A 72,089-nucleotide genomic window follows, 5' to 3' on the forward strand; every position below is an offset into this window, starting at 1 on the left:
TCTCCGCCTCCGCCGTATCTGCTCCCAGGAGGACCAGTTCAACAATAGAACACACCAGATGGCCTCCTTCTTTAGAGACCGCAATTTCCCTTCCCACGTGGTTAAAGATGCCCTCCAACGCACTCTTGTCCACATCCCGCACCTTTGCCCTCAAACCCCACCCCTCCAACCGTAACAAGGACAGAACGCCCCTGGTGCTCACCTTCCACCCTACAAACCTCCGCATCAACCAAATCATCCACCGACATTTCCGCCACCTCCAAAAAGACCCCACCACCAGGGATATATTTCCCTCCCCACCCCTTTCCGCCTTCCGCAAAGACCGTTCCCTCCGCGACTACCTGGTCAGGTCCACACCCCCCTACGACCCACCCTTCCATTCTGGCACTTTCCTCTGCCACCGCAGGAACTGTAAAACCTGTGCCCACACCTCCTCCCTCACCTCTATCCAAGGACCTAAAGGAGCCTTCCACATCCATCAAAGTTTCACCTGCACATCCACTAATATCATTTATTGTATCCGTTGCTCCCGATGTAGTCTCCTCTACATTGGGGAGACTGGGCGCCTTCTAGCAGAGCGCTTTAGGGAACATCTCCGAGACACCCGTACCAATCAACTAAACCGCCCCGTGGCCCAACATTTCAACTCCCCCTCCCACTCTGCCGAGGACATGGAGGTCCTGGGCCTCCTTCACCGCCTCTCCCTCACCACCAGACGCCTGGAGGAAGAATGCCTCATCTTCCACCTCGGAACACTTCAACCCCAGGGCATCAATGTGGACTTCAACAGCTTCCTCATTTCCCCTTCCCCCACCTCATCCTAGTTTCAAACTTCCAGCTCAGTTACTGTCTCCTTGACTTGTCCGACCTGCCTATCTTCTTTTCCACCTATCCACTCCACCCTCTCCTCCTTGACCTATCACCTTCATCTCCTCCCCGACTCACCCATTGCACTCTATGCTACTCTCTCCCCAGCCCCACCCTCCTCTAGCTTAACTCTCCACGCTTCAGGCTCACTGCCTTTATTCCTGATGAAGGGCTTTTGCCCGAAACGTTGATTTCGCTGCTCATTGGATGCTGCCTGAACTGCTGTGCTCTTCCAGCACCACTAATCCAGTATTTGATTTTCAGCATCTGCAGTCATTGTTTTTACCTCAGAGGAGGTTTACCAGGATGCTGCCTGGAATCGAGGGTTTATCTTATGAAGAGAAGTTGACTGAGCTCGGACTTTTTTCATTGGAGAAAAGGAAGAGAAGAGGTGACCTAATTGAGGTATACAAGATAACGAGAGGCATAGTTAGAGTCGATAGCCAGAGACTATTTCCCAGGGCAGAAATGACTAAAACGAGGGGTCATAGTTTTAAGCTGGTTGGAGGAAAGTATAGAGGGGATGTCAGAGGCGGGTTCTTTACACAGAGAGTTGTGAGAGCATGGAATGCGTTGCCAGCAGCAGTTGTGGAGGCAGGGTCATTGGGGATATTTAAGAGACGACTGGACATGCATATGGTCACAGAAATTTGAGGGTGCATACATGAGGATCAGTGGTCGGCACAACATCGTGGGCTGAAGAGCCTGTTCTGTGCTGTACTGTTCTATGTTCTATCTCATACACACGCTGCCTCACAATGTTTCACTCACTCATCTCATACATACTCCATCTCGCAAGGTTTCACTCACTCATCTCAGACACACTCTGTCTCTCAATGTTTCACTCACTCATCTCAGACACACTCTGTCTCTCAATGTTTCACTCACTCATCTCAGACACACTCCATCTCGCAAGGTTTCACTCACTCATCTCATACACACACTGTCTCGCAATGTTTCACTCACTCATCTCATACACACACTGACTCACAATGTTTCACTCACTCATCACATACACACACTGACTCGCAATGTTTCACTCACTCATCTCATACACACACTGACTCGCAATGTTTCACTCACTCATCTCATACACACACTGTCTCACAATGTTTCACTCACTCATCTCATACACACACTGTCTCACAATGTTTCACTCACTCATCTCAGACACACTCTGTCTCTCAATGTTTCACTCACTCATCTCATACACACACTGTCTCGCAATGTTTCACTCACTCATCTCATACACACTCTGTCTCACAATGTTTCACTCACTCATCTCAGACACACTCTGTCTCGCAATGTTTCACTCACTCATCTCAGACACACTCTGTCTCTCAATGTTTCACTCACTCATCTCATACACACACTGTCTCGCAATGTTTCACTCACTCATCTCATACACACACTGTCTCACAAGGTTTCACTCACTCATCTCATACACACACTGTCTCGCAATGTTTCACTCACTCATCTCATACACACACTGTCTCGCAATGTTTCACTCACTCATCTCATACACACACTGTCTCGCAATGTTTCACTCACTCATCTCATACACACACTGACTCGCAATGTTTCACTCACTCATTTCATACACACACTGACTCGCAATGTTTCACTCACTCATCTCATACACACACTGACTCGCAATGTTTCACTCACTCATCTCATACACACACTGACTCGCAATGTTTCACTCACTCATCTCATACACACACTGACTCACAATGTTTCACTCACTCATCTCATACACACACTGTCTCGCAATGTTTCACTCACTCATCTCATACACACACTGTCTCGCAATGTTTCACTCACTCATCTCAGACACACTCTGTCTCTCAATGTTTCACTCACTCATCTCATACACACACTGTCTCGCAATGTTTCACTCACTCATCTCAGACACACACTGTCTCACAAGGTTTCACTCACTCATCTCATACACACACTGTCTCGCAATGTTTCACTCACTCATCTCATACACACACTGACTCACAATGTTTCACTCACTCATCTCATACACACTCTGTCTCGCAATGTTTCACTCACTCATCTCAGACACACTCTGTCTCTCAATGTTTCACTCACTCATCTCAGACACACTCTGTCTCTCAATGTTTCACTCATTTGACTTCAGCAAGGCATTTGATATGGTTCCCCATGGTAGGCTCATTCAGAAGGTCAGGAGGAATGGGATTCAGGGGAACATAGTTGTCCGGATACAGAATTGGCTGGCCAACAGAAGACAGCGAGTGGTAGTAGAAGGAAAATATTCTGCCTGGAAGTCAGTGGTGAGTGGTGTTCCACAGGGCCCTGTCCTTGGGCCTCTACTGTTTGTAATTTTTACTAATGACTTGGATCAGCGGATTGAAGGATGGGTCAGCAAGTTTGCAGATGACACAAAGGTTGGAAGTGTCGTTGACAGTATAGAGGGTTGTTGGAGGCTGCAGCGGGACATTGACAGGATGCAGAGATGGGCTGAGAGGTGGCAGATGGAGTTCAACCTGGATAAATGTGAGGTGATGCATTTTGGAAGATCGAATTTGAAAGCTGAGTACACGATTAAGGATAGGATTCTTGGCAGTGTGGAGGAACAGAGGGATCTTGGGGCACAGGTACATAGATCCCTTCATGTGCCCACCCAAGTGGAAAGGGTTGTTAAGAAAGCATATGGTGTTTTGGTTTTCATTAACAGGGGGATTGAATTTAAGAGTCGTGAGATCTTGTTGCAGCTCTATAAAACTTTGGTTAGACCGCACTTGGAATACTGCGTCCAGTTCTGTTCGCCCTATTATAGGAAAGATGTGGATGCTTTGGAGAGGGTTCAGAGGAGGTTTACCAGGATGCTGCCTGGACTGGAGGGCTTATCTTATGAAGAGAGGTTGACTGAGCTTGGACTTTTTTCATTGGAGAAAAGGAGGAGAAGAGGGGACCTAATTGAGGTATACAAGGTAATGAGAGGCATAGATAGAGTCGATAGCCAGAGACTATTTCCCAGGGCAGAAATGACTAAAACGAGGGGTCATAGTTTTAAGCTGGTTGGAGGAAAGTATAGAGGGGATGTCAGAGGTGAGTTCTTTACACAGAGAGTTGTGAGAGCATGGAATGCGTTGCCAGCAGCAGTTGTGGAGGCAGGGTCATTGGGGACATTTAAGAGACTCCTGGACATGCATATGGTCACAGAAATTTGAGGGTGCATACATGAGGATCAGTGATCGGCACAACATCGTGGGCTGAAGGGCCTGTTCTGTGCTGTACTGTTCTATGTTCTATCTCATACACACGCTGCCTCACAATGTTTCACTCACTCATCTCATACATACTCCATCTCGCAAGGTTTCACTCACTCATCTCATACACACTCTGTCTCGTAATGTTTCACTCACTCATCTCAGACACACGCTGCCTCGCAATGTTGCACTCACTCATCTAATACATACTCTGGATTAGTGGTGCTGGAAGAGCACAGCAGTTCAGGCAGCATCCAAGGGGCTTCGAAATCGAGGTTTCGGGAAAAAGCCCTTCATCAGGAATTCCTGATTCCAGATGAAGGGCTTTTGCCCGAAACGTCGATTTCGAAGCTGCTTGGATACTGCCTGAACTGCTGTGCTTTTCTAGCACCACTAATCCAGAATCTGGTTTCCAGCATCTGCAGTCATTGCTTTTACCTCCTAATACACACTCTGTCTCATAATGTTTCACTCACTCATCTCATACACACTCTGTCTCACAATGTTTCACTCACTCATCTCATACACACTCTGTCTCACAATATTTCACTCACTCATCTCATACACACTCTGTCTCACAATATTTCACTCACTCAACTCAAACACACTCTGTCTCGCAATGTTTCACTCACTCATCTCATACACACACTGCCTCACAATGTTTCACTCACTCATGTCATACACACACTGTCTCGCAATATTTCACTCACTCATCTCATACACACATGGCCTCACAATGTTTCACTCACTCATCTCATACATACTCCATCTCGCAATGTTTCACTCACTCATCACATACACACACTGTCTCGCAATATTTCACTCACTCATCTCATACACACATGGCCTCACAATGTTTCACTCACTCATCTCATACATACTCCATCTCGCAATGTTTCACTCACTCATCTCATACACACTCTGTCTCACAATGTTTCACTCACTCATCTCATACACACACAGCCTCACAGTGTTTCACTCACTCATCACATACACACTCTGTTTCGCAATGTTTCACTCACTCATCTCATACACATGCGGCCTCACAAATGAAGATTTCTAGGAGACTATTTCTCACTTGGGATAAGTCAGACTGTTCTCCTCGTCCAATGGTTCTCTTCATTGAATGGATCTCTCACTTGCAAGCTATTGTTGTTAATTGTATTGACTGCTGGATGTTCTGCTACTGATCTGATGGTTTTGCTGGAAAATTGCAAACAGCTTTGGCTGATTTTCAAAACAGACCCACAATACAGTTATTCCAGCATGTAGTCCTTTGACAACGTCAAGGTTCTTTTCCAGATAAGATGAGTGGGTAGTTGATTACAAATCTTATGCTTTGAACTTAACACCTTGAGAGTTTGAGACAGACAGAGATTTTGTCTTTGAATGCTGCATTCAATTTGATATATCGTTTTGAATTCACGTAAGTGTGGAATATTCTTTTTACTCCCTCTTGAGGCAGGAAAGTGGTTTCAATCTACAAAAGAAGTCAAGTGTCCCTTAGGACTCACTCTACAGCCTTTGTGCCAAGTCTCTTTAAATGATAAAGGTTAGTTTGAAGTTCAGACTTTACTGGCTGATAGCAGTACTCAGATAATAATCTCTATTAAAACATATTGAGATATGAATTATAATAAGAGTAAGGCAATGAATAAATAATGCAATTAAAAATATGTTTAAAAGTACAGTGATTTACAGAGAAAGGATTTAGCTGAGAGAAGGCTAGTATAAAGATAAAAGGGCATAAAATAAACTGTCTGAGATTCCAAATAGTAACATATAATTTTGTGATCAGCCTCAGTCCAAAGTAAAAGGTAAAAACAAGGTAAAAACAATGACTGCAGATGCTGAAAACCAAATACTGGATTAGTGGTGCTGGAAGAGCACAGCAGTTCAGGCAGCATCCAACGAACAGCGAAATCGACGTTTCGGGCAAAAGCCCCTCATCAGGAACAAAGGCAGTGAGCCTGAAGCATGGAGAGATAAGCTAGAGGAGGGTGGGGGTGGGGAGAGAGTAGCATAAGAGCTTCAGAGCAGAGGAAATGACCTGGGAGTTGCAGTGGGAGAGGGACTCCCTGAGATTCTTGTAGAGAGAGGAGAAAAACTTCTTCAAGGCAGGCATCCTTGCAAGAGGATTCACAGTAGGGTTAAAATCAACAAGGTAAAAACAATGACTGCAGATGCTGAAAATCAAATACTGGATTAGTGGTGCTGGAAGAGCACAGCAGTTTAGGCAGCAAGTGCCTACCGTGCCTTGGTCTCCTTCAAATGACACTATTTTCAAAACTGCAAGAACTGCGGGTGCTGGAAATCAGAAACTGAAACAGAAATTGCTGGAAATGAATTGAGTTCTGAGGAAGGGTCACTGGACCCGAGATATTAACTCTGATTTCTCTCCACAGATGCTGCCAGACCTGCTGAGTTTTTCCAGCAATTTCTGTTTTTGTTTGTGAACACAAATTTAAAGTTTGATCCTATTTTTCACAATTTTACTTGAAGGAACATTTAAAATTGTTGCCAAGCTTATGAGGTGTGCGTTGGGTTAGTTTAAAGTTCAGAATATACTGGCTGATAGCAGTACTCAGATAATAATCACTTTGCTCTGCCGAAGTTGATGGGCAGACATCTGGCTAATAGGCTTTTCTAATTTGGCTCCACCTCCAAAAAGACCCCACCATCAGGGATATATTTCCCTCCCCACCCCTTTCCGCCTTCCGCAAAGACCGTTCCCTCTGTGACTACCTGTTCAGGTCCACACCCCCCTACAACCCACCCTTCCATCCTGGCACTTTCCCCTGCCACCGCAGGAACTGTAAAACCTGCGCCCACACCTCCTCCCTCACCTCTATCCAAGGCCCTAAAGGAGCCTTCCACACCCATCAAAGTTTTACCTGCACATCCACTAATATCATTTATTGTATCCGTTGCTCCCGATGTGGTCTCCTCTACATTGGGGAGACTGGGCGCCTTCTAGCAGAGCGCTTTAGGGAACATCTCCGAGACACCCGCACCAATCAACCAAACCGCCCCGTGGCCCAAAATTTCAACTCCCCCTCCCACTCTGCCGAGGACATGGAGGTCCTGGGCCTCCTTCACCGCCACTCCCTCACCACCAGACGCCTGGAGGAAGAACGCCTCATCTTCCGCCTCGGAACACTTCAACCCCAGGGCATCAATGTGGACTTCAACAGTTTCCTCATTTCCCCTTCCCCCACCTCATCCTAGTTTCAAACTTCCAGCTCAGCACTGTCTCTGTGACTTGTCTGGACTTGTCCTACTTGTGGGCGGCACGGTGGCACAGTGGTTAGCACTGCTGCCTCACAGCGCCAGTGATCTGGGTTCAATTCCCGCCTCAGGCGACTAACTGTGTGGAGTTTGCACGTTCTCCCCGTGTCTGCGTGGGTTTCCTCCGGGTGCTCCGGTTTCCTCCCACAGTCCAAAGATGTGCAGGTCAGGTGAATTGGCCATACTAATTGCCCATAGTCGGGGTATGGGTGGGTTGCGCTTCGGCAGGGCGGTGTGGACTTGTTGGGCCGAAGGGCCTGTTTCCACACTGTAAGTAATCTAATCTTATCTCCCATCCACTGCACCCTCCCCTCCCTGACCTATCACCTTAATCTCCCTCCCCCACTCACCCATTGTACTCTATGTTACTTTCTCCCCACCCTCCTCTAGCTTATCTCTCCACGCTTCAGGCTCTCTGCCTTTATTCCTGATGAAGGGCTTTTGCCCGAAACGTCGATTTCGAAGCTCCTCGGATCCTGCCTGAACTGCTGTGCTCTTCCAGCCCCACCTATCCTGAATCTGGTTTCCAGCATCTGCAGTCATTGTTTTTACCTCTTTTCTAATTTGGCACTGACCCACTCTATATTTTTACTTTGCTCCTTTGATTTGCCTTTTTGAGAAAATAACTAGTTTACCCAGGTATCCTTCCACGGAACCTTTACTTAAGATGTACTGAGTAGACTGATACGCAGCTACTGATTACCATGGTACACAGAGGCACTCGAGAAGGTTTGTCAGTCTAATCGTAGGATCAGGCCACAATATAATGATCAGAAATGATGGTGCACTGTGCAATCTTTCCTCTGAACATAAGAAATCTGAGGAGTGACTGAAATCAAAAGTTTTTAAATTTGAGAACGGGTTTAACCAGTTAAACATGATCAAGAATGCCTTCACCAAGATGGTGATTCGAATCTTGAGAAACTTGAAAGGTTCCAAAAAGATTTACAAGGATGTTGACAGGGTTGGAGGATTTGAGCTATAGGAAAAGGCTGAACAGGCTGGGGCTGTTTTCCCTGGAGCGTCGGAGGCTGAGGGGTGATCTGATAGAGGTTTATGAAGTCATGAGGGGCATGGCTAGAGTGAACAGTCAAAGTTATTCCCCCAGGACACAGGAGTCCAGAACTAGAGGGCATAGGTTTAAGGTGAGAGGGGAAAGATTTAAAAGGGACCTCAGGGGCAACTTTTTCACGCAAAGGGTGCTGCATTAATGGAATGAGCTGCCAGAGGATGTGATGGCGGCTGGTACAATACAACATTTAAAAGGCATCTGGATGGGTATATGAGTAGGAAGGGTTTAGAGGGATATGGGCCAAAAGCTGGTAAATGGGATTAGATTAATTTAGGATATCTGGTCAGCATAGACGAGATGGACCGAAGAGTCTGTCTCCCATGACTTACATCTCTGTGACTCTTTATGAAACTTACTACAGATGCTTTTAGATGGAATACTTACAGGAGTCAGGAATAGAAGGACATACAGGGTTTGATGAGGACGAGTGGGAAATAGCTCTCATTAGATACAAACTTAGATCAAACAGCTTAATTTCCTGCTGAACGTTGAATATACTTTAATATCAATACTAATCCTTCTTGCTGATGTACACAGAAATGCAATCAAATACATTATCCTTGTCTCTGAAGGAACAGGACAAAAACTGATCCCGGAAATGGTAGGGCTGATGTGTGAAGAGAGATTGGATTGGTTTATTCACTGGAGTTTTGCAAAATGAGGAACGATTTGAGAGAAACCAAGAAAATTTGAAGAGGATTGGAGAGGCTAAACACAGGGAGGATATTTCCAATGAGGAGGAAGCCCAGAAATAAGAGACATATCTGAAGGATATGGGGTAGGCCATTTAGGACTGACATGAAGAGAAATGTCTTCACCCAGAGATTGGTGAGCCTGTGGAATCCTCTGCCACAAAAAGTGGCTGAAGCCAAATGACTGAATGTTTTCCAGAGAACTAAGAGACAGTGCTTAGAGCTAAAGAGATCAAAGGCTATGGGGAGAAAGCAGGAATTTAATCAGATGATGATGCATGAGTGTATCAAACAGTGGCAGGCTGAATGGTCTATTCCCGCTCTTATACTTGTGTTTCTATGTGAGATCATGGCAGTCAATTTGTGCACAGCAATGTCTGCCAGATGCCCAGGCATTCAGTTTGTGGTGATGCTTCTTGAGGGATCAATAATGGTTCCTATGCTCAATGTTGCTGCTTCTGATGAAGTTGCAACTGTACACAGTCAGATCAAGGTTATCAAAACAAAGAGTTTCTACCATCCGAATAGAGGCACATCCCAGCATCTGCATAAGACAATTGTTGTTGACTAGTAGAGCCTATATCCTCTTAATCTGGCACTGGAGTTAATGAAGGACTTCATTACTTCCGGAACAGTAAAGTCACTGTCAATTAATGGGAAATGAAGGTCTGTTCAAGAGTCAGATTGAATTCATTGTTGCTCAGGAAAACAAAATTATATGCAAAAGAAAGAGCTGAGTTCAAATTGTTGAATTAAGAAGTATAAACAGATCATTCTTTTTTGTCGGATTTTAGAAAGTTCAGAGCACACATGAAAAGCTTTGAAACATTTCTAAGGGCTGGTATTTCTAAAGCCATAAAGCAGTAGGACGGAAAGCAGGAAGTTGAAAAAGATTAATTGTTCACACTGACAACAATAAGCCTGTACAATGTGTTCCATTGCTATATCGCAGCGAACAACTCTGACAGAATAGGAAAGTACCCAAACTTTTAATGGTAGATGTGAACATAGAATCCATCAGTGTGGAAACAGGCCATTCAGCCCAACAGGCCCACACCACTCCTCCGAAGAGCATCCCACCCAGACTCATCCCAGTACCCTCTCCCTGCATTTCCTATGGCTAATCCACCTCGTTGACACACCCCTGGACATCATGGACAATTTAGCAAAGGCAATATATCTAACGTGCACATTTTGGACTGTGGGAGGAAATTGGAGCACCCAGAGGAAACCCACACAGACTGTCCCCGAGTGTGGAATTGAACTCAGATTCCTGCCACTGGCAATTAACGTAGTCCCTTTTGTCAGCACTTGGCCCATATCCCTCTAATCCCTTCCTTTTCATATGCCTATCCAGATGCCTTTTTAAATGTTGTAATTGTACCAGACTCCACTACTTCCTCTAGAGACAAAAGAAAGTTGCAGATGCTGAAATCCAAGCTAGGCAAGCGGGAGGCTGGCAGATCACAGCAAGCCCAGCAGATCAGGAGGTGGACAAGTTGACATTTTGGGTGCAACCCTTCTTCAGGACTGGGGGTGGGTTACCCCCAAAACGCAACTTCTTCACCTCCTGATCCTGCCTGACTTGCTGTGTTCTTCCAGGCTCCTGCATGTCTACCACTTCCTCTGGCAGCTCATTCCGTACACGCACTACCCTCTGTGTGAAAAAGTTGCCCCTTAGGTCCCTTTTAAATCTTTCCCCTCCCTCACCCTAAACCTATGCCCTCTAGTTTTGGACTCTCCTACCTTGGGGAAAGACCTTGACTGTTCACCTTATCCATGCCCATTGTGATTTTATAAACTTCCATAAGGTCACCCTTCATCCTCTGACACTCCAGTGAAAATAGCCTCAGTATATTCAGCCTCTCATTGTAGCAATATCCTGCGTTTGTTCCTTGATGGTATTCTTGTGAAACACCTTGGAATAGTTTCCTGCAGTAACGATGCTGCAGCATTGCATGTTGCTGTTGTTGTACATTTGGGTTTATCTCCTGTCTGGACAATATTGAAAGCACATATTTGGGCGGCCCGGTGGCACAGTGGTTAGCACTGCTGCCTCACAGTGCCAGAGACCTGGGTTCAGTTCCCACCTCAGGCAACTGACTGTGTGGAGTTTGCACGTTCTCCCTGTGTCTGCGTGGGGTGCTCCGGTTTCCTCCCACAGTCCAAAGATGTGCAGGTCAGGTGAATTGGCCGTGCTAAATTGCCCATAGTGTTAGATAAGGGGTAAATGTAGGGGTATGGGTGGGTTGTGGGTCGGTGTGGACTTGTTGGGCCGAAGGGCCTGTTTCCACACTGTAAGTAATCTAATCACATTGTGAGTAGATGAAATTTTTGTTTAGTTTCAAAGATAATTCCAGCTTGCTTTCAGATATGGTGAATACATTTCAGCTAAATTTCTGCCAATTTAGCTTACTTAGTTTATTTTATCAACCAAAGTAATTTAGTTACTCACTACCTATCCTTGTGTTATGACAAATGATCACAACAAGGAATTGGAACTGAAGAATCTAAATTGCCTATTATGTCCCTGTTACATTACTTCAAAGAATCTTTTGAATATTTTTGCCCATTTGCACAACTTTAGATTCTTGGTTGAGAACTAAAGCAGCAGCTAGATAATTAACACAGATCTGATCAAACTCATCCTTCACATGCAACTACTTCACCAAGCTCCATGTCATCCAGAACTGTTATAATCTAAGTCCCTAACGCACTCAGCATTCAGAAAGACAGCGCTCTGAAAGTTTGTGATTTCAAATAAACCTGTTGAACTATAACCTATGACTTTTGACCTTGTCCAATCCAGTCCAACATTGGCACCTCCAAACCATGATATTGTAACACACCCTCAGATAACAAACCAGGAAGTGAAATGGAATTATTATATTTAATTAAACTTTACAGATAACAGATTAACATTTAAGACAAGCATGTGGGATTAAGGTACAAACTGAAGATGATAAGCACACTTATTTTAATTTAAAAATGTAAAACCAGATTGAAAACCTATCGTAATGGGGAAAATGATATTCTACAATAATTTTATAACCATTAAGACTTTCAGCAATTATGTTGAACTTAGTATTCTGTTAACTCTCAATTATGTAAAAATGCAACATTTTAAAGGGATTTTACAGTGAGATTAATTGCATTAAATTGCAAGTTCTCGTCAGTTCAGTGATTTCTAAATGATCGCACTCTGTGGAGACTTCACCAGTGCTACCAACAGATGCATGTGGACACACACACAGTAATAGCTGGATCTCCAGGTTTAACCATACCCATGCAAACTCCAGAAGCTGCTGCCAGGTTCAAAGGAGCAAAGATGGTGAAAGCTGATAATGTCAGTCACTGCCACCACAAGCCTCAGGTGAAGATTTTGTGGGTGGCACGGTAGCACAGTGATTAGCACTGCTGCCTCACAGCACCAGGGACCTGGGTTCAATTCCTGCCTCAAGCAACTGTTTGTATGGAGTTTGCACATTCTCCCTGTATCTGCGTGAGTTTCCTCTGGGTGCTCCAGTTTCCTCCTGCAGTCCAAAGATGTGCAGGTTAGGTGAATTGGCCATGCTGAATTGCCCCTAGTGTTAGGTGCATTAGTCAGGGGTAAATGTAGGGGAATGGGTATGGGTAGGTTGCTCTTCGGAGGTCGGTGTGGACTTGTTGGGCTGAAGGGCCTGTTTCTACAGTGTAGGGAATCTAATCTATTCATTTCCCTTTGCATCATTAATATAAATGTATCACTGGTTTTCAATTTCAGTTTAACACTGCCTGCTAACCGAACTGTTGTGATGGCCTATTCTCATTTTAATTTAGGGCTGCATACTCACTAAAAAGAGAAATAGATAAAACCGTTAGACTGAATCTGAATCTATCGCAAACATGCAAGATCACAGTCTCTGCTAACCTACTTCCTAATTCACTGATGTTTATGTGATTCTACAACACAGTGCATAAAATAATGACAATGATGCTCAAGGATGAGATCGAAGAGTTTTAACTAGCAATGGATTGAATGGTAATGGGAACGGGCAACCAAGTGGAATTGAAGCCGAGATAAAATGAGTCATGATCTTATTAAATGGAACAGGCTCGAGGGGCTGAATGGCCACCTCCTGCTCCTAGCTCTTATGTTCCAAAGAAGTCAATCTATGGTGACAGGTTGCAAAAATTAGACCTGTGCTCCCTAGAGAAGTTGAGACTGTTCTTCTTTGAGAAGAGAAGGCCAATGAGATATTTGACCGAGGAGTTCATCGTCATGAGGGTCCCAGACAGAAGAGATCGAGAGTAACTGTTCCCATTGGATGTTAGGAGAGGGAATGAAAGGCACTGAGTTTAGGCAAATTGGAAAGAGCCAATGACATCCTGAGGAGAAACCACTTTATGTAGTGAGTGATTAGGACCTGAATGGCCTGGGGGTGGGAGTGTAGGCTGGTCCTATCATAGCTTTCACCAGGGAATTGTATAAGCTAAAAATGAACAAGCAGAGCTCAGGGGGGCAGAGTGGGTGAGTGGGACTAACTGCCGAAGGTTAATGCCCCAAGCTCCATATGAATATTTTTCAGAAGGTTGTAAGGACTGGGAGCAATAATCCAGAATTAATATCATAAGACCATAAAGGAAAAAAAGAGCAGACCCATTAGAAGCAGGAATTGGCCATTCAGTCCCTCAAAACTGTTCCGCTATTCAGTCTGATCATGTTTGATCTGTCTGTCGCAGATCACCACCAACACCAGGCCATTTATTCTAGATCCTAATCATTTGCTGTGTAAAATGGTTTCTCCTCAATATGCTATTGGTTCTTTGCAATTCACATCATATTGGTGCCCTTTCATTCCATCTCCTACCACTAGTGTGAACAGTTACTTTCAATATTTTCTGTGTGGGATGGTAATGATTATGAATTTCCTCAATCAAATACCTCCTCGGTCTTCCCTTAGCGAACAGAAACTGTTGCAGCTTGTCCAAATTTTTTTAATGCAATTGAACTTCCTCACCTTCAGGTACATCCCAGAGCAAAACCTTTCCACACCATTACCAAAACCTTCTCATCCTTTCTGAAATGTGCAGTTGTAAGCAACATCAATGTTTTATAAATGTTCATCAGAACCTCCTTGCTGTTGCACATTATGCTTTACTTTTAAGGAATGTTTCGGTTTTTAAGTTGTGTTTATTCTTTTGATTCATGAGCTGGTTAGAGTGACTTTCTATTTGCACTTCCCAACCCAGTCACCCTAACGCAGCCTAGATTGTACAGCATTGCAGGTCTGCGAGGACTGGGGAAAAAATAAGAAATGTTGGAGATCACAGCAGGTCAGGCAACATCAATGGAGAGAGAGCAAGCGAACATTTTGAGTCTTGACGACTCTTCATCAGAGCGCTGGGCTTGCTTTCTGTCCACTGATGCTTCCTGACCCATTGTGATTTCCAGCATTTTTTTAGTTTCAGTACAGATTCCAGTATCTGCAGTAATTTGCTCCTGCTCTGCCTGGGCACCTACTGCCCACTTGCACTACCATTTTCTTCACTAGTGAAGAAAGAAATTGACTTATTGGTCTATCTACTTATTCTAATGATTCAGCACCAGCTCACCAGGTTCAGAGATTACCAAAGAAAAGGCACTTGGCAAGCAAAATCATTGTGACATTATTGTTTGAGCTCAGAAAATAATTCAGCACTCAAATGAAAGACCGAAACCTTCCAGTGTGACATTTTCAGTGCTATTAGAATCTGTGTTGATTGTTAATTAAGCATCCAAAAGAGGTGCCACAGGACCACTACAACATGGATTAGGATGGAGCTTTTCTAAAAAGGATTAAGCTCGTCATTAATGAGATCAAATTGTTTAATTAAGCACTGGCCATCTGTTGTTGAGGGCTGGCTTTGCAAGGCAATGCTTTCCCAGGAGGATTGTTTTGTCAAGAATCAATATCAGTGTTGCCAGTTAAAAAGGAAGCAAATAATGTAAGCCACACTGTGCATGTATGTCATTGTGCTTGAGTTACTAGTGTGCTGGTGTGCCCTGGCACAGGAGCAATGTGATGTTTGCTTGCAGCTGACTGCTTTTGTATTTATTTGGCTGTGTATGTAACCAGGTGTATTGGCATTCTTGTTAGGCCAAGGAGGTGACAGCACCAAGTAATTAATTGTTTCTTCCACTTTTATCCAGCAGCCTTGTCAGACACCAGATAAAACACTCCTAACATACAATAGGGAGGTCCTCCTTGACAGCCCAATGAGAAGAATTTTCCACAACACTTTTTTTCCCCAGCATATCCCCTTGGCCTCTTGGCAATATCCTGGTGTCTTGTTTTCAATGTCCCATTTTCTTTTACTGCAAGCTAAAGCTAATGCAATATCCCATTGCCGCTTTTGTAACATCCCATTGTCCTTTTAGTAATATCCCATTGCTTTCTTAGTAACACCATGGTGTCTTACCCAGAACTATCCCTTTGTCTTGCTCTGCAATGCTGTACCAGTAAGATGTCTATGGTAGTGCCAGGTTTTACTGAGAAGGAACCAGCACTAGTGAGACCACTTCTTTAATTCCTCTTCATTGATGACAGGCAGATATGAAAGTAAGATACTTCTAATGGTAAGGTATGTTTTTCCCTGACAATCAATATTTCTACATTGCAAGCACCACTAGAAACCATAGCTAACCTCTTATACAGTCTTCATTCTTATTCCAACCATGGAGAACACAACAAAATGACTTAATATTAGGCATGTTTGGTTTGCTGATTGAATTCTATGCAACTCAATAATTGCCATCTCTGACTGAGATGTCACACTAAAGTACTGTGGTATGAATACATGATAAGAACTCTCTCTTAGTTTCATTCTAATTGAGAAATCAATTTGAAGATAATTATATTACAGACTTCATCTTCAGGCTATCAAATTGTTGAAAGCCCTCACTCTTGCCTCCCTTTCTAATCTTTCCAATTTCCTAAGGTACTTTTGGCTTCGTCTAACACCAACGTTAATGATTCCATCTTCTTGCAACTTAATGAACTTAACAAAAGCTTGCATAATGGGCCATAACTAGTTATGTGTGACCGTGTTTGTGTGAAGCACCTTGGAATGTTTTTTCTACATAAAATGCTGTATAAAGGCAAGTAGATGTTGTTTCTGTTGTTCCTCCTCAGTTGCAGAATTAAGTAGAGAGGAATTGGACATTAGAGTATCACTTTTCAAGGAAAGACTGAAGAAACAAGATGACAGGGGTATTTCTCCAGCTCAGTAAGAGGTACAGATAGTCACCCCATTCATTGTGTGAAGCTGTTTGAAGCCAGGTTAGATTAGATTAGATTCCCTACAGTGTGGAAATAAGTCCAACAAGTCCACACCAACCCTCCGATGAGTAACCCACCCAGACCCAGCGTTTGGAAGATTATTCAAAAGGCTGCATGATGGGACTTTTGATAGTTAACACAATGAAAAAAATATAGTGACCATATTAATTGAGATTGGGGTTGCAGGTTCCTTGGTTGCAATGCTGCGATATTCTATTTAGATAGGCAGGAGGCTAGCAGAACACAACAAGCCAGGCAGCACCAGGAGGTGGAGAAGTCAATGTCGTCTCTAGGATATTTTATTTAGCAGTTGTTATGGAGAATGTTCCTTCTATTGCAGAGAAAGAAAAGTCAAAATGTTTGCATTTATGTCAGATAAGATCCTTGAGGGGCTTGACAAGGTAAATACTGAGAGGATGTTTCCCTCATGGGAGAGTCTTGAACCAGAGGGAGTAATCTCAAAATAAATGGGCACCAATTTAAGACTGAGATGTGGAAGAATTTCTTCTCATAGATTGTTGTGAGTCTTCAGAACTTCTCGCCACAGAGAGCTGTGGGGACAGAGTCATTGTGTATATTTAAAGCAGAGATAGATTCTTAATCTGTCAGGGATTCAAGGCTATGGGGAAAGGGTAGGAAAGTGAGGCATGTCTATTGAATCACAAAGCAACCTTGAAAGTGAAGAAATGTTTCCTCATTACATCCCGAGATTAGATTCTCTACAGTGTGGAAACAGCCCCTATGGCCCAACAAGTCCACACCGCCCCTCCGAAGAATAACCCACCCAAACCCATTCCCCTACCCAATATTTACCCCTGACTAACACACCTAACACTGTAGTCGATTTAGCTTGGACAATTTACCTGACCTGCGCATCTTTGGATTGTGGGAGGAAATCCTCGCAGAGACAGGGAGAATGTACAAATTCTACACAGACAGGTGGGAATCGAACCCAGGACCCTGGTGCTGTGAGGCAGCAGTGCTAACCACTGAGCCACTGTGCCACCCATGATGGCCCCTTGTTTTGGACACTCCAGCCATTCCAACATCCAGCCTATCCATCCCTGTCAGATTTCAATCAGATTCCCTCTTTAAACCCATGTAGATTCTCCAGTGAATACAGACTCAATTGACCCAAGCAGTCCTCATATGAGAAATCCCAAGAATCAGTCCGGTAAACCTTTTCTGCATTCTCTTTAGAGCAAGTATATCCTTAGTTGGCTAAGGAGAACAAGCTGCACACAATACTCCAGGTGTGGCCTCACCAAGGCCCTGTACATCTATATAAGGAATCCTTGTTCCTGTACTTGAATCCTTTTGCAATGAAGACCAACACACCATTTTCCCTTCTAACTGCCTGCTATATCTGTATACTTATTTTCATGTATAAGGAAATCCAGGTCCCTTTGTAAATTGACATTTCACTACCTACTCTGCCATTCTTTTTTTTTTCTATTGAAGTGTTCACATTTATCGACCCTATAATGCATCTGCTTTGAATTTCAACTCACAAAGCTCATCTGAATAATCTTGAATCATCTTCACTCCCTTCTCAGCACTCACATTTTTGATGTTTTGTATCATTAGGAAATTTGGAAGTACCCAAATGAATTTCCCTATCTAAATCATTCAAAGACTAGCCCTTCTGGTATAACATTTATCACCGCTTTCCACACTGTAAAAATGCCTATTCATTTCAAAAATGGGTTTCCTGTTTGCTAAATAATTTGAAATTCATGCCAATAAGTTACCTTCTTGTGCTTAAATATTACGCATTAATTTCTCAGGTGTGTCTTTGTTAAAAGTTTTCTGAAAATCTAATTTCACACATCTACTAGATGTCCCTTGTCTGTTCTAGAACTCCATTGATTTGGCAAACATTATTTCCTTTTCAGTGTCCAATTTTCTAACTGTCCTGTTATCACATTATTTAGAATAGACCTTACTATTACACTTAATACTGAAGTTAGGCTAACCAGTCTAGATTTCACTGTCATCTCCCTTCCTCCTTTTTTGAAATGTGGAGTTGTATTTACTTCCCTCTACATCGATCAGTACTTTTCCAAAATTGTTAAAGTTTTGCAAGATGGCAACTAATACATCCACAATTTTCATGGCCAATTCCTTCATAGTACTCTTGAAATGTAATGATGTGGAGATGCCGGTGTTGGACTGGGGTGGACAAAGTTTAAAATCCCACAACACCAGGTTATAGTCCAACAGGTTTATTTGGAAATACTACCTTTTGGAGTGCTGCTCCTTCATCTGGTAGTGTCCTGCAACTGTTATGATATATTGAATATATATCGTTCAATATATCGTATCAGTTACATGACGCTATGATCTTTTGCTATAAATTCTGTGTCTTATGATCCTGCCCCACTGATTAGCTCTGAAAGCTAGTACTTCCAAATAATCCTGAGATGTAGGTGATGAGGCTTGGGGGATTTATCAGCTTTCATGCCAATTATTTTTCCAGCACTAAAATTTTACTGACACTAACTTCCTTTCACAAAAAGCTTACTGAAACCAAAACTAAAACAGGTCTTTAATTGCTCTGGTACTTCCTCATTCTCTGTTAATAATTCCCAGTTTCAGACTTATATTTGTCCTAACTAATCTCTCACATTTCATGCACATATGTTACATTTCCCCCATTTAATCAATCTCTTTGACCTCCTTTTTTAAAAATTCGCTCATGGGACGTGGCTGTTTCTGGCTTCCCCAGCATTTATAGCTTCTTAGTAGTTGTCCGTTGAAAAGATGAGGGTGAGCTGCCCTTCTTGAACCACTGCAGTTTACCCACAATGCCCTGAGTGAGGGAAGTCCAGGATTTTGACCCAGTGGCACTGAAAGAATGGTGATATATTTCCAAGTCAGGATGGAGAGTGGCTTGGAGCGGAATTTTCAGGGGCCAGTGTTGCCTGCTGCCCTTGTCTTTCGATATGAAAGTAGTTGTGGGTGCGGACAGTGCTGCCTGAGGATCTTTGGTCAATTTCTGCAGTGCATCTTGTAGATAGTATACACTGCTGCTACTGAGCCTCGTTGGTGGAGGGAGTAGATGCTTGTGAATGCAATGTTAATCAAGCAGGTTGCTTTCTCCTGGATGATATCGAGCTTCTTGAGTGTTGGTTGGGACTGCACCCATCCAAGCAAGTAGGAGTTATTCCATTGCAATCCTGACTTGTGTCTTGTAGATGGTGGAAATGTTTTATGGAGGTGCGCTACTCACTGCTGTATTCCTAGCCTCTAACCTGTTCTTGTAGCCACTGTGTGTATACAGTGAGTCCAGCTGAGTTTCTGGTCAATGGTAATGTTCAAAATATTGATTGTCAGGGTTTCAGTGATTGTATTTTTTTTTTAAAAAACTCAGGATAAAATGCATCTCTTGAAGCCATAGTATTGTCACATTGGCATTTGTGTCGCACAAATATTACTTTCCACTTCTCAGCTCAAGTCAAGGTATTGTCCAGATCTTTTTGCATTTGAACCTGGACTGCTTCAGTACCTGAGGAGTCACAAATGGTGCTGAACATTGTACAATCATCAGCCAGCATCCACACTTCTGACTTTTTGATGGAGGGAAGGTCATTGATGAAGCAGCTGAAGATGGTTGGGCCTAGGACACTACCCTGAGAAACTCCCGTAGAAATGTCCTGGAGCTGAGATGATTGACCTCCAACAATCCCAAGCATCTTCCTTTGTATCAGGTATGACTCTGAACACTGGAGAACTGGTCCACGAATTCATTTGATTCCAGTTTTGCTGGGATTCCTTCTTACCATACTGTGTTGAATATAGTCTAGTTGTCAAGGGCTGTCACTCCCTCCTCCCCTCTGGAATTCAGCTCTTTTGTTAATGTTTGAACCAAGGCTGGAATGAGGTCAGGATCTGAGTGACCCTGGCAGAACCTAAACCGGGTGTCACTGAGCAGGTTACTGCTGAGGGGGTGCTGCTTGATAATAACGTTGATGACCTCTTCCATCAGGTAAAAACAATGACTGCAGATGCTGGAAACCAGATTCTGGATTAGTGGTGCTGGAAGAGCACAGCAGTTCAGGCAGCATCCGAGGAGCAGGAAAATCAACGTTTCGGGCAAAAGCCTGATGAAGGGATTTTGCCCGAAACGTTGATTTTCCTGCTCCTCGGATGCTGCCTGAACTGCTGTGCTCTTCCAGCACCACTAATCCAGGACCTCTTCCATCACTTTACTGATGATTGAGAGTAGACAACTGCTGTGGTAATTTGCTGGGTTCGATTTGTCCTGCTTTTTGTGTACAGGAGACACCTAGACAAATCAGGTGAGGTGATGGTCTCATGGACTGTTAATCCAGAGACCCAGGTAATATTCTGGGGACCTGGGTTTGAATCCTGCCACAGCAAATTGTGGAATGTGACTTCAGTGAAAATCTAGAATTAAGAGTCTAATGATGACTATGAATGCATTGTCGATAGAAAAAAACCCATCTGGTTCAATTATGTCCTTTAGGGAAGGAAACTGCCATCCTTACTTGATCTGGCCTACAGGTGACTTCAGACCCACAGCAATGTGTATGATTCTTAATTGCCCTCTGGGTAATTAGGGATGGGCAATAAATGGCCCCGCTCTCTACACCCTCATTCTGTGAATGAATAAAATAAAGTTCCATGTTGTTGGGTAGATGCCAATGTTGGAACTGTACTGGAAGAGTTTGGTTAAGGAAGCAGCAAGTTCTGGAGCACAATTCTTCGGTGCTATTGCTAGAGTGTTATCAGGGCCGATAGCCTTTGCAGTATCCAGTGCCTATAATCACTTCATGATATCATATTCAGTGAATTGAATTGTCTGAAGATTGGTATTTTTGATGCTGGGACCACTGGAGGAGCCCAAGATGAATCATTTAATCGACACTTCTGGCTGAAGATTGCTGTGAAAGCTTCAGCATTATCTTTTTCATTGATCTGTTGGGCTCTTCATTCATTGAGGATAAGGTTATTTGTGGCGGGACTTGTTCACCACCACTCACAACAGGATGTGGCGGGACTGCAGAGCTTAGATCGGATCTGTTGTTTGTGGGGCTATTTAGCTCTGTCTATCACTTACTGCTTATGCTGTTTGGGTACAAGTAATCCAGGCTGACACCTCACCTTCAGCTGTGCCTGGTGCTGCTCCTGGTGTGCTGTCCTGCACTCTCCATTGAACTCGGGTTGATCCCCTGGCTTCATGGTAATGGGTGAGTGGGGGATATGCTGGGCCATGAGGTTACAGATTGTGCTGGAGTACAATTCTGCTCCTGTTGATGGCCCACAGTGCCTCATGGAGGCCCAGTCTTAAGTTGCTAGATCAGTTCAAAGTCTGTCCCATTTAGCATGGTGTTAGTGCCAGACAACATGATGCAGGGTATACTTAGTGTGAAGGTGGGACTTCATCTCCACATGGACTGTACAGTAGTCACTCTTACCGATGCTGTCATGGACAGATGCTTCTGCAGCTGGCAGATTGGTGAGGATGAGGTCAGGTATGTTTTTCCCTGTTGTTGGTTCCCTCACCACCTGCCACACACCCAGTCTAGCAGCTATGTCCTTTAAGACCCGACCATCTCTGTCAGTAGTACTGCTGCCGAACTACTCTTGGTGATGGACATTAAAATCCTCCAACCAGAGTGCATTTTGTACCCTTACCATCTTCAATGCTTCCTCTAAGTGTTGTTCAACATGGAACAGCACAGATTCATCAGCCGAGGGAGAATGGTACATAGTAATCAGCAGGAAGTTTCATTGTCTCATGTTTAACCTGAAGCTATGAGACTTCATGGGATCTGGAATCAATGTTAAGGACTCCCAGGGCAACTCCCTCCTGAACATATACCATAGTACCTCTGCTGTGTCTGTCCTGCCGGTGGGACAAGCTATATCCAGGGATAGTGATGGTGGTTTCTGGGACATTGTCTGTAAGGTATGATTGCGTGAGGATGACTATATCAAGTTGTTGCTTGACCAGTCCACGAGACAGAGAGAAAGTGAGGACTGCAGATGCTGGACAGTCTGTGTTGAAAAGTGTGGTGCTGGAAAAGTACAGCAGGTCAGGCAGCATCCGAGGAGCAGGAGAATTGATGTTTCAGGCATGAGCCCTTCATCAGGAATGTGAGAAAGCTCTTCTAGTTTTGGCACAAGCTCCTAGATGTTAGTGAGGAGGACCCTTGCAAGGTTGACAGGGCTGCGTTTTGCCATTGTGTTTTTCAGGGTGTCCCATCTCCATGCTTTTGAATTGATAAATTTGAAACATTTCTAAGAGAATATGATGCTTTGCACTTCTTTCAGACCAGTGGAAATTGTCAGAGAAAAGCAACTGAGCACAGGGAGTACTGTTAGCCAAAGTAAGATCACCTCACACTGTAAGTGAAAAACAGAGACCTCTTTCATATGTTTCTACCTTGCCAACAATATATTTTCCCTAAGCGTGTCTGTGTGTGTACGTCTGTGTGTCTGTGTGTGTCTGTATGTGTGTGTGTGTCTGTGTCTGTATGTGTGTCTGTGTCTGTATGTGTGTCTGTGTCTGTATGTGTGTCTGTGTCTGTGTATGTGTGTGTGTGTGTGTCTGTGTCTGTGTATGTGTGTGTGTGTGTCTGTCTGTCTGTATGTGTGTGTGTGTCTGTCTGTATGTGTGTGTGTGTCTGTCTGTATGTGTGTGTGTGTGTCTGTATGTGTGTGTGTGTGTCTGTATGTGTATGTGTGTGTGTGTGTGTCTGTATGTGTATGTGTGTTGGTGTGTGTGTATGTGTGTGTGTCTGTGTGTATGTATGTGTGTGTGTCTGTGTGTATGTGTGTTGGTGTTGGTGTGGGTGTGTGTGTCTGTGTGGGTGTGTGTCTGTGTGGGTGTGTGTCTGTGTGGGTGTGTGTCTGTGTGGGTGGGTGTGTATGTGTGTGTGTGTCTGTGTATGTGTGTGTGTGTGTGTGTGTCTGTGTATGTGTGTGTGTGTGTCTGTATGTGTGTGTGTGTCTGTCTGTCTGTATGTGTGTGTGTGTCTGTCTGTATGTGTGTGTGTGTCTGTATGTGTATGTGTATTGGTGTGTGTGTGTCTGTGTGTATGTGTGTTGGTGTCTGTGTGGGTGTGTGTGTCTGTGTGGGTGTGTGTCTGTGTGGGTGTGTGTCTGTGTGGGTGGGTGTGTGTGTGTGTGTGTGTTTGTGTTGGTGTGGGTGTGTGTGTGTGTTTAAATGGGGAGTTTGTAAGGGAATTAAAGTTGAAATCAGCAGTATGATATGTTAACTGTTTGCTTGTTGCTTTAGTCTAATAGCTTATAATGAATAATGATTCTTGTTCCATACAGAAACCCTATCGGTATTTCATTCTGTTTGAGTTAGAAAGTCAGGTGAATTGGGATACTGAGAGCAAAATGTAACATTTGGTATGACTCCAGGATAATATGACTCAATTTCCGACCTGCCACCCCAGTGGGTTGCGACACTGCCCCATGGTGCCTCTTGATGCCTCATACCTTTATAGCATCCATTGTTGGATCCCTTTATTTAGATTTCAATCCGAACACCCGTGCTGGAATTCTGATTTCCTGCACACAGTTCCAACTCATATGGCAATTTTAAAAGGTGGACAAATATGAGTTGACTCATTTCACAAAGTAGGCTTTCAAATCTCAGTAAGAGATTAACACTGAGATAAATATTACACTGCTGGACCCCACACGCCTTTAGAAGAACAAGGTTTGGCTGTTGTTAAATTAAAATTCCCATTGCTTTACAATATCTGCTTTCAGAAAGTCTACTCTAAGTCACCATGAAATTGGTTCATGGATGAAACCTGAGAGATCAGCAATGGTACACAGCTAGTCATTGAATACAAATTGGATGTTCTGTGTGTTGTAATATATTTACTCCAGCCTTATCGAGCATTATACAGCCTTGTCAACATTTGGTGTTTACCTAACTCTTTAAGTGAGAATAAATGTCAGACACTCAGTGTTCTGAAATGATGTCTTTTTAACCTGTAGGTTGCTGCAGCCTCTGGAAAATTACATTCTCTCTTTGTCCACTGGTTTGTTTGCGACTGTCGTGCTGATTATTTGTAAAAAGACATTGCCACAGTCTTACACATTGTGCTTTGCAACCAAGAACATAGCTTTTAGTGTGGTTATTGTTGTAAACTGTTGTAAAAAATAGCAAAGTGATCGAAGCATTCTTTGATGATGCAAGCAGCCCTTGCTTCACGATAACCTGCTCTCAGTTTGGGTTCCAATAGAGCCACTCAGCTCCTGACCTCTCTACAGTTTGGTCCTAATATGGACAAAATAGCTGACCTCCAGAGGTGAGATGGAAGTGATGGCTATTGACCACAAGGCTGCACTTGGCTGAGTGAGACATCAAGGAAACTGAGTGCAATGGGAGTCAGGAGGTAATCTCTCTGTTTATTGGAGTCATACATGCCACAATGGAAGCAGTTGTGTTTGGTGAATGTCAATCATCTAAATCTCGGGATATTTCTGCAGGAATTCCAAAGTGTACTATTCTAGACCCAACCACGTTGGACATTACCATTGACCAGAAACAACATGTAAACACTGGCTACAACAATGTGTCAGAGACAAGGAATTCTGTGCTGGGTAACTCGGCTCACAATTCCCCAAATCTTGATCACAATGTGCAAGGCACAGGTCAGGAATGTGATAGAATCCTGGAACTCACTCCCCAAGGGTGGTGTGGGTCAAACCCTCAGCAGGTGGACTGTAGCAGTTCAAGGAGGCAGCTTACCATCACCTTCTCAAGGGCAACTGGGAATGAGCTATGGTAGACATCCCATGGATGAATTTTAAAAAGTCTCTGGACGAGTGCAGCTCCAACAATACTCAAGAAGTTCAACACACTCCAGGACAAAGGAGCCCACTTGATTGGTACCACATCCATAAATATCCACTCCCTCCACCACAACACCCAGTAGCAGCAAAGTGTACTATCTACAAGGTGCACTGTAGAAATTCACCAAAGATCTTCAGATAGCATCTTCCAAACCCACGACCACTTACATCCAGAAGGACAAGGGCAGCAGATAATATAAGACAGTAGCTGCAGGTCCTGAAGATCTGAAACAAACACATAAATTGCTGGAGGGCCTCAGCAGGTCTGAGAGCATCTTTGGAGAGAGAAACAGAGTTTATGTTTTGAGTCCAGTGACTCCATTTCAGAGTTGATCAACTCTATGTCTGAATTCACAAATGCTGTCAGATCTGCCCAGTTTCTTCAGTATTTTGGTTTGCGGGGAAGAGCAGCCAGTACATGGCAACACCACCAACGAGAAGCTCTCCTCCAAGCCGTCACATGACTTCTCCTCTGGGCAAGATGGCAGACTTCACAGAACTCATCTGCTGTGACTGCCTTTCTTTCTTCTTCTTTCTTCTTTTGGCACCGTTTTTCTTTCTTTCTGTTAGCTCTTCAGTCTTTGGAGCTGAGGCATGAGGATGGCAGAGACAGCAGCAGTTAAGGGTCAGCCATGAGGCACTGGGTTGCGTTCGGCAGCATTGTGACTTCATCGACGTCCAGAACGAGACTCTGCAGCGAGGTAGCTATCGCGGTAACAGAGTGTGGCAGCAGCCGGGATGGTGGCAGATATGAACCGGTGGCAGTGGTGGTCGGGGCTGAAGCCTTGTGAGCTGCACGTGAAGCCTGGTGTGCCCGATGGAGGTCAGCAGTGGCGAAAGCAGCTGGCGAGCATGGGTGGGTCTCAGGGGGAGGCGATGGCTTCGTGGTATTATCGCTGGACTGTTAATCCAGAGAGGTAAAAACAATAACTGCGGATGCTGGAAAGCAAATACTGGATTAGTGGTGCTGGAAGAGCACAGCAGTTCAAGCAGCATCCAACGAGCAGCGAAATCGACATTTCAGGCAAAAGCCCTTCATCTTTATTTTATTCCTGATGAAGGGCTTTTGCCCGAAACGTCGATTTCGCTGCTCATTGGATGCTGCCTGAACTGCTGTGCTCTTCCAGCACCACTAATCCTGTTAATCCAGAGATACAGGTAACATTCTAGGGACCCAGATTCAAATTCCACCATGGCAGGCAGTATAATTTAAATTCAATAAATACCTGTAATTACAAATTTAATGATGACCATGAAACCATCGTCTATGGTTGGAAAAACCTATCTGGTTCACTAACATCATCCTTACCTGGTCCAGCCTACATCTGACTCCAGACCCACAGTAATGTGAGTGACTCCTAACTGCCCTCTGGGTAATTACAGATGGGTAATAAATGCTGGTGTAGCCAGAGACACACTCATCCAGTGAATGAATAAAAAAGAAGCACAGGGGAGAGTTAGCTCTCTTGGGGCAGTACAGCTTGGAGCGTCTGCTGACCAACGGCTCAAGAAAGACTGTAATGTTTAACTTTTTAAACTTCATTCCTTTATTTCTCAATATCATACTGAGAAGACTGTAGTGCTGAACTTTTTGACTTATTTCTTTATTGTTATGGTTCTGTTCGCCGAGCTGGGAATTTGTGTTGCAGACATTTCGTCCCCTGTCTAGGTGACATCCTCAGTACTTGGGAGCCTCCTGTGAAGCACTTCTGTGATGTTTCCGCCGGCATTTATAGTGGTTTGTCTCTGCTGCTTCCGGTTGTCAGTTCCAGCTGTCCGCTGCAGTGGTCGGTATATTGGGTCCAGGTCGATGTGTTTGTTGATAGAATCTGTGGATGAGTGCCATGCCTCTAGGAATTCCCTGGCTGTTCTCTGTTTGGCTTGTCCTATAATGGTAGTGTTGTCCCAGTCGAACTCATGTTGCTTGTCATCTGAGTGTGTGGCTACTAAGGATAGCTGGTCGTGTCGTTTCGTGGCTAGTTGGTGTTCATGGATGCGGATCGTTAGCTGTCTTCCTGTTTGTCCTATGTAGTGTTTTGTGCGGTCCTTGCATGGGATTTTTTACACTACATTGGTTTTGCTCATGCTGGGTATCGGGTCCTTTGTCCTGGTGAGTTGTTGTCTGAGAGTGGCTGTTGGTTTGTGTGCTGTTATGAGTCCTAGTGGTCGTAGTAGTCTGGCTGTCAGTTCAGAAATGTTCTTGATGTATGGTAGTGTGGCTAGTCCTTTGGGTTGCGGCATGTCCTCGTTCTGTTGTCTTTCCCTTAGGCATCTGTTGATGAAATTGAGGGGGTATCCGTTTTTGGTGAATACATTGTAGAGGTGTTCTTCTTCCTCTTTTTGCAGTTCTGGTGTACTGCAGTGTGTTTTGGCCCTTTTGACCAGTGTCTTGATGCAACTTTTTTTGTGTGTGTTGGGGTGGTTGCTTTCATAGTTTAGGACTTGGTCTGTGTGTGTGGCTTTCCTGTAAACCTTTGTGGTGAATTCTCTGTTCGGTGTTCTCTGTACCATCACGTCTAGGAATGGGAGTTGGTTGTCCTTTTCTTCCTCTCTAGTGAATCGGATTCCTGTGAGTGTGGCATTGATGATCTGGTGTGTGTTCTCTATTTCTGTGTTTTTAATGATTACAAAGGTGTCATCTACATATCTGACCCAGAGTTTGGGTTGAATTTGCAGTAAGACTGTTTGTTCTAATCTTTGCATTACCGCTTCTGCTATGAGTCCACAGATGGGTGAGCCCATGGGTGTGCGGTTGATTTGTTCATATATTTGGTTGTTGAATGTGAAGTGTGTTGTGAGGCACAAGTCCAGTAGTTTGAGTATGCTGTCTTTGTTGATAAGTTCCTCATCTTTTTGTCTGTTCTGTATGTCCAGCAGGTTGGCTATTGTTTCTCTGGCCATGGTTTTGTCGATAGAGGTAAACAGTACCGTTACATCGAATGAGACCATAGTTTCTTCCTTGTCTATGTGTATATTTCTGATGATGTCCAAGAATTACTGTGTTGACTGTATAGAGTGTCTGGATCCGCTGATCAGGTGTTTCAGCTCCTGCTGTAGTTCTTTAGCCAGTTTGTGTGATGGTGTCCCTGGTAGTGATACTATGGGTCTGAGTGGGATGTCTGGTTTGTGCACTTTAGGTAGTCCATAGAATCTGGGGGTATTGTTGCTTTCAGGTTTCATTCTCTGTAGGTCAAACCTGGTTATCTGTCCGTTTTTTTGTAGGTTCCTCAGTGTGTTGTTTATCCTATTGGTGAGCTGTGGGGTGGGGTCAAACTCCCTCTTTTGGTAGGTGTTGGTATCTGCAAGTAGTTGTTGCGCTTTCTGGATGTACTCTGCTTTGTCCAGGATGATCGTCATTCTGCCTTTGTCTACTGATAGTATGATTATGTTCTTATCATTTCTTAGTGTTTTTAGTGCTTCCCTCTCCTTGGTGTTGGTTGTGTGTTTGTCTTTTCCTTGTTATCAGCGGTATGATACTTTGTCTCACTGTTTGTTGTGCCTCTTCTGTCAGTCCATTGTTTCTGAGTGTGCATTCTAGTGCTGCTAGGAAGTCTGCTGTCTTGGCGTCCCTGTGGTTATAGTTGAGTCCCTTGGCCAGTATTGTTCCTTCTGTGTCTGTGAGCTGTCTGTGGGAGAGGTTTCTAACCCAGGTGTGTGTTGTGGTGTCCTTTCTGTTGTGTGTTAGTTTGGCCATTTTTTCTTTTAGTGCCGTTTTTTTGCGGTGTGTTGTCCTGTTCTGTCCTATGGTGACGGCCTGTTCTATGGTCTGGGTCCATTCCTGATTGGCGGTTTTTGAACTTAATGATTTTTGGCTGATTCAGGATGATCCAGGTAATGATTACAGACACACACAACAGACTACACAAATACAGACAAGAAATATCCTGCATCTGGATATGTTTCATCCACCTCGGGTACCAGACAGGATCTCAGGCAGCAACCTTCCAAAAATTGAGACCTCAGACAGATTAGCACTTGTTCAACAACAGAGACTCTGCCAAAATTTTTATACTTGGATATTTTGAAGTGAGACTATGAACCACAATGAATTATGAAGCTTTGAAGTCAACGAACTCCTAAAATCTGATTGTGAACCGAGATTGTAATCACCCTAAGGCCTGTGACCTCTCTGTCAGTTGGAATTCTGAGTTACAGCTATGAACTGAGACTAGTGAACTTTGTAAATGCAGAGATGAAGGCAGAATCTCTAATGTTTGTCATTAGAAACTGTTTGTTATAATTTAACATTTGTGGGTGGCACAGTGGCGCAGTGGTTAGCACTGCTGCCTCACAGTGCCAGAGACCCGGGTTCAATTCCCACCTCAGGCGACTGACTGTGTGAAGTTTGCACATTCTCCCTGTGTCTGCGTGGCTTTCCTCTGGGTTCTCCGGTTTCCTCCCACAGTCCAAAAATGTGCAGGTTAGGTGAATTGGCCATGCTAAATTGCCCATACTGTTAGATGAAGGGGTAAGTGTAGGGGAGTGGGTCTGGGTGGGTTGCACTTCGGTGGGTCAATGTGGACTTGTTGGGCCAAAGGGCCTGTTTCCACACTGTAAGTAATCTAATCTAATCTAACATTCAGCTACAGCTAACACCTATTGTAAAGGCTAAAAGTCACACAACACCAGGATATGGTCCAACAGGTTTACTTGGACACATTAGCTTTTGGAGTGCTGCTCCTTCATCGGGTGGTTGTGGGGTATAAAATTGTAGGACACTATTTATCGCAAAAGTTTACAGTTTGATGCAACTGAAATTATATATTGAAAAATACCTTGATTATTTGTTAAATCTCCCATCTTTTAGAATGACCATGTTGGTTTCAAAGTTAAAAATCACACAACAGGTTTAATTGGAAGCACACTAGCTTTCGGAGCGATGCTCCTTCATCAGGTGATTGTGGGCTCCTTCACCTGATGAAGGAGCGTCGCTCCGAAAGTTAGTGCGCTTCCAATTAAACCTGTTGGACTATAACCTGGTGTTGTGTGATTTTTAACTTTGTCCACCCCAGTCCAACACCGGCATCTCCAAATCATGTTGGTTTCAGTTCTTTCGTACGTAAATCTCAGAACTTACATAAAGTTACATTCTCAAGTGGACTTTAACAATAGGTGCCATGTTGACTCAGATAATGCATTGGAGGTGTGAGGTGTCCTGTGTGAGGCTGTCTGTGCCCCAATGTTCAGATTGATTCTAATCTAAAAAAGACCTTCACATTCTGCTTTTGAAGTAAGGAAAAGTTCAGGCCTGGGCTATCCTCTTGAAATATTTTGAGGGAGTGTGGCCTAGTCTGTAACACCATAATGTTAAGGATGGTATAGTCGCAACCATCGATGCACTTAGATAATAGGATCATAGAATCGTAATGCAAATGAGATAATTAAGCCCATCTCAACTCACATACAGTCATCCACTTTCAACTCTCCTTGTAGAAATGTATTTTGTTTATTCACCCCTCAATTCAAATCTCTTTTCAACGTAATTATTAACACTGCTACAAGCAACCTTTTAGGTAGTCTATTCACTTATCAGAAAACTTACTGTGGGGAGGAAAATATTTCTTTGCATCGCTACAGTTCTTTGGGTTACATTTTAAATCTGTTCTGTTTGGCTGCCCACTCTTGTTCAACGAGAAACCATTTCTTCTTTCTTATGTTATGAACATTCCCCATCATTGTGAGTAACTCCATGAAATTCCCTTCAACCCTTTGTGTCCAAAGGACATCAACCTCAGTCTCTTCACGTTCCCCACAAAATGAGATACAACACCTGGCTTATAAAAATGCATCAACCTAAGAAGCTGTATTGTCAAAGGGAACTGTGTTGTTGTCCGGCTCCTCAAAGTTCACAGTCTTCAAATAAGTTAACACACTAAGCAGAGTATGGCAGTGTGACAAGTATTGTCTTAAATGTTTGTATTCATTAATAGACACTGTCCATTTGAAGGGCATCATTCCAAATAGACCCCATTGTGATGATGCTGTCACTTTAACAAGGTTATTTTATCCTTGGATTTTTATTAAGAGAGGTCATAAAGGTAGAGGTGCCAAAATGTCTGGGAAAGAGCCTAGTCTATAACACCATAATGGAACAGCAAATATACTCACATTCTGCCTTGACCATGGGAAGGGTTTCCAAGGTTATTTTCACTACATCACAAAGCCAGCTGATTACTATTACATTTCGCATCTCCATCCCTCCCTAAGCCCCTCTCCTACTATAACAGTCAACTGGACTTTCATTGCCTTAAGAGTGAAACAAAGTTTGGCCAAAGACAGAGAAAGGTTACAGGAGGATATAGGCAGATTAGACAGATAGGTAGATCAGTGATAGATGGAATTCAACCCTGAAAAATGTGAGGTGATGCACTTTGGAAGAAGTAACAAGAAAAGGAAGTGTCTAATGAATAGCAGGAGATGAGGAAGCTCAAGGAAATTATGGATTTTGGATTCTTGAAGGGGGCAGGACAGGTTAGCAGGGTAGTTAAAAAAAACATTTCAAGAAAATTTTCTTTGTCAATACATAGGTATACCTACTAGAGAAGGAGCAAAACTTGACCTTCTTTTTGGGAAATAAAGCAGAGCAAGTGACTGGAGCATTAATGAGGAAGCACATGGGATCAATGATCATAATTCTATTAGTTTACAAAGAGTTATAAAAAGGGATTGACTGTGTGTAAAAGTTAAAGTTCTTAATTGGAGTAAGCCAAATTTGATGGTATGAGTCAGGAACACTCAAGAATTGATTAGAATAGACTGTTTGAAGGCTGTCCGGCTAGTGTAAGGCTTTCAAAAGTGAGATAGCAAGAATTCAGAGACATTATGTCCCTGTTAGAGTGAAGGGTAAGGCAGGTAAGAGTAGAGAACAATGAATGAATAAAGATATTGAGGTCAAGATAAGAAGGTGTCATATATTCAGTATAGACAACTGGGATCAAGCACATCTCTTGAAGAGTAAGGATATGGAGTATTCTTAACTGGGAAATCAGGAGGGCAGAAAGGGGATATGAGATAGTTTTGGCAGATAAGGTTAAGGATAATCCAAAGACATTCTACAAGTGTATTAAGAGTAAAAGAGCAACTGGGAGATAATAGGTCCCCTTAAACTTTAACAAGGTTGTCTATGTGTGAAACCCCAGAAGATGGAAAAGATACGAAATGACTATTTTGTGTCACTTTCTACTGTGGAGATAGAGGCTAGGGAACTCGGGAAATAAATATTAACGTCTTGAAAGCAGTTCATATGACAGAAGAGGAAGTGCTGGACGTCTTAAACATGTGGCTAAATCTCTGGGACCCAGTTAAGTGTATCCCAGGGCATTGTGGGAAGTTAGGGAAGGAATTGTGGGGCCGCTAGCAGGGATATTTGTATCATCTGCAGCCATGCGTGAAATGCCAGAGTGTAAAGAGAGTGGCTAATGTTGTGCCTTTATTTAAGAAAGGATGTAAGGAGAAGCCTAGGAACTATAGACCCATGAGTCTGTCATGAATGATGAGTATGTTATTGAGGGGATTCTGAAAGATAGGATTTACATGCATTTGGGGAAGCAAGGGCCAATTTAAGGATAGTTAGCATGGTTGTGTATGAGGAAAATTGCATCTCACAAACTTGATTGTTTTTTTGAAACATTGACAAGAATATAGATGAAGGCAGAGCATTGGACATTGTCTACATGGACTCTAGTAAAGCATTTGTCAAAGTTCTGTATGGTAGACAATTAGTAAAGCTAGATTCAGGATGAGCTTGCCAATTGGATACTAAATTGGTTTGACGGAAAGTGACAGAGAGTGGTGATGGAGGGTTGTTGTTCAGACTGGAGGCCTGTGACCAGCAGGGTGCCACAGGGATTGGTGCTGGGTCCACTTTTGTTTGTCATTTATGTAAATAATTTGGGTGAAACTGTAGGAAGCATGGTTAGTAAATTTGAAGATGACTCCAAAATTAATGGTATAGTGGACAGTGAGGCAAGTTATCTAAGATTACAAAGGGATCTTGATGAATTGGGCAAATGGGCCGAGGAGTTTAATTTGGGATATATGTGAGGTATTTCATTTTGGTAAAACAAATAAAGTTAGGACTTATACACTTAATGATTGGGTCCAGGGTAGTGTGCACGAACAGAGAGACCTAGGGGTTCAGGTACATAGCTCTTTGAAAGTTGCATCACAGGGTAAGAAGGGTGGTTAGGCTGGTGTTTTTCATGCTTGCCTGCACTGCTCAGATCACTGAGTAGAGGAATTGGGACATCATGTTGAGGTTGTACAAGATATTGGTGAGGCCACTTCTGGAGTATTGTGTCCAGTTCTGGTCATCCTGTTACGGGAAGGATATTATTAAGCTGGAAAGGGTTCCGGAAAGATTTACCACAATGTTGCTGGGACTGAAGGGCTTGAGTTACAAGGAGAGGCTGGAACCTTTTTCACTACAGCATAGGAGGTTGAGCGGTGACTTTATGGAGCTTTATAAAATCATGAGGCACATGAGTAAGGTGAAAGGCAAATGTCTTTTTACCTGAGTAGAGGAGTTTAAAAATTGGGGGCATTTTTTTATGGTGAGAGGAGAAAGATTAAAAAGGGACCGGAGTGATATCTTTTTCACCCAGAGGTTTGTTAGCACGTGGAATGAACCACCAGAGGAAGTGGTAGGTGCAGGTATGGTTACAGTATTTAAAAGGCATCTGGATAGATACATAAATAGGAAAGGTTTAGAGAGATATGGGCCAAATGCAGGCAGGTGGGACTAGTTTAGTTTAGGGAACCTAGTCAGCATGGACGAGTTGGGCCGAAGGGTCTGTTTCTGTGACTTTATGACTATGTAACACATGGGACACTTGTCCTTATCAGTCGAGGCATTGATTGTAAAAGCAGGGAGGTTATGTCAGAGCTGCACAGTACTTTGAGTCACTGGAATACTGTGTGCAGATCCAGGAAGGATGTGATTGCACTCGGGAGAGTGCAGAGGAGATTCACCGCGATGTGGCCAGTGTTGGAGCATTTCAGTGATGAAGAGAGGCTGGATAAACTCTGATTGTCTTCAGAAAGTTGAAGAGGACCTGACTGGGATGAATAAAATTATGAGGGACAAGTACATGGTGAATAGAAAACAGTTGTTCCCCTTGGCTCAAAGGTCAATAGCAAGGGGCATAATTTTAAGATGAAAGGCAGAAGGTTTAGAGGGAATCGCAGGAGCAATGTTTTCACCCAGAAGGTGGTGGGAATCTGGAATGGGAGGTGGGAAACCTCACTAACTTTAAAAAGTATTTGGATGAGCATTTGAAATGTCATTCAATGCTCTGGGACAAGTGCAGGTAAGGGAGAATCATGTAGATTTAGTGTCGTTTTGGGGTTCAGTCTCAGTCGGCTGTACTGTAGAATTCGATGAAGGCTCAAAGATTTCAATATACATTGGACCCAACTGCCATCTTCGAGCTACTTAGCAGAAAGAAAGCTGAATATGAGCAAAAATCTCCATTGCTTAAAGGAGGATTAGTTTCTTGAAAGGCCCCAGAAAATACAAAGCGGAACAAAAGTGTCACTTACTCCATAGGAAGCAGTTTGTCAAAAGGTAAGCTCAATAGAAGATGATCCAAAGGGGCAATTGAAATATTCACATTCTGTGTTCAAGCGTTGAGTGGCTAGTTAGGATGTTTGCCTTGTAATGCAGTCTTGAAGTGAGCAGCAAACAGCTCATTAATGCAGTTCCAAAGGGATTAATTACAGGATGAGTTAGATGGCTTTCTGTCATATCACCACACTATGTTCATTTTAAATGTCTCAGAACAGTGGACAGAAAGTTGATCATCTAATGTTGGCAGAATGGAAAACAAACTGACTTAACTCCCTCTTGCCTATGTCCGAAGTTCTGCTTTAAATTGAGAAAGCAAATATTCCCCTAATTGTATGCTCTTCATCTGATGGCCTCTTTTCCCCTAATTTATTGGTGCTCCAGCCACCACTCCCTTCAATTTATTTTCCACCTCTGCTAGTGCTTTACAAACATGGAGATGTACAGGCCCCTTGGTCCATGTTGACCAGATATCCTACATTAACCTAGTTACATTTGCCCACATTTGGCCCATATCCCTCTCCTGTAAGTGTGCAGCCTATTTGAACATTGTTTACCCACACAGTAATTTACCAGGGCCTGATGTACATGCAAATCCCACAGGAGTTTTCATGCAGCTGGGCAGTTGTGCAAATGAGAGTCAACATTGGCCTTGTCTGATTTCCTCATTTACTGTTGGCCCTCCCTCAGTTTCTCTCCTTGGTAGGTGAATTCCCTCTTTTGTCCTGCCTAATAGTTTACCTGCAGACAGAACCAAAATTAGATTATGTTGCATTTTATTTACTCCACTTGGGGACAATTCTTTGTTCAAATTCCTACCTGAACTGCACCTCAAACTCCTCCGCAACAGACATTCCCCACAAGTCTTCCTACCTCGACGGCTGATCCAACATATGACCCCACATCAAAAAACAGAAAGTCCAGGAACCTATTTTTAAAGGGTCATTGAAGAATCTAACTGGACTCAAAACTCCAACTGTGTTTTCTCTCTATAGATGCTGCCAGACTTGCTGAGTCCATGGTCCAACACCTGTTGCTGGGTAATTATTGGAATCTATATTAAAGGACAAGTGATTGAGCACTTTACAGAAATGTAATCTGACTCGAGAGGGACAATATCCTTTTGAGGAGTTAACTCAATCAGTTTATAAGGGAATGTGTATGGCTGTAGAGTACATGGACTTTCAGATAATGTTTCACATAAGAGGCTATTAGCTAAAATTAAAACTCATGGAATCCAAATGATGGATGTGGTTTGGAGTTTGGTTTGGCAATGAAATCCATGGAATAGGAGAAGTGGTGTGTTGTGGAATTTGAAGGATTTGATTGTGTGGAGTTTGCACATTCTCCCCATGTCTGCGTGGGTTTCCTCCGGGTGCTCCGGTTTCCTCCCACATTCCAAAGATGTGCACGGCAGGTGAATTGGCTATGCTAAATTGTCCGTAGTGTTAGGTAAGGGGCAGATGTAGGGGTATGGGTGGGTTGCGCTTCGGCGGGGCGGTGTGGACTTGTTGGGCCAAAGGGCCTGTTTTCCACACTGTAAGTAATCTAATCTAATCTAATCTAATCTAATCTAACTAGGCTCTGTAATAGGGGAAAAAACAATGACTGCAGATGCTAGAAACCAGATTTTGGATTAGTGGTGCTGGAAGAGCACACCAATTCAGGCAGCATCCTTCATCAGGAATAAAGGCAAAGAGCACCCTCCTCTAGCTTATCTCTCCATTCCCTCCGTGACTACCTGGTCAGGTCCACGCCCCCTTACAACCCACCCTCCCATCCTGGCACCTTCCCCTGCTACCACAGGAACTGCAAAACCTGCGCCCACATCTCCTCCCTCACTTCCATCCAAGGCCCTATAGGAGCCTTCCACATCCATCAAAGTTTTACCTGTGCATCCACTAATATCATTTATTGTATCCGTTGCTCCCGATGCGGTCTCCTCTACATTGGGGAGACTGGACGCCTCCTAGCAGAGTGCTTTAGGGAACATCTCCGGGACACCCGCACCAATCAACCACACTGTCCCATGGCCCAACATTTCAACTCCCCCTCCCACTCTGCCGAGGACATGGAGGTCCTGGACCTCCTTCACTGCCGCTCCCTCACCACCAGACGCCTGGAGGAAGAACGCCTCATCTTCCACCTCGGAACACTTCAACCCCAGGGCATCAATGTGGACTTCAACAGTTTCCTCATTTCCCCTTCCCCCACCTCACCCTAGTTCCAAACTTCCAGCTCAGCACTGTTCCCATGACTTGTCCTACCTGCCTATCTTCTTTTCCACCTATCCACTCCACCCTCCCCCCGCCCCCGATCTATCACCTTCATCCCTTCCCCCACTCACCCATTGTACTCTATGCTACTTTCTCCCCACCCCCACCCTCCTCTAGCTTATCTCTCCACGCTTCAGGCTCTCTGCCTTTATCCCTGATAAGGGGCTTTTGCCTGAAACATCGATTTTACTGCTGCTCGGATGCTGCCTGAACTGCTGTGCTCTTCCAGCACCACTAATCCGAAATCTGTAATAGGGGCCCAACTTCAAATTATGTTTAATTGATAACTTTGATCACACAATAGAGAGCTCCAAATCCAAATTCTCTGATGGCACTAAGCTTAGGGATACTATACTGGTTTACATAGAAGGATAATGTTACAAAGGGATGCTGATAGAGGTGTGTGAAAATGAGGCATTAAGAATTCAATGTCCTACTAGAGAGCCATTTTGGATCAAAAAATGAAAGATCAGTTATTATTTAAGTGGCAAAAAGTCAGGAACAGTGAGGTTCTAAAGAAATTTGGATGTCCATGTACATGGATCATAGGAACAGGAGGAGGCCATTCGGCCCCTTGAGCCTGTTTTGCCATTCAATGAGATCATGGTTGATTTGTGGCCTAATACCATGTACCTGTCTTTGGCCCATATCCCATAATACCTTTGCTTAATGAAAATAAACTATCTCAAGTTCAAAACTGACAATTGATCTAGCATCCACTACCATTTGTGGAAGAGAGTTCCAAACCTCTCCCACTCTTTATGTGTACAAATGCTTCCTAACATCTCTCCTGAACGGTCTGGCTCCATTCTCAGACCATGCCCTTAGTCCTAGAATCCCCAACTAATGGAAATAGTTTATCTACCCTGTCTTTTCCTGTTAATATCTTGATCACCCCTTAACCTTCTGAATTCTATAGAAAACAGGGATAATTTATATAATCTCACCTCATAACTTAACCCCTGAAATCCAAGTATCATTCCTGGAAAACTACATTGCACTCCCTCTAAGGTCAGTCTACATTTCCTAAGATGTAGTGCCCAGATCAGTTCACAGAGCTTCAAGTAGAGACTAACCTAGATGTTGTATAACTGCAGCATAACACCCACATCCTTAATTGCTAACAGCAAACCCTAAAACTGGAGACAAAGATAGCAAGTTATGTCATAACTCTGTTAGTCAGACCTCATCTAGAGGACTGTGTACAGATTCAGACAAAGTTACCATTATCCCAGAGGGTGCTCTCTCATTAGAGAGATGATGTGGAGATGCCGGTGTTGGACTGGAGTGCACAAAGTTAAAAATCACACAACACCATGTTATAGTCCAAAAGGTTTGTTTGGAAGTGCAAGCTTTCAGAGTGTTTTCAGAGCTAGCTACCTGACAAAGGAGCAGCGCTCCAAAAGCTAGTGCTTCCAAATAAACATGTTGGGCTATAACCTGGTGTTGTGTGCTTTTTAACCTCATTAGAGAGAATCAGAGAGGACTGGGGGCAATTTAACCCGAGAGTCACAACGTTGCAGGTGAGGGAAGAAATTGAGAAGAACAGTCCTTCACAGTAACCACAGATGATGCAGGAATTGAACTCATGCACTTGGTATCACTCTATATCATAGACCAGGTGTCCCCAGATGCCTTTGTTACACTGTTACAAGGAGATAATAGCTTCAGAGGAAGTGCAGCCTTCAAAGTATGATAGTTATATTGGAAAAGTCTACATCTATAAACTATCTTTGATAAATTTAAGTACTTTCTTCCTTGTTAAGCTGAGAGGGTAATAGTAGAGGGAACAGTTAATATTTGTGAGGTATAGCTAATTATTTAGTCAGACAGAATGCCTACTCAAGCAATTGAGCACTTGCCTTCCAATTAGGAGGTTCGAAGTCACTGTCCCTGAGCTGCCCATCACTGACAGTATTTTACTGCAGTTGGGTGCATTGGGTAAATCTTTAACAGTGCTACTAGAGCATGGAGCTGACAGGGGACCATCTAGCCTGGTGTATAGGAAGTCAAATGATGCCTTTGTGGTGCAGAGACTCAAACTTTTTGAAAGTATTTCTGAGGGAAAAAGAAAGCATTGTCTCAGTGTCCCTGGCTATAAGCAAGCTGTTTACATTTGGTTAGTTTGAATGTAGCTTCCCAGTGAATCACCATTGACCCGTTAGTGTGGTTTAGTACAGAGGCCTCTCAATGTGGCAGGCATTTGTGATTAAGGTCAGCGAATAACAAATTATATTGTCTAAAAGAGTATTGGAAGCAAATTCCACAGAACGTTTAAGAGGAAAATTGGATCCACATGAAATGAAGGGAAGAAATGGCAGGGCTGTAGTAAATGTGAAAGAGAATGGGACTCGTTAGTCCAGCTCTGGTCAATAGCAACCCCTAGGATGTTGATAGCGGGGGCTGTATTGCTGTTAAATGTTGAAGCCTGTTGACTAGATGTTCCCTTGTTGGAGTTAGCATTGCCTGGTAATTGTGAAGGTTATTCGCAACTTAGTGGCTCAAGGTGGTGCAGCTTGACCATCACTGTTTACAAAACATTCCCCTTTTCTACTTTTGCTTCTGTTGTTATTGTTTTAAATTTGTGTCCATTGGTTCTCAACACTTCAACTATTGTAAAGATGTTCAATTTGAAAGGGTGCAGTAAAGATTTACAAGAATGTTACTGGGGTTGGAGGGTTTGAGCTATTGGGAGAGGCTGATAGGCTGGGGTTATTTTCTCTGGAGCCTGAAGGGTGGCCTCATAGAGTTTTATAAAATCATGAGGAGCATGGATAGAGTGAGTGACCAAGGTCTTTTTCCCATGGTAGGGGAATCCAAGATGAGAGGATGTTGCTTGGATGGAATTGTTGGAAGTGGTGTACACTGGGGTCAAAGAGTGTGATGCAGGAAAAGCACAGTCGATCTAGCAGCATCAAGGTGTAGGAGAATTGACGTTTTGGGCATAAGCTCTTCATCAGGAATGGGCTTATTCTCAAATCGTCGATTCTCCCGCTCCTTAGACACTGCCTGATCAGCTGTGCTTTTCCAGCACTACAATCTTTGACTCTGAATCTCCAGTATCTGCAGTCCTCACTTTCTCCTCGTGGTAGAAATTGGTACACTAACAGCACTTAACAGGCATTTAGATGAATATATGAATAGAAAGGTTTTAGAGGGAGATGGACCAAATGTGACAAATGGGATCTGTCAGCCTGGACAAGTTGGACCAAAGGGTCTGTTTCCGTGTTGTAGAACTGGATGACTTTATAATTGTTCGGAAACAGTTTCTCATTGTTTCTCCTGTTTCAGCCCATCATAAAATTTGGCCCTTCACACAAATTTTCTCTGAACCTAACCCTGTGGCACCTTATACATCTCAACTGGGATCTCTCTCTCTTCTAAACTCCTGAGGGTATCAGCCTTAACTGCTCAGTCTCTCTTTATTAGACAAAACACTCAACTCTGGAATCAATCTGGTGAATTTCCTAGTTAGATTAGTGCAGGACAATCATTACCTTTGTGAATTAAATATTTTTAACTGTTTTTAAAAGGTGCCAATTAACGTGCTTGTATCTTAAGTGGAGTTTATTTTTCAGACCTTCCCCAGGACTGCCAAGTGGCTGTCATTAGTGGGAACTTAGCATGGTGATTAATTAGATTTGTGTTTCAAATGCTCACATTTTTTTTCTCAGCTCTTTCAAAGATCAAGAAAGTCTGATTTGCACTGACCATTATGAGAACTCAAAATGCTGTGATCTATTTTGGATGATTCCTTTTTAAAGTAGTCCATTCATGGAATGTGAGTGTTACTGACTTGGTCAGCATTTCTTGAGTATCCTTCATTGTCCTGAGGGGAGTTGGGAGTCAGCATATTGCTGTGGGTCTGGACTCATAGGAAAGCCAGACCAGGTCAGGAGAACAGATTTCCTTCCCTAAAGGTTGTTCATGAACCAGATGACTTCTGCCAAAAATCAATCATGGTTATCATTAGATTCTTAATTCCAGATTTTTATTGAATTCAAATTCCAACATCCAATGTGACAAGATTTGAATCCAGGACACTACCTGGCTTTATGGATTTATGATCTTATGGTAATACCACTAAATTATGCCAGAGAATTCAAAATGGAACTTCATCACAAACTGTTAAACTGATGTTTGAGATACAACTATTGATCAAGACATTAGAAGATTTCCTGTCACTTCCTTGAAAGAGTACTTCAGGATCTTTGACAGCTCCTGGAGAGACAATAGATGGTCTTGACTAAGCACCCTTACCTCTGGCAGGGCATCACCCTCTCAATACCACTCTGAGGAAACAGTGTAGAATTTATCCTCAAGATCCTGGAGTCAGGATTTCTGAATGAGTGGCAGTGTCTCTGGCAGGGGTGGGGTGGGGGGGACATGAGGACCCAGGAATCAGGAGCTGGGACTGTTGGTGCCCCACTGTGCCTTGACAGGGGTGGTGGGGTGTTCGTGTTGTGGGGGATGGAGGGGATTAGTTGCAGCGTTGGGGTCCCTGATGTCTGTCCCTACTCTGAGGTGAGAGTAAGCATTGACACCTTAGAGGTGTTCCCTCTTATACCCTGGAGCCAGCATCGATCCCATACAGATTGACAGAGAAGAAATTGTTATTGAAATTTGTAGAATTACTCTCTCCATAATCAGTTCCCTAACTCTAGTAAAAGCATGGAGCAATCCTGAATCATCTCATTGAGCTATATTTAATTGTTACATTGAGGCTACAATATACAAAAAGCCATTCTGCTCATCTAATCACTGACAGTATCTATGCTTGAAATGAATAAGTGACGGTAACAGAGTGATAATATGACTGGGTTAATAATCACACAAGGTAAAATAATCACACAACACCGGGTTATAATCCAACACATTTATTTGCAAGTACAAGCTTTCGGAGCACTGCTCCCTCATCAGGTACCTGACAAGGCTTGTACTCCAAAGTAAACCTGTTGGACTATCATCTGGTGTTGAGTGATTTTTAACTAAGTCCTTCCCAGTCCAACAATGAAACCTCCACACCATAGGTTAATAATGTCTGAACTAATAATCCAGTGACATCCCTAAAGGCAAAACCAGTAGAACCTGCAAATGAGGCTTACAGGTCCAACTCATCCATGTACTTGAAAATGGTGCTTCAGCAACATTCATTTCCAAGTGTTCCTTGTTTCTCCTTCTGCGGTGGTTTCAAAACCCATCACTGGCTGCTGGCAGCAATTAAATTCAATCAATGAATCTGCAATATAAAGATTGTCTCAGTAGGGATGACTGTCAAACTATCATCTTTTGTTTCAAAATCCCATCTGGTTCTGTGGTGTCCTAAAGTCTTAACATTCTGTAGAAGTATTTAAATGTAGACTTGTGACATCAACACATACAGGACTGTGGGCCTTAATTTACAGATAATAAATTTTAAATTAGTGTATAGCTTTCCAGTATATACTAAGGGGAAGATGAGGCAAACATGGCTTATTAGGGAAGTCAGGAATAGCATGAAAGCAAAATGGGATGAGAACAATCAGGTGTTTGTTGTTGACCAGTGCAAACTCAATGGACTGAGGGACCTTTTTATGTGCTGTGGACCTTTACAACTCTATGATACATAGACAGGGTGGTTAGAAGGCATTTAGCACACTTGCCTTCATTGCTCAAACCTTTGAGTATAGGGGTTAGGACGTCATGTTGAGGTTGTACAGGATGTTGGTGAGGCCTCTTCTGGAGTACTGGTCACCATGTAAAAGGAAGGATACTATTAAGCTGGAGAGGTTTCAGAAGAGATTTATCAGGATGTTGCCAGGAATGGAGGATTTGAGATATAAAAATAGATTGGAAAGACTGGGACATTTTTCACTGGAGCATAGGAGGTTGAGGAGTGACCTTATAGAAGTCTATAAAATCATAAGGGACATAGATAAGGTGATAAGCAAGAGTCTTTTTCCCTAAGGTAGGGGAGTTCAAAACTCTGCGGCATATTTTTAAGGTGAGAGAAGGAAAACTTAAAAAGAATATGAGGGGTAATGTTTTACACAGAGAGTGGTTCGTGTGTGGAATGAACTTCCAGAGGAAGTGATGACTGCAGGTACAGTTACAATGTTTAAAAGACAGTTGGATAAGTTCATGAATATGAAAGGTTTGGAGGGGTATGGGCCAAACACAGGCAAGTGGGACTAGTTCAGTTTGCAAACATGGTTGGTGTGGACTAGTTGGATTGAAGGGTCTGTTTCCATGTTGTATGTTTTGCGACTCTTACCTAGTCTGTCCTATGTGTGATTCCAGACTCGCTGTAATTTGATTGGCTCTTAAGTGTGGATGTTAGCTTACTCATGAGCTGGAAGCTGGAATGAACCTCCCAGCTCAGTGAGCAAATCTACATCCAGAACCTCAACCTGAGCTACAAATCTTCTCAAAACTTGACTCTTAACTGTCCCTTGGAAATGACAGGCAAATCACTCAGCTCAAGGATAGTTAAGAATGGACAATAAATGCTGTTTTTGACAATAATGTCCACATTATATGATTTTGTTTTATAAAAGGGCCTTCTCATTGAGTAATAACTCAAGGCATTACAAATTGAACTTCTTGGAGAATAGTGGTGAAACTTCATTCAAGTTGAATCCAATAATCACAGATTACTGTCTCATTTCTTGTTTGGGATTGAAGTCTAACTCCCTTTCTCTAAACAATACCATTTTTTTATCACACATCTTTTTTTTTAATATGAAATCATCATACTCAATAAAAGAAATTGGACAATAAGGATTTAAAGGAAATGCAGTATTTCATTTATAGGTCATGGAGTCACTGTGGGGATTCATCAAATGAATCTTCCTCCTTTAACAGTCGTAAGGCATAATCATATTGTAACAGTTTAGTAAGAAATATGTTTCAAATATATTATAACATGATAGTGATTACACTCACTGGTCTCAAGATGAATCACCGTGTCATGAGAGAAGTTGAATTGTTGAAAATCTCACACAATTTCACCTCTCCACTGGGAGGCATGTTAACCTTGATCTCAATAAACAGATAAATCATATGGTTTACTCTGGGAATTTACCCTAATCATAATTGAAAATACTTCCTGTTGAAAGCGAGCAAGTAAAAATGAATTGCAATTGGGGTAGTTCCTTGTGAAGCAAGCTCTTGCAGCCCCTCAGATACCAGCCAGTAATATCTTAATTGATGCTGGAGGCCTCAATTAGAATAAGTCAATATTAGACCACACGACATTACAGTCTAGTTCAACCTTCATTTCAAGAGTGTCTATGGGAGAGCTTGGGACATATCCCTGGAGTCACCCTATAGATAGAATGCAGTTGACAGCTCAACAATGGAAAACAGAATCACGGAATAGTTACAGTGGAGAAGGAGACCATTTGGATTATTGCATCTGTGCCAGTTCTCCAATGAACATTTCACCTGGACTTTTTTCCTAATCTATAAAATTCTTCTTTCTCAAATATCTGCCTGGCTTCCACTTTTATGTTAATTGTCAATTGAACATTCCGTCACAATATCAGGCAGTGCATTCAAATCCAAATTACTCACCGTGAGAAAGGTTTTTCCACATATTAATTTGCTTCCCTTATTCATAATGTTAAATCTGTGCCCCCTTGTTCTGTTCACAAGTGAGGACAGATTCTCCTTATTCACTATGCCCGCTCGCCTCACGAGTTTAAATTCTTCCATCAAATCTCTTCTCATGGAGAGAAGACCTCTCCAACCTACATAGGATAGGAGCTTGAAATTATTTAAGAAGCATCCAACTGTTTGTGTTTGTGGAAGTATGAGATAAAGTGGATCTAAGTGAGTGTTCTGTTTAATTCCTCATTATACAGACCAGGGTACTGTACTTAAACTGTTAATTCCTGTTGTAAGTCAACTGTGTTGCAGTTGGTAGTGTACCACTGTGATAGACTGATTAACTCAGTTTGTTGGTCAGCTGGTTTGTGATGCTGAGTAACACTAACAGGTTGGGTTCAGTTCCCACACTGACTGAGGATATCTTGGAGAATTCTACCATCTCAACCTCTCCCCTGACCTGGGATGTGGTGATCCTCAGGTTAAACCACCACAAGTCACCCCTTTATAATGGGAGAGTCACCTTATGGTCTGGTAAAACTTTTGAATTAGTTTTATTTTCACGTGTACCGTGAAAAGTTTGCAAGTAGCCACTTACAGTATCACCTTAGGTACAAAAGTACCGATTCCTAAATATAAATACTTTGGGGAAAAATTAAGAAATAAAAGGTTCAGCAATAAATTAGAAAAAGAGAGAGATAAGAATTCAGAATAACAGTGCTTCCGACGCAGAGAGCATCGGGCTTCAGCTTGAGGCCAGGGAACAGGACGATGCTGAGGCTGGGAACCCAAGCACACGCTGAGGGTGGAGTTCACACTTGTTTTCACCCTGGACAGGAGATAAAAAGAAAAAGGAAGAAAAAGAGTAAAAGAGAGAGTGAAAATGAAAAGAAATGGACTGATCAGACTCAGGCACCATCTTGGAATCTTTGGACTTTACTTGCAATTATTCATTCTGAGGATGAGGGCATCACTGACTGCGAGGAGAAAGTGAGGACTGCAGATGCTGGAGATCAGAGCTGAAAGTGTGTTGCTGGAAAAGCGCAGCAGGTCAGACAGCATCCAAGGAGCAGGAGAATCGGCGTTTCCGGCATGAGCCTGAAGAAGGACTCATGCCCGAAACGTCGATTCTCCTGCTCCTTGGATGCTGTCTGACCTGCTGCGCTTTTCCAGCAACACATCACTGACTGCACCAACATTTATTGACCATCCCTAGTTGCCCCTTGAGAAAGTGGTGGTGAGCTGCCTTCATGAATCGCTAAAGTCCATGTATTCTGGATTCACCCACTATGCCATTAGGAAAGGATTTCCAGGATCTTGACCCAATGATGCTGAAGGAACAGTGATACATTTCCACATTAGGATGGTGAGTGGCTTGGAGGGGAACTTGCAGGGGGCGGTGTTCCCATGTATCTGCTGTCCTTGTCCTTTTGGATGGAAGTGGTTGTGGGTTTGGAGGTGATGTCACCCAAGTCCTGGAGCTTCAACAACAACAGCAAGGTTTCCAGAAAAGAAAACTGTTCTGTGATCGTTCTTTCTGTCTGGTCAGTGATTCCATTCAATGTTGGTTGTTAGAATCCTGCACAGGATGAGTCATAACATTAGGCTGGAGTTTTAGCCAAGACTTAGTGGTGACAGTTGCAAGTATTCTGGAAGGTTCTGAGTTCAAAATCCACTTTAGATATGAAATCTCAACTGATAATTTACTGCAACACTGCCAAAGATTCTTAGCTTTGGATGACACCCAAGGCAAAGGCTCTGACTGTTTTCTCAGGCGGTCATAAAACATTCAGTATCACCTTCTCAAGGAATAACACAAACAAGTAATGATTTGGTCACTCAGACTTTGAGCTTTACTGGTAAAAGACAACTTTTGTCAAAGCTTTTGTTCTTGCAAGTATCAGGACATTTCGCAAGTGGACTAATTTCAGAGGCAATGCAATATTTATATAGCATGGGAGGAGAATACTGTTTAGTGGGCAACTAGCTAGTGATATGAGGAGACATTATTAATGTTAGACTGTCAGTAGTGTTCTCACAATGACACATCTGTGGGTCATGAAACTGATAAATATTAACACACAGACAGAAAGAACATTTACACACACTCTGCTTATTTCAACTCAACAAAATAGGTCTCAGCCATTGGTTTGTACAATTCTCAATTAGATCCAAGGTGCATGGTTTAAAATTTCAGCAAAGCCTAGTGGTTAATTGTCAATCATCACTAACTGCTGCATTCCTCATTGTCTAATGAGAAAAGTCTTGCAGAATAAAACAAACAAACTTTATTGCTTCTCTGCAAATATTCTCAGGTTATAATAATAGACTCTCTGTGTCTATAAATACTGCTTGGTTCCCTGTTTCTGTAGGGTCATGGTAATTGTATTCACTTTAGAAATGGACAAGGTGCTGTTTCAAAACCCAGCCAAAGTATTTGTGTGAATTGCCGGTGTCACAGTAGAGACCTGATTCCTGACTTATGCCCTCTTGTGGTGCAGTTGGAGCATTCCCTGGATCAGGAAGCCTAGGTTCAAATCCCACTTGCTCAAATGATCTGTAATAACATCCCTGAACAGGTTGATTAGAAAAATTAAAATAAAATTAAATAAAAATGTACAAACAGTATTGGGAGGTCCTCTGTGTTCCACAAGATCCTTCATTCCTCACTCACCAAGTCCTCATGACATCATCAATGGGCATCACGCTTATTGTATCAACCTTCTGGACCCATAATCAACAAGCACCTAATCAGACTCTGGTTCCTTGATACTTCACTACACTCCAATTATCTACAATATTCCAACATAATATTGTCTTAGCCAGATACCTGCAACAAAACAACTAGCAAAAGCCTGGTCAGAACACCTTCATCATCCTTTGAAAGGAATGATTCACCCTTGTGAACTTCCATGACCTTGCAGGAGCATTTGCACACCTCAGTCCTCTGTAGGGCTCAGATGATACATACATGTTGTCCCATGTTGGTTCTGCTCTGCTTCTAACTAATTGGAAGTGTCTTAAGAGAGATGAAAGCATGTTATTGATTGAGCAGCAAGATGTTTACCTGTGTTTCCTTACCAAAAGGTAGAAAAAAACTCTGACTGGACTTTACTAGACAATCCTTTAGCCCCATGGCCATTATCTCTTACAACAAATACATGGACTTAAATGGACAATGGAATTAAAGAAAAGAGACATTAGAGTTTAGAAGAATGAGAGGTGATCTCATTGAAACATATGGGATTCTTAAGAGGCTTGACAGGATAAACACTGAGAGGATGTTTCCCCTCATGGGAGAGTCTAGAACAGAGGACATAGTTTCAAAATAAAGGGACAATTTAAGACTGAGATGGGGAGGAATTTCTTCTCTCAGAGGGTTGTGAGTCTTTGGAATTCTTTGCCATGTAGAGCGGTGGGGGCAGAGTCCTTGTGTATACTTAAGGCTGACATAAATAGCTTATTAATCATAAGGGGAATCAAGGGTTACAGGGTAAGGGCAGGAATGTGGATGTGAGGAGTGTTAGATCAGCCATAATCCTATTGAATGGCAGAGCAAGCACAAGAGGGGCTGAACAGCCTCCTGCTGGTTCTATTTCCTACAGTCTCATTGACAAAGTCTGCAAAAATGAAAAAGAGCATACAGATGCAGAGATAGCCTAATCCTTTATTTTATAATTCTTATAAATAGTACATAAATTATTGAAAACGTAATGAACTCATAGGTATAAGAATAGGCCATTCAGCCCCTTGAGCTTATTCCACCATTTAATGAAACCATGGCTGATCTGTTGCCTCAATCCATATACCTGACTTTGGCCCACGTTCTTTAATATCTTTGCCGAACAAAAAACTATCAATCTCAGATTTTAAATTAACAACTGATCTAGCGTCCACTCCCACTTGTGGAAGAGAGTTGCCACTCAACCTGTTTCTTGCAAAATGTAATGGTTGAATTTTTAGGGTGTTAAATGTAGAAGCAGATTATGTAAATAGTGAGTTCCAACTGCAACCATCCAGGCAAGTGTGACGTATTCCATAACATCATGACATGTACCTTGTCAACGGAGGACAGAGTTTGTGAGTTCCTCACTTTAATCCTCTCCTCTGAACCTGAGTTGCTTCAGCATTATTCCTGTGAGCCAATGTTGTGGGTTACAGAGGGATCTGGTTGTCCTTGTACATGAATTGCAAAAGATCTTTTATAAAAGTAGACGAATTGGGAAAACAAATTGACCATTATTGTTTATTGTGAGGGGGAATTGAATGCAAAAGGAGGGAGGTTACGTTTCCATTAGACATGGCATTGGGGAGAATACTTCTGGTGTATTGTACAGTGTATTGGTCTCCTAATTTAATGAAGGGTGTAAATACAATACGAGCAATTCCCCCAGGTTGGACAAGCTGTGCATGTATATAGAAATTAGAAGAGTCAGAGATAACTTGATTGAAACATACAGATTCTGAAGAGTCTTTACAGGATAGCTGTGAAGAGAGTAGTTTATCTTGTGGGTAAATCTAGAGCCATACATCACAAGTTTGCTCACTGAGCTGGAAAATTCGTTTGCAGAAGTTTCGTCACCGTAATAGGTAGCATCTTCAATGATCCTCCAGTGAAGCACTGGTGTTATGTCCACTTTCTCTTTGTGTTTGGGTTTCCTTGGGCTGGTGATGTCATTTCTTGTAGTGATGCCATTTCCTGTGTTTGAATTGCAATTTCCTGTTCTTTTTCTCAAGGGGTGATAGACTGGATCCAAATTGATGTGTTTGTTCATAGAGTTCCGGTCAGAATGCCATGCTTCTAGGAATTCTCTTGCATATCTCTATTTGGCTTGTCCTAGGATGGATGCATTGTCCCTGTCCTCATCTGACTCGTGATAGTCATGTCTTTTTGTGGCTGGTTGATGTCCATGTATCCTGGTGGCTAGTTTTCTGCATGTTTGTCCAATGTAGTATTTGTTACAGTTCTTACAAGGTATTTTGTAAGTGACATTAGTTTTGCTTGTTGTCTGTATAGGATCTTTTAAGTTCATCAGCTGCTGTTTTAGTGTGTTAGTGGGTTCGTGGGCTACCCCATGATGCCAAGGGGGTCTGGCAGCTATTTCCAAGATGTCTTTGATATAGGAGAGAGTGGCTAGGGCTTCTGGATGTGTTTTGTCTGCTTGTTTGGATTTGTTGCTGAGAAATCTATGGACTGTGCTCTCTTCACAGCTATCCTGTAAAGACTCTTCAGAATCTGTATGTTTCAATCAAGTTATCTCTCACTCTTCTAATTTCTATATAGATGAAATGTCCGAAAATGAACCTTCCAGCTCAGCGAGCAAACTTACATCCAGAACCTCAACCTGAGCTACAAATCTTTTCTAAATTCGCTACAATGCATCACTCTTTATAAATAAGGGAGTACCCATTTAAGACACAGATGAGTGGAAGTTTTTTACCCTCCAAAGTGCCATGAACCATTGTAACTCTCTTTGACAAAAGCTGTTGGAAGCAGGGTCAAAGAAATCATATTCAACTTTTCTATTCACTCACTTAAAGCTTAAAATTGAGGAACCAAAGGAAATGATATTTCCCTGATCATGACTAAACACTTTGTCAGCTTAAGAACATGCACTGCACTCCATTTTGTCTTTTTCTCTGTAGTTGGAATAATTAGCGGAAAATAATCATCTCCTCTGAACTGGAATTCTTGTGAACCCATGCTGTGAGATGTTTACGGTTTGGATCTTTTTTTGATAATGGAATGCACAGAATAGCACACAATATTACTGAAAGGATCTGTGACATTTTTGCTGATTTTTTTAATGTTCTTCAGTTTTGGAAGCACATGTAGAATGGTCTTCACAGGTGGAAAATGGACCGTTTTGATAGGGGAGCTGGGGAGCTGAGCTGTGAAGGAAAGGCCAGCAATTTTCTTTGTCTGTCCTTAATTGCCATGGAAAAGGTAGGGGTGAGCTGCCTGACATTTGAAAGTTGGTGAATATATTGCACTTTGTTTTTTCTGCAAGTGACCTTTTTGTCGACATGAAATTTGTATTCAGTTTACTACATTCCGACATTGTATTTTGTTTAACACACACAGAGGAAAATTGGGACAAATGCAGACAAGTAACATAAAAGCTGCACAAGTGACAGACAATGACTACATCCAACAGGAGGAAATCTAATTGTCACTCCTTGAGATTGAATGATGTTGCCATTGCTGGATATCCCATATCAACGTCCTGATGGTTACCATTGACCAGAAACTGAACTGGACTAGCCAATTAAGTACGAGACTACTATTATGGACTAGGCCACACCACTCAAAACATTCTTAAGTAAGCAGCCTTAGACCTAAATTTGCAATTTGTTTCGGTCAGTGTACAGTGAAAATTACCCAGAGTAATATAGCTAGATTGACTACTAGATTTTAAAACAGACAAAAGTATTATTCACAAAATTACACAATGAAACACAAAAAACAGAAAAACGAACCCCGAAAGAACTCAACCTATCCAGCTAGACTTTATTATGCTGTTCCGAATATACACAACAGTCCCAATAAGCAAACTCCCTTTAAAACCAGTATAAATGGAACATGGGCTTACAGGTTGAAGTTGAAGGGCAGAAAAGAGAGTGAGTTTCCACACAGCTCCCTGTTGAACATCCCAGTTCATACTGAACTAAAAACCGCTCCGCTCCGCTCAGCTAGAGAGCTGACCACTCCCTCTCTTTACACAGGTCACTTCGAAAGCGTGACCACTTTGGCTTGCTCTTGTAGTGTCACAAAGCCAGTCTCTTTTTTTGCTAAAAGCTGTTCCCTTGGCTCAAGGAGACACTGTCCTTGATTTTTTTCAGAGGGGTAATAAACCAGACCAGACTGCAATAGGTCTGATTTGGTACAGAGATGAAAAGGACTTTGAGAGGCCTTTTGTTGAGGCCAAAGTGACCTGTTTTAGAAGTGACCTGTATAATGAAAGGGGAGTGGTCAGCTCTCTAGCTGGGCAGTTTAGTTCAGTTCAGAACTGATTGTTCAACAGTGAGCTGTGTGGAAACAAACTCTCTCTCTCTCTCTCTCTCTCTCTCTCTCTCTCTCTCTCTCTCTCCCTCTCTATCTCTCTCTGTCTCTGTCTCTCTCTCTCCCTTACCCTTCTAACTCCAAGCTGTAAGCATCCGACCTTTTTTGTACTGTGTTTTAAAAGGGGTTTGCTTATTGGGACTGTTGTGTATATTCGGAACAGCATAATTAAGTCTAGCTTGGGTAGACTGAGTTCTGTAGGGGTCCTTTATTCTGTTCTTTGTGTTTCATTGTGTAATTTTGTGATTAAACTTTTGTCTGTTTTAAAATCTAGTAGTCAACCAAGCTACCTCACTCTGAGTAATTTTCACTGTACACTTATCAAAACAAATTGCAAGGTTATGGTCTGGGCTGCCTGCTTAAGAATGTTTTGAGTGGTCTGGCCTAGTCCATAGCAAACTGAGGGCTCTTTGTGGGATTTTAAACAGTGAGTGTTAGGTTCTAGTGTCTTTATTTCAGGTGTTGGTTTGGTTGGGCGGCACGGTGGCACAGTGGTTTGGGCGGCACGGTGGCACAGTGGTTAGCACTGCTGCCTCACAGCGCCAGAGACCCGGGTTCAATTCCTGCCTCAGGCGACTGACTGCGTGGAGTTTGCACATTCTCCCTGTGTCTGCGTGGGTTTCCTCCGGGTGCTCCGGTTTCCTCCCATACTCCAAAGATGTGCAGGTCAGGTGAATTGGCCATGCTAAATTGCCCGTAGTGTTAGGTAAGGGGTAGATGTAGGGGTATGGGTGGGTTGCGCTTCGGCGGGGCGGTGTGGACTTGTTGGGCCGAAGGGCCTGTTTCCACACTGTACGTAATCTAATGCTAGGGGTAGGAATGGTTCTTTCAGTCACCAAACGTTTTCTGGATGTGGATGCAGTGACTTTGGAAAGTTTGCAAAAAGTGAATAGGACCAAGCTGCAATAATTAGCAGACAAGCTGGAATTGGACCTGCCTCTTCTGTGAGGAAAGGAGAGATCATTACAGCAGTAGCTCAGCATTTAAACTTGCTGGAGAAACCATCAGAATCTAGAGAGATGGCAAGAATTCAATTGCAAATGAAACAGCTTGAGTTAGAGGCAAGAGATGAGGAAAGCGCAGCAGAAATGAAACAGTCTGAGTTATGATTAAAAGCAGAAGAGAGGGAAAAAGAGACAGCAGAGAAAGAAAAAGAGAGAGCTTTTGAACTTCAAAAACTGACACTTAAAATGGAAAGTCAGCTTAAAAGGCTGGAGATAAAGGCTGAAGGTTACCTTAGTGAGGAAGTAATACAAACTCATGTGGAAGAGCAGAGAGTTAAATTGTCAAGGTTTGCAGCTGAAATGGTTGATGATTATGAGCTGGTCCATAAAACTCGGTTTGGCTTCCAGAATCAATTTCAGTCCATGAGGGATAGAAATTGGGGCAAACAGAAGCCCCCACATGGAAAGGGAAAGGTAGATCTTGGTGAAGATCATAAGGATAACTTACCTCAGGGTATAAAGAAACCCTTCAGGGGGAGAGAGAAGTTTTAGAAACCGAGGTGTTTTCATTGTAATAAAGTATGCCACACGAAATCAAAGTGTTAGTGGTTTAGGAGAAATCCAGATGGAGAAAAACCAGACAAGCTTGGAAGTTTCTTTGGACTGGTAACAAAAAGCACAAGGGAAGTTAGACAACTGCCTCTGAGTGTACAGAATGATCAGTGGCTGGTTAAGGAGGAAGTGCCAGATCTGCTTAAAAAATATACATGTAAGGGTAAAGCTTATTCGCATAGGTTAGGAGTAGTAGGTAGGAAGGTTACCATATTAAGGGACACAGTCTGTAATGCTGAAGGATGAGGAGATATGTACTCCTGAGAAACTATTACCAGAAAAGTTACTTGTAACAGGAATTCATGGTGAGACAAAAAGTGCTCAATTATGTAAGGTGAGGCTAGAGTCTCCAGAGAAGAGTAAAGAATTTGTGGTGGGAGTACTGGACAAACTCTCAGCTCCAGGAATACAATTTGTCCTTGCAAATGAGATCGCTGATTCACCGGTAGGCGTGCTGCCTACTCTAGTTAAAAAGCCAGTGGAGACGCAGGCAACTGAAGACTTGGAGAATGTTTATCCAGGAATTTTCCCTGATTGTGTGATCACCAGATCACAGAGGCATAAGCTGAAGCAGGAGAGATCAAAGGGCACAGATAAGGAAGCTTTATCAGAAACTTCTTTGATCAGATAAGTGGAACAAAGAAGGAGCAAATAGGTAAACATGCCAGTACCTTTAGCTCTGCTAAACTGATTGAATTACAGCAGAAAGATGAGAACTTAAAACAGTTACATGAAAAGGCATTTACAGAGAAGGAAACTGAATGCATTGCTGTATCTTATTACTTAACAAATGATGTCTTAATGAGAAAATGGAGATCATCACACATTCAAGCAGATGACAAATGGGCAGAGATTCATCAAATTGTTTTGCCAGGAGTATATAGAAAGAAGGTGCTGCAAGTGGCACGTGCGCTACCACTTGGAGGTCGTTTAGGGGTGAAGAAAATACAGGTTAAAATACAAAGATATTTTTACTGGCCTGGACTACGCAAGGATGTAGTTGACTTTTGCCAGATATGTCATACATGTCAGCTAATCGGAAAACCACAGGCAGTAATAAAACCTGCAGCTTTAATACCTATTCCAACATTTGAGGAACCTTTCACAAGAGTCTTGATTGATTGTGTAGGTCCCCTACCTCAAATAAAAAACAAGAATAAGTATTTATTAACAATAATGGATGTGCTGACTTGATTTCCAGTGACCATCCAATATGCAACATTACAACTAAAAGGGTTATGGAAGAATTACTTAAATCTTTTACTAGATACGGACTGCCAATAGAGATCTATCAGATCAATAATCAAACTTCACATCCAAACTATTCAAGGAGGTTATGGATAACCTGGGAATAAAGCAATTCAAATCTACTGTGTACCATCTGGAATCGTGGAGACCGCCAGAGAGATGACATCAAACACTGAAGACCATGTTGAGGACTTATGGTCAGGACTATCCAGATGATTGGGATAAGGGTATTCCATTTGTGCTTTTTGCAATCAGAGATGCCCCAAATGAATCGACCAAATTCAGTCCATTTGAATTAGTGTTTGGGCATGAAGTAAGAGGACAGTTAAAATTGATTAAGGAGAAAATGATAAGTCAGAATTCAGAGACCACCCATTTTGACTCTGTGTCAAATTTTAGAGAATTATTAAGTAGAGCTGGAGAGTTGGTTAGACAGCATTTCAAAGTACCAAGCATACAATGAAGCAGGAAATGGATATCAAATCACAAATTCACAATTTTGCAACTGGGGATATAGTGTTGGTGTTATTTCCAGTAACAGGTGAGCCTTTAAAACCAAGGTTTAGTGGACTGTGTCAAATTGAGAAGAAATTGAGTGAGGTGAATGACTTTATAAGGACTCCAGGCAGGAAGAAATCTCACAGAGTGTGTCATGTGAATATGCTCAAAAAGTATTTTGATAGGGAAGGAAAGCAAGAGGAGAAGGTGTTACTGATTACAGCTCAGAAGGAAGAACCAAGCTCAGAGGATTCTGAATTGGACATTCCTCAAATCAAATTGGACAATGCAGGAGTTGTCAAAAATTGGGATAAATTATTGACCTACCTTCTGCAAGAAAATCAAAATGACCTGAAAGAGTTATTACTATCACATGGGGAGATATGTGGAAATAAACTGGGAAGTACTAACCTAATTGTGCATGATGTAGAGGATCGGAGATATTGTTCCGATTAAGCATAACCCTCTAAGGTTGGCACAGGTTCAGAAGGAGATAGAGCACATGCTCCAAGATGGCGTAATCAAAGTGAGTTACTGTGACTGGAGCTCACCCATAGTCATGGTGCCAAAGCCAGATGGTACCCAATGGTTATGTGAGGGCCTATCGCAAAGTCAACGCCGTTACAAAGACTGATGTATATCCAATTCCACGGTTGGAGGACTATGTTGAAAAAGTGGGACAAGCAACTTACATTTCTAAGTTGGACTTGCTCAGGGGCTACTGGCAAGTACCTCTGTCAGAGAGAGCAAAGGCAATTTCAGTTTTCGTAATGCCAAATGGACAATATCTGTTCAAAGTCATGCCATTTGGTATGAAAAACACTCCAGCCACTTTTCAGAGACTGATGAATAAGGTAATTGCTGGATTACCCAACTGTGTGGTGCATATTGATGACCTTGTGATTCTTAGTCATTCATGGGAGGAACATTTATAGTACTTATCGGACTTGTTTGATCAACTTCGCGAGGCAGGCTTGGTGGGAAACCGAGCTAAAGGTGAATTTGCCAAAGCCCAAGTCACCTTTCTGGACATGGACAAATGGCCCCACAAGATGTGAAAACAAAAATAATTGGGGAATTTCCCACACTGTCGACAAAAAAAGTAATACTATGGTTCCTGGGGTTGAGTGGATTTTACTGAAAGTTTGCACCGAACGTTAGCAGTGTGGCTGCTCCACTCACCGAATTGTTAAGAAAGGGCAAGAAATTTCAGTGGACAGCAGACTGTCAAAAGGCATTTGACAGCCTCAAAACTGTGTTAACCACTGCCCCAGTATTAGCCCCAGTATTATACAAAGCCTGTCAAGGTGGCTATCAATGCCAGTGACATGGGTGTTGATGAGGTGCTCCTGCAGGAGGATGACAAGGGGATAGAAAGACCCCATGGGATATTTTCCCAGGAAGTTGAATGTTCATTAGCAGAAATATTCAATGGTGGAGAAAGAGACTTTAAGCTTGGTGTTGGCCTTACAACATTTCAGTCTTTACATTACCAGCAATGCATCTGTGACAATCGTACACACTGATCATAACTCATTGACATTTGTGGAAAATGTTAAGGACAAGAATGCCAGACTGCTTAGATGGAGCTTGTTGTTGTAACCATTCAATTTGACAAATGTGATTGCCGATGCGTTATTGAGACTCGAATAAAATACGGGGGTGTTCGATGGTGGGTGTACTGCAGCCTGAATTTGCATGTGCTTGTGCATGTTTGCATGTTTATAGTTAGTAAAGTATAAATGTGTGTTTAGATTACTGCCCAGGTTTTGAAGGGTTAAAAATGAAACCATCTTTTGGTATAAATGGTTGTTTTTTTATTGGGGGAGGTGTCACAAAGCTAGTCCTTTTTTATCTAAAAGCTGTTCCTTAGCTCAAGGAGACTCTGTCCTTGATTTGTTTCAGCAGTGTAATAAACCAGGCCGGGCTCTGATCAGTCTGGTTTGGTACAGAGATGGAAAGGACTTTAACAGGCCTTCTTTTATATGTAAACAGATGAGACTTCAGGCCAAAGTGGTCATGTTCTGGAAGTGACCTGTAGAATGAAAGGGATGTGGTCAACTCTCTAGCTTAGCAGTTTAGTTCACTTCAGAACTGGTTGGGAGTTCAACAGTGAGTTGTGTGGAAACAAGCTCTCTCTCTCTCTCCCTGCCCTTCTAAGTCCAACCTGTAAACATCTAACCCTTTTTGTACTGCATTTTAAAAGGGGTTTGCTTATTGGGACTGTTGTGTATATTCAGAACAGCATAATTAATTCTAGTTTGGGTAGACTGAGCTCTAGATCATAGGACATAGAACATTACAGTGCAGTACAGGCCCTTTGGCTCTCGATGTTGCGCCAACCTGTCATACCAATCTGAAGCCCATCTAACCTACACTATTCCATGTATATCCATATGCTTGTCCAATGTCGACTTAAATGTACTTAAAGTTGGTGAATCTACTACCATTGCAGGCAAAGCATTCCATACCCTTACTACTCTCTGAGTAAAGAAACTACCTCTGACATCTATCCTATACCTATCACTCTGTAGGGGTTCTTTATTCTGTTCTTTGTGTTCATTTGGTAATTTTGTGAATAAACTGTTGTCCGTTTCAAAATCTAGTAATCAACCTAACTATCTCACTCCAGGTAATTTTCACTGTACAATTAACAAAACGATCTGCATAGTTATGGTCTGGGCTGCCTGCTTCAGAATGTTTTGTGTGGTCTGGCCCAGTTCATAACATCACAAACTTGGATTGAGTTTTTTGAGAAAATAATCATAAAGATCAATGAGGGCAGAGCAGTAGACATTGTTTACTTGGACTTAGTGAAGCCCTTGACAAGGTTCCACATGGTAGACTAATTAATAAAGGTAGATCACATGGGATTCAGGGTGAGCTGCTAATTGGATACAAAATAGGCTTAACAGCAGGAAGCAGAGTGTGTTGTTGAAGGGGTGTGACCAGCAGTGTTCCACAGGGGTTGGTGCTGCGTCTGCTTTTGCTTGTCATTTATGTAAATGGTTAGGATGAGAATATCAAAAGTATGGTTAGTAAGTTTCTGGTAATACCAAAATTGGTGGTGTAGTGGTTAGTGAAGATGGTTATCTAATGTTACAAAGAGATCTTGATCAATTGAGTCAATGGGCTGAGGAGTGGCAGGTGGAGTTTAGTTTGGATAAATGCCAGGTATTCTATTTTGGTAAAACAAACAAAAGCAGGACCTACATAATTAATGGTAGGGTCCTGGGGAATGTTATTAAACAAAGAGGTTCAAATATATAATTCTTTGAAATTTGTGTCATAGCTAGACAGGGTGGTTAAGAAGGTGTTTAACACAGTTTTCTTTATTGTTCAGGCCTTTGAGATCAGTGTTATGAAGCTGAAGGTGTGTACTGTACCTTTAAGGGGAGTGAAAGCTCTTCTGAACTGAAAGCTTACAAGCATCTGTGTATATGATTAGATGACAGTCCCAGGGTATACTGGAAAATTGAAAATATACAACATTTGGCTTTGAAATGGATACCAGAGTTGGTTGCTGTTTTGATAACAATTCAAATTTAACCAATCATTTTAAATTATGCGCCAGGATGTTAAAACCCAATTACATTTGAATTTATTGTTTTGCCAACCTGGAGCCAATAAGACGATCCAATGTTGGGGATACAAAAATGCAGGCATTTTGAAAATTGGAGAGAAACCATTGGGAGAGATCCGAGAAATTAGGAAGCACTCTCTATCAAAGTTACTTTTTAATTTGAAACATATTCACAGTAAAAAGAAAGAAAGCCACCCAAAGAGATCCTCAGTTGCAAGAAGAAGGCAGCAACTGCTGTGCGGTTTTGAAATTGAGTTGATGTAATATTATTTTATTGGAACAGCATATTGTTATAGAGTTTGAGCCGGGTAATATGCAGTTAAGAGAAAGGAGGGCTCAGAGTTGAGAATAATGTTCACTTTTTGAGTTAAAGAATAATTTGATATTATTTTTCTTTAATAGTGGAATTTGGGAGTTCTCTGTCACTCATATTTTAACAGATTATTAGGCGAGGCGAGCGTTTCTGGGAACTTGGTTTAATTAACAGAAGGGTTCACCGCCGTGTCATAACAATAGGAATTGGCATGTCATGTTGATTTTGTATAGGATGTTGTTAAGGGCTCTTCTAGAGTACTGTTTACAGTTCTGGTTGTACTGTTATAAGAAGGATGTTATTAAATTGGAGAGGGTTTAAAAGATTTACTAGGATATTGCCGGGAATGGAGGGTTTGAGTTATACAAATATGCTGGATCAGCTGGGACTTTTTTTGCTGGACCATAGGAGGTTAAGGGGTAACCTTATAGAAGTTTATAAAATCATGAGGGACATAGATAAGGTGAATAGCAGAGGTCTTTTCCCGAAGGTAGGGGAGTTCAAAACTAAGGGGCATGATTTAAGGTGAGAAGAGAAAGATTTTAAAAATCCAAGAGGAGAAAATTTTATTTCCGAAGGGTGGTTTGTGTGGAATGAACGGCCAAAGGAAGTGGTGGATGCTGATACAGTAACAACGCTTAAAAGACATTTGGATGAGATCATGAATAGGAAAAGTTTGGAGGGATATGGGCCCAATGCAGGCAGGTGGGACTAGTTTAGTTTGGGGACATGGTTGGTATGGACTATTTGGACTGAAGCATCTGTTTCCATGCTGTATGACTCCTTGACTTGAACATCTAACTGAGATGGATATGACAATGCGGTGTTGAGGTTGTGCTGTTCTGTAGAAGTGCTGTCTTTTTGGATGAAAGTCATGAAATAAAGCCAATTATGCTGTCTCAGTTGGGTATCAGAACATATAAAATAGGAGCAAAATAAGGGATGATGCCCACTGAGGCATCGAAAGCACAATGTGGTTGGAGTTCATTAGTTTAAGGCATGTGTCTGATTGTGAGATTGATACAGAGAAGTGAGTACAGTATAAGAGGGATAACCAGGTATGGAATAACAAATAGCAAGAGTTTCCACAGGTACTTAAGAAGGAAAAGAGTACACAGAATAAGTGTTGGTCCTGTAGAGAGTGAGAATGGGGAGTTAATAATAGACAGTATGGAAATGGCAGATGAAATGAAGTAATATTTTCTTCCATCTTGACCGAAAGCATTACTATGATAGGGATAAATCAGGAGATTGAAAGGAGATGACGACTTTGTGAAGTGACAAAAACATGGGGAATCAGAGCTGAGAAAACGGATGGACCTATAGGCTGGGTCCTTGGGTCATGATTGTCTTCATCTCCGACTGAGTAGGCGTGGTGTTAATTTTCCAAAATTTGCTAGATTCAGGAAAGGTTTCATCCGACTGGGAAGTAGCAAAGTTTGCCCTTAAATGCCAGAAGATAGAATGGCAAAAAAAAGGGAAGTGGCGATCAGTTAGCTGGACATCTACCATGTTAGACACAGTCATTAAGAAGGTTATAGACAGACACTTAGAACCCCTCAAGGTAATTGGGAAGAGTGAGCATGGCTTTGTCAAAGGGTTATCATGTTCAACAATCTATTGGTGTCCTTTGAAGAAGTAGTGTTCTCTATGGAAAAAGGGGAGGCTGCAGACATACTATGCTTGGATATGCATAAAGCATTTACCCAGGTGCTATATTAATGGCGATGGTGCTCAATAGGAGTTCCACTTTATTCCCAGATAGATCAGCCCCAACCCAAACCACTTGTAGGAAAAAAGTTTTTCTCATCTCGCATTTGTTTGTTTTACAAATGACTTTAAACGTTTGCATGTGGGGAAACATTCTCCCTGTCTACTCTGTCCAGTTCGCTCATGATTTCAAAACTCTTGATCAAATGTCCTCCCAGCCTTCCCCTCTCTAAGGAGAACAGTCCCAACTCCTACAATCTATCCTCCTCACTGAAGTTTCTCATCCTGTCAATCGCTTCTGCACTCTATCCAATACATTCACACCTTTCCGATAATGTGGCGCCCACACTGTACACAATACTCCAGCTATAGCCTAACAGGTGTCTTATATAAGTTCCCCTGAAATGATATTTATCTCAACTACTCCATGTTCCAAATTCTACATTACTCCAGTAATGTTTTACTGGATTCTTTCTGGATTAACTAATGCTCGACTTCCCCACATATTGTACAGTCAGTTGTAAGAAGGCCAAAGGAGCTCACGAGAAAGGAAGCCATTGGATCTGCAAAACTGATGTGCTACAAATTAGTAATGATTTAATTAGACCTATTTTCATAAGGTTAAGCTCCAGGCTTTCACAGCAATTTAGCAGTGCCAAATATTGGATTCAATTTATCTTCCAATCATTTCATTATTTTAAATTCCAAAGTATGTGCGCACACACACACACACACACACACACACACACACACACACACACACACACACACACACACACACACACACATGCACGTGCACGTACACATTCACATCCAGTCATACACGCACTTACACAGACAGAAAGACGCATACACATGCACACGCTCTCTCTCTCACGCACACACAAACACACACAAATCTGTTGCACTTTTTTCGAATTATCCTTACATGGGATGTGGGCATCACTGGTTAGGCCAGCACTTAGTGCTCATCCCTAATTTGCTTTGGGAACTTGACAATGAACTACTTTCTTGAACTGCTGAAGTCCATCTGTGGCAGGGAGTTCCAAGCTTTTAGCCCATTGACAATGAAAGGACTCTAAAGTGGGCTCCCTGTGTAGATTAGAAGGAAATTACTTTACTCATGCCTTCAAACATCTCCTGCCCTTGTCCTTTTAGGTGACAAGGTTCATGGGCTAGGAATGTGCTATTAAAGGAAGTTTGGTAAGTTTCTGCTGCACATATTTTATCAGAATGACAACATCGTATGTTGCTGTCACTCAGCGCTTTCTAGAGTGTATTAGGGGCAGCAATCATCTAGGCAAATGGGGAATGTTCTATCACACTCCTGACTTGTTCCCTGTCAATGGTGACAAGCTTTGCCGGAAGCAATGGGTGAGTTATTGATGCAGGATTCCCCGCTATGACCTGCTCTTGTAGTCACTGTATTTATATGGCTGGTCCAGTTCAGTTTCTGGTTAATGGTAACCCCAGGATATTGATGTGGTGGCTTCTATTAAATGCCATTTACTATCAAGGTGTAATAGTCAGATTGTACCTTCAGACTCAATACATCAAAGGACCTTTTCTGTACTGCATTGGTTCTGTGATCTTTGCCTGACAGAGGTGTGTTTAAAAATGTGACCCGATCCCGACTGCTGACTGTGCATGATTTAATCTACTTCAGCAGGACAAAGGAGTTGCGAATGTTGTTGAACATTGTATAATCATCAGCAAACATCACCACTTCTGCTCTCAGAAAGAAGGGTCACTGAAAATACAGCCAGAAATGGAGGAATTGGTTTTGGCACACCAGTCTGCCTGACTCCAATTATATCACCCAATATACCTAATCACCTTTGATTCCTACTCTCCCAGTATATCATCAAAAAAATTTAACATATTCAGGTGCAGGCAGGTGGGACTAGTTTAGTTTGGGATTTTTGGTCGGAATGGAATAGTTGGACTGTTTCTGTGCTGTATGACTGTATGACTCTATGTATACAGGTGACATCATAATAACGAAGAAGGTTACCTCTGAATACAACGGGATCTTGATCAGATGGGCCAATGGGCTGAGGAGTGGCAGATGGAGTTTAATTTAGATAAATGTGAGGTGCTGCATTTTGGGAAAGCAAATCTTAGCAGGACTTATATACTTAATGTTAAGGTCCTGGGGAGTGTTTCTGAAAAAAAGAGACCTTGGAGTGCAGGTTCATTGTTCCTTGAAAGTGGAGTCTCAGGTAGATAGGATAGTGAAGAAGGTGTATGGCATGCTTTCCTTTATTGGTCAGAGTATTGAGTACAGGAGTTGGGAGGTCATGTTGCGGCTGTACAGGACATTGGTTAGGCCACTGTTGGAATATTGCATGCAATTCTGGTCTCCTTCTTATCTGAAGGATGTTGTGAAACTTGAAAGGGTTCGGAAAAGATTTACAAGGATGTTGCCAGGGTTGGAGGATCTGAGCTACAGGGAGCAGCTGAACAGGCTGGGGCTGTTTTCCTGGAGCATCAGAGGCTGAGGGGTGACCTCATAGAGGTTTATAAAATCATGAGGGGAATGGATAGGATAAATAGATAAAGTCTTTTCCCTGGGGTGGATGAGTCCAGAACTAGAGTGCATAGGTTTAGGGTGAGAGGAGAAAGATATAAAAGGGACCTAAGGGGCAACTTTTCCACGCAGAGGGTGGTACCTGTATGGAATGAGCTGCCAGAGGAAGTGGTGGAGGCTGGTACAATTGCAACATTTAAAAGGCTACTGGATGGGTATATAAATTGGAAAGGTTTGGAGGGTTATGCGTCAGGTGCTGACAGGTGGGACTAGATTAGATTTGGATATCTGGTCAACATGGACGGGTTGGACTGAAGGGTCTGTTTCCATGCTGTACATCTCTCTGATTCTATGACTCTAACAATATGCTGCCATCAAAATATAGCTCACTCTTCACCATCCCTTCCAATCACATTACTGTTGTCATTAAACTTGCCTCATAAATTCTTCTCATTTTGCAAAAACAATAAATAAACAAGCAATAACTTCAACTAATTATATGAAGAAGTCATTTCGCCCGCCAGCCTTTAACAGCCACAATTAATGATCCAGTCTTTGTCCACGTTCTAGCTTTTGGTCTGTAACACTCCAGGATAAAGTATATCCAACTGTGATTCCTAAATATCATGAGAATTTTTGTCACAAACTCTTTTCAATTCCAGATCATCTTCATTACCATCCTGTAGGTGAAACAGAATTCATGTTCATTGCTGCATCCCCTGATGTCACCTTCATTCCTTTTAACATTTATTTAAAATTTCACAGAATTATTACAATGCAGAAGGAGACCATTCTGTCTCACATCCCTGCACCAGTTCTGTAATTTAGTGCCAATCCCTTACATTTTCCCTGTACACCTTTTCTATCCAATTAACCATCCAATGTTTTCTTGAATACCTCAGCTGAATCTGCTCCATCCACATTTCCAGACAGAGCATTCCAGACCCTAACTCCTCGCTTGATGAAAAACCTTTTTCTCCTGCCATCCTTGCTCTGTTTGCCCTCTTGCTCTTGAATGGAAACTGCTTTACCCTGTCCACAGCATCCAGCCCCACCCATGATTTTGAAAACCTCCATCAGATCTCCTTATCTCCAAGGAGAGCACTAACAACATCTTCAATCTATCCTCATCACTGAAGTTTCCAACAGAAATTTCTGACATAAACTTTGTTCTTCCTGGTTATTGTGAATCAAAAGCTGTTCTCCCTACCCACTCTGTTTGGTTCCTTCACGGATTTTTCCCACCTGGATTACCTCTTCCCATAGCCTCTGCTGCTGAAGGAAAACAATCTCAGCTTGACCCAATTTTTCCTCTTAGTTAACATTCTCAATACCTGAAAACAAGGTGCAGTGAGGATCACCTTGTTATCTTCACTGCACCTTCACTCAAAACATTACATCCATCCTGTAATGTTAATCATGTAGAAATAGGGGAATGAATTCTCCACACTCCTCAGCTGATTGCCTGAGGAAGTATTCTTGCCTTAGACCCACTAATACAATGCATCCTTGCTAAACTAAAGACTATAGTAGCTCTAATTACCGAAAGGTCAGCACATCGAGATAATGGTGTCATGTGAACCTGTTACCCACATGACGTGTTAGCTTGGTGTGGTTGCACCCTACCTTTGAAGCAGAGGACCCTTACACTACAGAAAGAGGCCATTTGGCCCATCAAGTTTGCATGAAATCTTTGAAGAGGATCCCATGCGTTCCCAGGACCCCACCCTATCCCCATAACTTTGTATTTACCATAGATAACCCACCTAGCCTGCATACTATGGGGCAGTTTAGTGTGGTCAATCCACCCAAATATGTACATAGAGTCATGGAGTCATAGAGATGTGCAGTGCAGAATCAGACCCTTCAGTTCAACCTGTCCATGCCGACCAGATATCCCAACCTAATCTAATCCCACCTGTCAGCACCCGACCTATATCCCTCCAAACCCTTCCAATTCATATACCCATCCAGATGACTTTTAAATGTTGCAATTGCACTAGCCTCCACCACTTCCATACACGTACCACCCTCTGCGTGAAAAAGTTGCCCCTTAGGTCTCTTTTATATCTTTCCCCTCTCACCCTAAACCTATACCCTCCATTTACAGACTTGCCCGCCCCAGGGAAAAGACTTTGTCTATTTATCCTATCCATTCCCCTCATGATTTTGCAAACCTCTATAAAGTCACCCCTCAGCCTCTGACATTCCAAGGAAAACAGCCCCAGCCTATTCAACCTCTCCCAATAGCTCAAATCCTCTAACCCTGGCAACATCCTTTTAAATCTTTTCTGAACTCTTTCAAGTTTCATAACATCTTTCCAATAGCAAGGAGATCAGAATTGCACTCAATATTCCAACAGTGGCCTAACCGATGTCTTGTACAGCTGCAACATGACCTCCCAACTCCTGTACTCAATACTCTGACCAATAAAGGAAAGCATACCAAATGCCTTCTTCACTATCCTATCTACCTGTGACTCCACTTTCAAGGGGCTATGAACCTGCACTCCAAGGTCTCTTTGTTCATCAACAGTCCCTAACACCTTACCGTTAAGTGTATAAGTCCTGATGAGATTTGCTTTCCCAAAATGCAGCACCTCACATTTATCTAAATTAAACTCCATCTACCACTTCTCAGCCCATTGGCCCATCTGAGGTAACCTTCTTCGCTGTCCATTACAATTTTCGTGTCATCATCAAACCTTATAACTGTACCTCTTATGCTCACATCTAAATCATTGATATCAATGATGAAAAGTAGTGTACCCAGCACTCATCCTTGTGGCACTCCACTGGTCATAGGCCTCCAGTCTGAAAAACAACCCTCCACCACCACCATCTATCTTCGACCTTTGAGCTAGTTCTGTATCCAAATGGTGAGTTCTCTTTGTATTCCATGAGATCTAACCTTGCTCATCAGTCTCCCATGGGGCAACTTGTTGAACGCCTTACTGAAGTGCATATAGATCACATCTACCGCTCTGTCCTCATCAATCGTTTTTGTTACTTCTTCAAAATCTCAATCAAGTTTGTGAGACATGATTTCCCAAGCACAAAGCCATGTTGACTATCCCTAATCAGTCCTTGCCTTTCCAAATACATGTACATCCTGCACCTCATGATTCCCTCCAGCAACTTGCCCACCACCGACCTCAGGCTCACTGGTCTGTAGTTCCCTGACTTGTTCTTACCATCTTTCATAAACAGTTGCACCACGTTAGCCACCGTCCAGTCTTCCAGCACCTCATCTGTGACTATCGATGACACAAATATCTCAGTAAGAGGCCCAGCAATCTCTTCTCTAGCTTCCCACAGAATTCTAGGGTACACTGGATCAGCACCTGGGGATTTATCCACTTTTATGCATTTCAAGACATCCAGCATTTCCTCCTCTGTAATATGGACATGTTTCAAGATGTCACCATCTATTTCCCTACATTCTATATCTTCCATATCCTTTTCCACAGTAAACACTGATGCAAAATACTCATTTAGTATCTGCCCTATCCCCTGCGGCTCCACACAAAGGCTGCCTTGCTGATTTTTGAGGGGCCCTATTCTCTCCCTAGTTACCATTTTGTCCTTAATGGATTTGTAAAAACCCTTTGGATTCTTCTTAACTCTATTTGCCAAAGTTATCTCATGTCCCCTTTTTGCCCTCCTGATTTCTCTCTTCTTTGGACTGTGGGGTCAAACTGGAGGATACCCGCACAAACACGGGGAGAATGTGCAAACTCCACACAGACAGTCACCGAGGGTGGAATCAAACCTAGATCCCTGGGTGCTCTGAGGCAGCAGTGGTAACCACAGAGCCCCCACAGCATTCCATGTGCCCCTGTTGTGTCTGAAATAATTCAAGCCCCACTCTAAAACCGAGATCATAAGAGGTTTGACAAAGGCTCAGCACTATTACAACTGTTTCAGAGAGAAAAGGCTTTGGCTTTCCATCCAATCCATGTTTTGAGTGGAGAATGTAGTTGGTCTGTGTTTGATTATGTGATTCTGTTCAGCATGAGTATTTACTGCGCTTGATTGGTTAAGCATGGGTGTGGACTCAGGTGGAAGTAAGTTGGAAAAAGAGATGGAAGCCAGAGATGACAGCGTGAAGCAAACATTTGAAAGCATTGTGAATGAAACTCGGTACACAAGGACAAACTGCGACCATCACTGCATAGCTCTATGATTTTAAAAAATGCATTCTGAGTTGATACTTGAGGGAGTACGGGAGTAGTTGGACTTTGGAGTGGCTCAGTGGTTAGCATTGTTGTCTTATAGTGCTAGGGACCCGGGTTCAGTTCCAGCCTCGAGTGACTGTGTGGAGTTTACACATTCTCCTTGTGTCTGCATGGGTTTCCTCTGGATGCTTCATTTTCCTCCTTCAGTCCAAAGATGTGCAGGTTAAGTGGATTGGCCATGCTAAATTATCCATAGTGTCCAAAGATGTTCAAGCTCGGGGGGGTTAGCCAAGAGCTATCAAGGGATGGGTTTGAGTGGACTGCTTTGTGGACTTGATGGACCAAATAACCAGATTCCAAACTGTAGGGATTCTATGGCATACTTTCTTTAAGAGAGGGTTGTAATGCAAGATCCTGTCTGCTATCTGGATCAAAGAGCACTATGTTCTCACTATGTTTTTGTTTCGGAAATAACATATGGGATGGGGGAATCACTGACTGGGCTCAGCATTTACTAGTGCGGTGCTAGAAAAGCACAGCAGGTCAGGCAGCATCCGAGGAGCAGGAAAATTGACGTTTCAGGCAAAAGCCCTTCATCAAGAAGGGCTATTCCTGATGAAGGGCTTTTGCCTGAAGCGTCAATTGTCCTGCTCCTCGGATGCTGCCTGAACTGCTGTGCTTTTCCAGCACGACACTCTCGACTCTGATCTCCAGCATCTGCAGTTCTCACTTTCTCCCAGCATTTATGCCCATTTATACTTGCCCCTTGAGAAGGTGGGGGTGAGCTGCTTTCTTGAAGAATTGCGATCCACATGCTGTAGGTTCACCACAATGCATTAGGGAAGGAAACCCAGGACTTCCACCCAACAATCTCAACAAAGATTTTTGTGACAGATCAGTAGTTTTTTTTTTTGGTGAATTATTGCCTTGGGTCCTTTCTGTATACTTTCTGACCTTACAACAACCATTGCATTTCATAGATGTTGTCAAGCACTATGGGTGCTACAGTGACATGAAGAACATTGGACTGTTAACTGTTTGCAGGAGAGACTTCTCAAACTGGGTTTTGAGGCCAAGTTTCAGCACTTGTTCTCCATTGAGTCCATTACACAAGAGGAGGGGTTTGGTTGTCTCAGTTGGCTGGACAGCTGCTTCGCAATGCAGAGTGATGGATTCGATTCCTGCAGCAGCTGAGGTTTCTATGAAGGAGTCTCCTTCTCAACCTCGCCCCTCCCCTGAGGAGACTCTCAGGCTAAACTGCCACCAGTCACCTCTCTCAAATGGGAGAATCGCCCATTGGCCCAGTAGAACTGTGGCAACTTTGCTGTCACTAAAGAGTTTTCGTAGCCCAGTGGTAGTGTCCCTCCCTCTGAGCAAGGTGACCCTGGGTTCAAGCCCCAGGGAGATGTAACATCTCTGAACAGGTTGACTAAAAATATGAGAGGAGTTATTTGTGGTTGTTTTAGATTGGTATAGACTCGATGGGCCAAGGGGTTGTTTTTTGGCACTGTAAATCTCTCTGACTCTCTCACTAGAGTGAAATTCTTTTCTGTCTGAGTGAGGAAACAGTTGTCTATGGGCTAAAGACCTTTACTCTAAGCGGCCCTCACTATTATACAAAGCTCCATTTGCTTTACATCGCCAAGAAAAGTAAGCCAGTGATTTGACAGAAGCCAGTCATGAACATGAAGTTATTTATGCCATTGCTATTTATTTAAATATTAATGAGATTCCTGCCTGCAGCTATTTAAGGAGAAACACAAAGATGTCAGAAATTGAAAACTGACAGAGCAGTACCAGTTGTACATTTTCAAACAAAGCTAACATTTAAAACAAATTCCACCTTCTCCAATGGGTCTCAGATCCTCTCACTGCCCATTAGTAAACCAGCAGATTTAAGATTTACACACAGCTTGCTACAAAGTGCAATGCACAAGGTAACAGTTAGTATATAAAGGAAGGACTTTGACTGGGTGATGTTGAAAGGATGTCACCTTTCAAGTGAATCTAGTGTTTTAAAATAAGGATGGCTCAGTTAAGACAGAGAAGAGAATTACTACTTCTCACAGAAAGCTATGTGTCTTTGGAACTCTCTTCTTCAAAAGGCCATGAGAAACAGGAACAGGAGGATGCCATTCAGCCCCCTCAAGCCTGTTACACCACTCAATAGCATCCTGGCTGATCTGACATTCCTCACGTCCATTTTCCTGCCCTCTCCCCTGAAACCCTGATTCCCTGACTGCACCTATTTACAGAAGAGAGAAAGAGATTCTTGAGAAACAAGGTGGCCAAATATTATTGAGGGTAGTTGGAAATGTGGTGTTGTCAGATCAGCCGCGATTCTGTAGAATGACTGAGAGGTTCATGGAGTTCAGTGGTGGATCCCTGCTCCTGAGTCATGGCCTGTATATACAGATATACATATGTCTTCCCTGGATTTTTCTTTTGATTTATTCATGGAATATGAACAGCACTGCAGAAGCCGGAACTTATTGCCTGTCCATATCTGTCATAAGAAGCCAATGTTGGTAACTTTCCAGCATCCATTGAAGTCTGTGAAAAGTCAAAACATTGCAGATGCTGTCCTCAAATTTTGGAGAAGCATCGCTGCACTCAACATGTTCTCTCCATTTCTCCCTCCACAGATGCTGCCAGTACTGCTGAGTTTCTCCATCTTTGTCTCTGTTTGATTGATGTCTGTCCATTGGTAGCATTCCCAGAATGGAGATAAGTTCCTGGATATTTGCCCAGTTATCAGTGAAGGAGCACTGATCTATGTCCAAAATGGGACAGTAATGACTGAAGAATATAAGAATGTCAATAGATTATTCAGCCCCTTTGTCTGGTTCTGCCATTCAATGTGATAGGCACTTAGGAACAGTAGTAGGCCATTCAGCCCCTCGAGCATGTTCCACCATTCAATGAGATCATGGTTGATCTGTGACCTGACTCCATACACAGTGCCTTTGGCTAAAATCCTTAATATCTTTGCTTAACAAAAGATTATCTATTTCAGATTTCAAATGAACTTTTGATCTAGCATCCAGTATCATTTGTGGAAGAGAGTTCCACATTTCTACGAGCCTTGGTGTTGAGAAGCACTTCTTAAAATCATGTCTGAATGGTCTCGCCCTAATTCTCGGACTATGTCCCTGAGCTCTAGTGTTCTCGGATCTAGATTGTGACTAATATCCAACCTAGCTCTGTATACTTTCCTATTTCTCCATATCCCTTCATGCTTTAGGATAACAAAAATCCCTTTCACTCAGATCTACCCAAGTTAGCTTGATTTTGAACCAATTATTATTAACAGAAGAAAGCTCCGTTTCTTTACATATCAAAGTGATATTTTATTTCATCCTGCCTCTATGTTTCAGATTGCATCCTGTAACCCTGGGTCTCTTAATCTACAGAAATACACAAAGTGGGAGATAGATTCTGGTGAGTTGAAGGAAGGTGACAGAATTGTTGTGCAGAGCAGAGATACTTCATCGTTCTGGTATCAGTGCAAGCCTGAAAGTATTTGGGCATTTGGTACTTTTATTTCAGTATCTGAGGAGTTTTGAATTGATCTGAATATTGTACAATCAGCAACTTTAAGATGGAATGAAGACTATTGATAAAGAATCTGGAGATGGCTAGACCAAGGACACTAACCTGAGGAACGCTTGGAGAAGTGTCCTGGATTTGAGATGGTTGACTTCAAACAGCCACAACCATCTCCCTATCTGCCAGGTGTAACTCCAAGCAGTGGAGAGTTTTCCCTCTGATCCTCATTGACTACTTAATGCCACACAGGGTCAAATGCTGCCTTTATATCAGGTACAGTCTCAAACATTATGATAAGACAGTATTACCTTCTGAAGTTCCAATGCTCTTGCTTTCAGTGATACCATCATCACTCCTCCCCAGAAGAATACTCAAAGCCTCAGCCTTCCACTTCTTCATCTAATCTCTAAACCTTACTTTTGTAGTTAACTCAATTGGCCAGTGAGTTATGCCAACAACATGTGTTCAATTCCTGCACCAGCTGAGGTTACCATGAAGGACTCTCCCTTTGATCGTGGTGCAGTGACTTTCAGGTTAAACCACTACCTGTTGTCTCTCCATGATGGGTGGCACAATGGTTAGCATTGTTGCCTCACAACGCCAGGGACCCCAGTTCAGTTCCAGCCTCAGGTGACTATCCATGTGGAGTTTGCACATTCTCCCCGCGATTGTGTGGAATTCCTCCGGGTGCTCCGGTTTCCTCCCACAATCCAAAGATGTGCAGGTTAGATGAATCGGCCGTGCTGAGTTACCCACAGTGTTCAGGAATGTGTAGTAGGCGCATCAGTCAGGGCTAAAAGGGGTTTGGGTGGGAATCTCTTTGTAGGGTCAGTATGGACCTGTTGGGCTAAAGGGCTTGTTTCCACACAGTAGGGATTGTATAATGGGAGAGTAACCCCATTGTCACTAGCTCTTATGGTGACTTTTACTTTTGTAAAGGACTTGGTAAAGATTCTACCTTAAAATTTGAGAGCCCTCTATCCTTCAGACCCATGTTTGTCTGTCTCTAATCCAGAAATCCTCTGCTGGGAAAGAAATGTTATCTCTAATCGGACCTACAAGTAGAATCTGTGTGAGTGTAATTATGGCCAATCATTGCTCCTCATCTGAAAACGTAGGTACAATAA

The sequence above is a fragment of the Chiloscyllium punctatum genome, chromosome 20 (assembly GCF_047496795.1).
Source record: "Chiloscyllium punctatum isolate Juve2018m chromosome 20, sChiPun1.3, whole genome shotgun sequence".
NCBI lineage: Eukaryota > Metazoa > Chordata > Chondrichthyes > Orectolobiformes > Hemiscylliidae > Chiloscyllium > Chiloscyllium punctatum.